The 61784-nt window shown below is 39.5% G+C and overlaps 1 protein-coding gene across 1 annotated transcript; it reads right to left on the bottom strand.

The window, feature by feature from the left end:
• Positions 1-17848: 17848 nt before the first annotated feature.
• Positions 17849-19198, bottom strand: LOC140245130 (transcription factor Sp9-like). The gene has a single exon (XM_072324730.1). The coding sequence runs from the start codon at positions 19196-19198 to the stop codon at positions 17849-17851; it is 1350 nt and encodes a 449-aa protein (XP_072180831.1).
• Positions 19199-61784: the final 42586 nt, after the last annotated feature.

Below are 61784 nucleotides of genomic sequence, written 5' to 3' on the forward strand. Positions count from 1 at the left end.
TAAAGAAAGGGATTGCACGCTTTGCTAAATTTTCGCTCGTTCTCAGACGGTCTTATTGCATTTCCCTCTCCCTTTCCGATATACTCTGCCTTCCGCGATGGGGGGCCAGGGACAGACCATCCCAAAAGAAGTGACGAAAGCAAGGGATATGTCAATTTTGTCAATATTGTCGGAGTGTTTTGGGTTTGTTTTTTTCTTAGGTGATCTGTGTATCATTCTTTGCTTGCATTTCCTTCGCTTGTCATTGGCAAAAGGGGTTAGAATTTCCAAAAAACAACAACAACAAACAACACCATCAAACAAGCAAACTTGGAACATGACGCCGAATTACAACGCTCATCAATTTTTATCATTATGATCACCTTAATACATTATAGGAATAAGAGCTGAGGTCATAGACATTACCGTTGATCATTATTTTACAACACCATTATAATAATCATCAACAAACTTTTCGGTGAAATCCCTTTTTTGTTTGTTTACACATGTTGTTCAAATGTTCTGAACATTTATGAAAGCGTGGAGAATGAATAAACTAAATTTACCGTCAGTTGCGGCCCGTTTTTCCAAAAGTTGATGATATCATGGACCTAGGTCCATGATGATATCTTATGGCCAGTAGCCTTTTGTCTATCCAGCGGCGAAAAATATCTTTCCAGTCGATAGCAGTATCATGAATAATACCGTCATTTACTGTCCTCTGTTACCATATGACAGAAACAGGTTTCCTATGCTAGAGGTTGATAAAGTATAGGCATTATCAATTCTCAATTTCCATTTTAGTTTATTTTCATATTTCTTATGACAGAGAAAACAGTACAAAAAAATACAATGTACAAATAGGTAAAACGTCAACTGAATATGCAACAGTCTGTCTCAATAATAAAACACAATGTTCTGTTTACAATAGTGTTGGGCTAAGTACGAGAAATAATAATGATGGGGCCTGTCCAAAAGCAAGCATGTTTAATGGTAGTTCCCAGGATAAAATCAGATATAGAGAAATATGGAGCACATATATTTATTATCTACTCAGACCTTTTGATTGAATTGAAACGATTAAAAAACAAACAAACACTCAAACAAATGTTACTAGAGAAAGCAAGACCTATAAAGAGAAACCACATGGTCCAACAAATATGATATCTCAGGGATAATACTTTGGTTATCAATATTCATAAATTTTGGAATGTCACAAAGCTGAAAAGAGCATTTCAACCATGCTTCCTCAGAAAATGAAGTTTAGCTAGCATCGAATTGAAGCAAAAAAAACAAAAACAAAACAAAAACAAAAAAGTTACAAAGGAAAGCAAATGGAAGGATGGCGGGATATTCTTACATCCGGAAATCTTAAGAGGATGTCATGAGACATCAAAGAAATGATGGAAGTGAAGAGCCATGTCACAAACTGACATGACACTTGCTGTGCGAGAGGGCGTTAACATGCCCGCCCGACACGCTAGCCGAAAACAGGGAGACAACTCCTTCTTTGTCTGCCCGTAACGAGGGGGTTCGTCCGGCCGCCCGGTAACGACCCGGTCTCCGCGCATCAGCTCCCGTTGATATTCAAACCAGCTGGCAAAATAGTTTCGCCCTTTTTAGCGTACAGGGGCAAGTTTAACAACCCTACCTCCTCTAGACCCGGCTCCCTCCCGCCTACTCCCCCACCCCTTTCGCTACCCCCTAAATTTGCCACCCACAAAATTAGTTTACCTGTTTGTGTCGCGAATATGATTGTAATGGGACAGGATATTGGGGAATGATTTACAATTGGTCGGTACACTAATCATCTTCGGACGGGAAGCTTCGCTTGTAAACACGTCGAACAGAAATCGGGGAACAATGAATTAAGGGCAGGACAAATATATGTTTTGAGCGAGCAGCTTTAGTGTTCTTTTGAATCAAGAGGAAAAACGCTGATCTGTTTTCAAACGTAGTCATAGATATCAGAGGAGACCCCCTCCCCCCAAAAAAAGAGTAACAGATATATTTGGAAATGAATAAAAGAACAATTTTTTTTTTAAAGACAAAGATCATGTCATGTATCAGTCCACCGGAGGCAGAAAAAAATGAGATGGATTTGAAAACATGTTTGCTGTGAATAGCACAGACAATTCATTCAATTCACTTCAATTCACTTCAAATCAATTCAGTTCAGTTCAATTCAATTCAATGCAATTCAATTCGATTCGATTCAATTCAATTCAATTCAATACAACTGAATTGAATTCAATTGAATTCAGTTGAATTCAATTTAATTCGATTCGATTCAATTCAATTCAATGCAATTCATTTCAATTCAGCTCAGTTTAATTCAATTCAATTTGATTCGTTCGATTTAATTCAATTCAATTCAATTCAACTGCGTTTTTTTTTTGTATTTCCATCAAACAGATAAGTAATGCAAATATAAAGTATACATTAATAAATGATATATTGTTAACAATTTGAAAGAAATGCAGATAATAAAAATCTAAAAAAATAAACAAGATATATGTATGAGCAAATGAATATAAACAATGAGTACTTTGCAGTGGGAACAAAAAGTAAATGGATAGTGATCTAGACTGAGAAAAGTAGCTTGCAAAACGAAGATCAGTCGAAAGACAAAATGTCAAAATCCTGCTACATGTCACAATTTATCTATTTACAGATAGAACATTTTACAACAAATTAAAAAAGTAAAAGAAAAACATATCATAGTGTGACATAGCATGGAATAATACTGCTCAGAACAAAGGTCAGCCGATGATGATAATGGCAACAACATTAATAATAATAAGGATTATGATGATGATGATGATGATGATGATGACAATAGTGATAATAATAACAACAATATTGATATGATAACAATACTTGATATTACTAATGCTACTACTACTATTACTACTACTACTACTACTACTACTACTACTACTACTACTACTACTACTACTACTAAAAGTAGTAGTAGTAGTAGTAGTAGTAGTAGTAATAGTAGTAGTAGTAGTAGTAGTAGTAGTAGTAATAGTAGTAGTAGTAGTAGTAGTAGTAGTATAGTAGTAGTAATAATAATGGTGATGACGATGATAATAATAAAAAATAACAAATAATAAGAATGATAGATAATAATAACAATAATGACAGTAATAATAGTAATAGAAATGTTTAAAGTAATAACAAAAACGATTATATATTTGAACAGACCAATGTTGTCTCCTCTTCTCACGAAGTTGTGAAGGACAGCAGAAACGTCGTAGATTACTCATTATTATGAAGGAAACACACAACATATCAATATTCTTCATGAAAACTGAAAAAAATATTCATTTCTAAAGAAATTATTGGTGTAATATTAGCAAGAGACAGAAGAGAGAGAGAGAGAGAAAGAATGGAGGAAAGAAAGAAAAACGATCGGAGGTAGAAGACAAGTTTGAGATCAGATCATCTACATTATAATAACCATGCATAGCTACAACAACAACAACAACCAAACTGCGTTGAATCTCGGGGCCGCAAATTGAACTCGTTGAATGATCCCTGTCAAAACTCGGATCACTGAGGGCGGGCTAGCACGCGATGTCTGATAAAGCAAATGAATTGTGATTGGTTTTCCAGGATTTTTTTTTCTTATATTTTTTGATCACCCCCGATTGCTCGTAATAGGTGACCACCCCGAGGTGTTGCGCGCGGTACGTAGAAGGCGGCAAGAAACACCCATCATGCCTCTAACTGGGTGGGCGAAGATGCTGAACCGGACTGCCAAACGTTTAACTTTGATGACATTATTTTTCATTTCGCACGATGCTAGAGGTGAGATACAGCTAGAGATGAACTCTTTGTAATGATATCTCGCAATGAATCAAACAACAAATGGAATTAAAGCGAAGAAATCCTCAAACTTCTGCTCAAATTTGGTTGATATCAGGTAACCATAATTGATGTGTAATGAAGAAATTACTAGTAAGTGACTAATCAACGTTGACGATCTTTCAAGTAGATGATAAGACTGAAGTGTAATAGATGTGAATGATGTCAACTATCTATCAAAGTGCTAACAAGCCAACAAGGAGTTTTAAAATACACGAAAACGTTTCCAATGATTCATTAAAGGTACTGTTTGCTATTGGAAGCAATGATTTCAAAACAAACGTTTGAGTTATCATATTTGATGCATATGTTTAGGTCAATTGTATCACAAAACATCCTACCATATAAAAATGTTGCAACAAAGCCTAAAATATAAGGAGATATCATTATTTTTCCCACTAAACTATACTGTAGACGGTCTAGTCTAGAAATAATGGAATTATAACCATTGTTCACATTTTGTATAATTAACAGTACTTATTAACATTGATTATATTGATTAATTTTTTTATATTGATTGTTTCTATCCCTAACTCACATTTTAGAACTATTTTAAGCATTAAAGCTGGGTTTTTGTTTCATCTGCAAATTATAAATAATGCCTTTGACCTTATTCGTAAAGGCAAGTGAAGGAAATTGTTTATATCGAAGACATCTGCAATCAAAACAAGTGTAATTCCTTGTTTTCCATTTTACGTGATATATCTATTGTTATGCTAAGATGTTATGAATATTGGAAATCAGTAAAAAATAAAATAAAAAGTGTTTTATTCAATAAATGATGGTCACCTGTTCTTAGCACTGCATTTCATCTACACCTTTTACCAAACCGAAAGAAAAAAATGTGCTCAGAAAATGTTTAAAAAAAAGAGTTACAGCTGCAACTACTCTATAGCAATGGCAGTAACAATGAAGAGACAAAAATAGAGAGAAGTGGAGAATTAGGAAGGATAAGAAAGAGTTGGGGGGGGGGGGGAACAAAAAAAAAAGAAAAGAATAGCACAATTATATTGAGGTACGGTTAGGAGAGCTACGGTCCTTTCTTATGGAATGAGATCTCAGACTACATGCAGAAACCATAGTGCGGGAAAAAAAAGGTCCGTGTGAAAGCTAATTGCGGACTATCACACTTAGGGGGCAGAACAGGCATACACATTTATAGAGATTCCATTAATAGTCCTGCAGAGATGTCCGTTATTATTACGACGACTTCGTGGCGGAGAAACCAGAATAAAATGTGTGAAGACGGAACATTCAAGAAAAATAGAAATCGTATAAGTGGGTTTGAATACCACACACACAAACGCAGGCGTCACGAGAAAAAAGAAGAAGTAGTTCCGCGTTTGCCCCTCGTGTACTCTCTGTTCTGCGAAAAGACCTCTGCTGATGCCAAAAACGATACAAAAATGTGAAAGGCAGGTATCGATTTCATGTCAGGAAGTATCGCCTTTCTTCAGGGGGACGAACATTAATGTAGGTCGGAAAATTACAAATAAACTACGTACACGTCTTCATACACGCGAGCAGAGACGAGTGCACGTCCTACTAAAGCAAGCAGTTCACCGTGTTTATCGCCGCCCGCACACGATACACGTCTCGACCGCGCAGAGCTCACTCCACTACACCGTTAGGAACGTTATACAATGACTTTGAGCGTCTTATGATTTTGAATTATTAATCTTATTCCCTCTTGCATTTTTTTTTTTTGGTGGCTATAAAGTAGTGACAAATGAAATTTGTGGCAATATCAGGAAGAAACGTGTGTGTGTGTGTGTTTTTTGTTTTAATGAAATTACGGCAAGATTCAGTAGTTAGTGATACGCGCCTTTATCTGAATAACTCATAGGCCAACTGTTTCCACATTATATATTCATTTATATATCACAATTACTGTAAAAGTGGATATTTTCGCGCGACTAATTTTTCGCGCTAGGCCGGGTCAGAAGAGTTTCGCGTGTTTTTAATTCCGCGGAATCAAGACATCACGCACAGGAACGTATGGCAAGCAAAAATATTCGCGTGTTTTTATTTTCGCGCTAGTTTCTGGTTGCGCGAAATGCGCGAAAATTTCAACACCGCGAAAATTTCCACTTTTACAGTATACTACAGCTATAAAAGATGTCGTATTATTCACACTCGTTTTTTTCTAGGGTAAATGAGAATGTATACTCATAGATAATGATTTTTATTAGAACCATCATGTATGGTATGCAGTAAATAGATACGTATTTATATAACATAATCGAGCCAGATTGCATTTTGTGATATTCATGATTGTCATGTGCTTATGTGTGTATGTGTTATGTTAAACGCTGAGAAGAGTAATAAATCATAAAATATTATGGCAGGGGGAATGCGAATAGAATAAAATGAATTTTACGATGCGAAATGCAGTAGGAAATCAATTCGAATCCCACGTGCGCATACAAGTTGCTGTGAAATCATTTAGTGGTCTCACACATTTTTAAAAGTGGAGCAAGAAACAGGCATACAAATCATCCGGGACAAGAATAGATGGCATGACAGACTTGATCTCTGATTAAAACTCTTACAAATTATAATTTGACATTCCTTCACACGGGAAAGTTAAGAATGAAATAAAAAAATTGATTTCCTGCGAAGGATAAAATTAATTATCTTTCACGCTTTCTGATTCTTTTCATTTCACATTCTTCTTTCTAAAAACGAGGCAAAAGTGTTATGCTAAATGAAAAATGTAATTACAAAGTGACTTGGACGTGGCTTGCAGGGAAAGTTACCTTGCATTTGGTCGGACAGGAGGTCTAGGAGTGTAGCGTCTCCCTGCTTGCTTTAAGACCGCCAGAATATCGACATCTTTAAGAGCATTTCTTGCCCCGTCGAATTACCGGCCGTGATTCGGGGTCATCTCTTCCGTAGATGGAGGGGGACGTGACGGTGAGGGCTTCCCACCGAGTTAGTAGCTGCTCGGGTTTTTCTTTTATGGCTTTCACACATGGAGGGACGTTCCGGTGACATAGGGTGGCCTTGTTCTCGACTTCCTCTCGCCCCAGCACCGGCCTACTCCTCCTCCTCCTCCTCCTCCTCCTCCTCCTCCTCCTCCTCTTCCTCATTTTCCCTTTCCTTTTCCTCCTCCTCCTCCTCCTCCTCCTCCTCTTCCTCCTCCTCCTCCTCCTCCTCCTCCTCTTCCTCCTCCTCCTCCTCCTCCTCCTCCTCTTCTTCATCATCAACATCTTCTTCTTCCTCCTCCTCCTTTTCCACCTCCTCCTCCTTCACTCTAAATTCGTTGGATTAAAAAGTAATCTAATAGACCATGAGGAGGGACAAATCCAAATAAGATTATTAATTTCAAATCTAATGGATTTAATTTCTAAATCAATTAGACTAAAAATTGTAATCTTATGTGGATTTGTCCCTCCTCATGGTCCTATTAGATTACTTTTCAATCCAACGATTTCAGAGTGTTCTCTTCCTCTTCCTCCTCCTCCTCCTCCTCCTCTTCCTCCTCCTCTTCCTCCTCCTCGTCCTCCTTCTTCTCCTCCCCCTCTTCCTCCTCCTCCTCCTCCACCACACTAGAAAACCCGCTGGATTGCCGCCGACTCGTATTATGTAAGGACAAGGTCACCTTCAAGATTGAGTGAATGCAGCAATATTAGCAGAACACATCAGCGAAAGTTTGAGGAAATCGGACTGTCCGTTCAAAAGTTATGATTTTCTTTTTGATACCTGTGCACTCACTGCTGGATGAGAAGACTACTACTGTTTATGATGTCACATGCGTAAAACGATATAAAGAAATATAAAAAAAAGAATGCTGAAAATGCATTTTTTTTTTTCATCTTGGAAAAAGCGCACATTCCCTTGTCTCTGACATAGTTAGTGGTAATATAATTCCTCCAGCCTTCTTGAAGAAGGAAGTCCAATGTTCTTTTCTTATCAGAGAAAGGAGAAAATATGTTGAATCTTCTTTATTATTTATTTTCTTTATCCCAAATGCGATATTTCAAGCTGTAGTAGTCTTCTCATCCAGCAGTGACTGTGCAGAAACTTACGAAATTCACAACCTTTGAACGATTTTCTTCAAACCTTCACTGATGTGTTCTATTAATATTGCTGCAGTCCCTCAATTTACATTATATATGAAGGTGAACTTGTCCTTTAAACTTTATGGGGAAAACTTGTTGAGGGCAAACAACCCCGTACGCACATGCAGAGAATGGGCATAACAGCTGAGAAAAGTGGATATTAAATTGATCGCCTCTATGTATGAGGAAATAACAACACGAATACCATAATAAACTTGAAACGGGGTAATAAAAGGGATAATGTCGCTTCCAGATGAAGGTTTTCATCACTATCATATAGACCTATAGTGGGAAGGTCACAGTTACATCTCTCGTATGTGCTAGATTATGTGATACACACACATAGAGACACGCAAACACACTGACATGTACATGCACACATACATTCTGTAAACATTGTTTAGAGAATTCTTAGTAAAACACATTCTTGTTTAATCGAGATCAAACAAAGTTGGATGCGACGCTTTTGAGGCTTCTAATGCAGCCTTTTAAGCCAAATCACACATACTCTCAAAAAAAATGCACTCGAATTCGTTAGGCGGCGCCATGGCTATACTTTTCTTCATATAGTGTCAAACCATACTATGACATAAGAACAGGTAACGTGCAATCTGCTTGAAAGTTATAGTCGCGTCTATGTGTATCGTTATATCATGGAATCAATATGAGACATAGAGACAAGTGACCTTACATCAATGTCAAAGAAGATGTTAGAAAGTGGCGGTTCTAAGTCAATATCAAATAGTCTACGCAGTCATGCCTTAGTCTATAATAAATGTGCATTTCCCAATAATGATATGGTTATCGTTTATGGACTTAGGAAAACGAGATCATGTATTGTTATAGGGGTTATCTTAATCCCATCTCTACACAGCAAGCAGAAGACTTCAGCAAATGTCCGTCAAATGTGCGTCAACACCTTAAGCTGATTAAGAATTACCAAATACTCGTTAGCATCGATCCATAATGCCCACTTTAGAAGAGGTGAAATGGAGACGGTTACCCCCTTTTTTATATGACAATTAGGCCTCCCACAAAGAGTATAAATAACATGCCAAGCCGGAGTCAAAGCATTAGAGATTGGACAATAAACATTCGAGTTGCCACAGTGAGATTCGTGGCGAGAGGAACAGGTATCACGATCCATTGTCTGTCACGACAAGGAATGTTCTAATGGCGAGTTATCGATTACTACCATACCTTTGTCCCACCCTCTCCCCCCCCCTCACTCAATCCTCCGACTCATTTTTGTACCCCCGTAATTCCCTCCGAGATTAACATCACGCTCCACCAAGCTCTTTTGTCGCCTAAACTTTCCATAACCTTTCTCTCTCTGTCTTTCTCCTTCCTCTCTCGGTTCTGGCTCGGCCATAGCTGGCGGAGTTTGTCGGGCTGAGGAACTAGACCGATCAATCCCAGAAGTAAAAGTCTTGATCAAAGTATAATGATAACAACAGCCTGTCTCGAGACTGGAAGAATGAAAGAGCGACGGATCTTCAAAAGTACAGTGCAACAAATGTTCAAACAGATATGTTGACCCAAGTACCCGGCACACTTGCTTTGATGGACTATAAAGGTATACGACACCCCTGTCACTTACATCCTGCCACTTGTACTTTTCTTCAATTTGTTTGTTTGTTTGTTTGTTTTTCCTTTAGTGGGTTTCAAACTTTGCGTGGCTACTCATTAACATCTTGCAAAGTCTTTTAGCATTGGTCGCAGACGCTTTTTACTCTTTATTTTCACACTTTGGTTAAGAAGGATGTCACGAAAAAACTCTCTTTTTAAAGAATAATTCAACCTTTACATGATTTCTAAAATCTATGTTTTGTTTGTTTGTACTTTGTATCCGCCATTCGCTATCTACTTTAAGTTAAACATAAAAAAAAGAAGAAAAGAAAAATTGAATCATCCACGGACAGTCAACATCCGTGACCGAAGTAGCGGAATAAAAAGGATACTTGATTACAATGTTATTAAGGGATTCCAGTATGCAGCATCGTTTCTTAACCTATGATTCCTTTTGTTATCACAAGTATATAGCAAAGACATGATCATGACGACTATCTGATTAATATTACATTGAAACAGTAAAACAATGTCCAGTAAAACGAAAGGTAGCCTTTCATTGCATTTTGGCTGTATTTCCAGACAATGTTATCATAAGAATATTTCTGTTGGAAATGGAAAAAGATAAATAAATGAGTGAAAATGAATGAATCTAAAGATTTAGAGTGACATGTGTCAATGGTATCCCTTTAGATACATAGCAATGGGGATAAACAAACGGGAGGGGGTATGTTATGCTAAATTTCACGTGGTAATTCATTAAAGTCAAAAGTACAATCAAGTCTTTTGAAGTGGGAAATGTTAGAAACTTACACAACCTATGACATCGTTGCTTTCTCAGGAATATTCTTATACATTTACTTCATGTGTTCATGATTTTAATCGGGTACCTACACTCAGTGGTAGACAGCTTCTCTTTCGAACTTTCTGCAATATTTTGCAGAGGGCAGTTTCAAAGGAGCAGAAAAAAAGAACTGAGTATCACACAAATCGTTAGGGCTAGATTTGAGAAGTATAGAATTGAAAAATGAAATCGAAAGGGATACGGAAAGCTATTGACTTTGACATATCACAGATTCAACAAAGGGGGATAACACACCCAAAACAGAATATGAATCGAAGGAGAAAATTAAGAAGAAAAGTAGAAGAAGAAGGAGAAGAAAAGGAGGAAGGAAAAGACGAAGAAGAAAGAAGAAGGAGAAGAAGAAGAAAAAGAAGAAGAAGAAGAAGAAGAAGAAGAAGAAGGAAATGGTGAAAGAGAGAAAAGAAAATGAAGAAGAGAAAAGAAAAGAAAAGAAGAAGAGGAAGAAGAAGAAGAAGAGGAGGAGGAGTAGGAGGAGGAGGAGGAGGGAGAAAGAGCAGGAACATGGAAACCGAGAAGGATTTAATGAAGGAGTAAAATGAAAAGAACGGGCTGGAAAAGAGGATAAATATTATTGGCAAAAACTGCGAGGGAAAATGCCGACGCAGACCTACAAAATAACTGACAATGACAAATTAAGTGAAGGCATGTATGTATGTGTGTTGTATGTGTGTCTGCTCGTGTGTGTGTATGTGTGTTGTGAGGTGGGAGGGATGTGGGAGAGAATGCAATATAGGTTAGGACTAAAAAAAAGTGATGATGATGAGCTTTCGGCGAAGTTAACGATGGCAATTTCGCGTGTTCGCCTCCCATAAGTGCAGACGGGATCACCTTGGGTGGGAAAAGAAGAACTTTGACTCGCGGCAAAGCTGCTTTCAGGGGTGGCATGTGAAAAAGGGGAGCGCCACTTTTACTTACATTTTTCGGGGGTCGGGGATGTATCATTGCAACACGTGTTTCAATGTGTGTCTGCAGCGTAAGGTGCTTAAAATCACGCACCAAGCGATCAGTACTTGCGATATCCCTTTTACATTACTGCGTCTTATCATACAAATATACTGCTGGCAGTGATCTACTATTGATTGAATTCGCGAAAAAGAACACAAAATGGCGTCATGGCGTTGCGGGTTGAATCGCTCAACGTGTCACTGCTGAATTCATGTACATCTATTTTTATTGGTTAAAGTCATTGCTATTCCTCGTTATTATGTCAACCAATTGACGTAAGAGTTTTGACAATTGATACATCATGAAATTTGTCTCAGCACGAAGACGGCTAACTTAATTGATATTTTTTAATGACCAACTGAAATCCGAAAGGACAATGAAATTGCCAAGTCTGTGATTGTGTATGCATGTGAGTATGTGTGTGTGTATGAGGGTATGGGTGAGAATACAATATTGTTCAGGTGTGTGTGTGTGTGTGTGTGTGTGTGTGTGTGTGTTCATGTGTGTCAGAATTTAAAAGGAGGGGGGAATATTGAATTCCCTCACACCTCCCCCTCAGTTTGCTCCGAGAAGAAGAATTGTAGGCCGCACGTAGAGGCGTTCGGGCGACATCTCCCGATCTGAACTCTAGACCTCCGTCAATTTATGTTTCTCCAGAACCCTGCAGATGTCAAAATACTTCGTCTCCATCTTCCCGGCGGTTAGTGGGTGTGTTTGCGCCATGCCTGGAATTTGTTTGCAGGAGCAGGAGTAGAAAAACACGCGGCCAGGTTTTGCCCTTTCAGCGCGAGGGGGAGATGTATCTTCGAAACCGTCTTGTTAATGCCATGCACCGTCGGATGTCATCTCCCCATATTATACACGCGACAAAAGCAATTTTGGGAATCGAATTCACGGATAGCCGAATAATCTATTTTGTGTTTGTTTTTGTTTTTTACCAATCCTCCCTTCGGACATATATATATATATATATATATATATATATATATATATATATATATATATATATATATATATATGTATATATGTATATATATATATATATATATATATATATGTATATATATATAACATATATATAAATAAATAAATAAATAAATAAACATATATATATATAATATATAAATATATGTATATATATATATATATATATATATATATATATATATATATATATATATAATGAACGTCTTGAACTTTTTACCTTCCTCTGTAAACATAATATATAAGTGCGCGCCCACACGTTGTACTTATTTATATATATCTACTGTATAGATGCCGATATTGTACAATTGCCGCTATTCTCCGCGCTACAAATTAATCTTAATAAGAGTATAATTTGTAACAGATTATCCCATCTTTTTTTCTTCTTTGAACACCAATCACTTGAAATTTTCAAGGAGAGCTGCAGCAATTTTATCCTATTATAATTTATGATATACACTGCGCAAGAATGCCACCTAATTTGTGCTCATACGTGTCAGTGCACGTGTGTGGGAGTGTATTGTGTGTTGTAAAAGAGTATTTTGTCCGTATACGAAGTATGTAGGCCCAGTATGTATGTATGTATGTATTGGTGTAAGCCTATGAAAATATGTTACGCGTGTATAAAAAATAAATAAACAAAAGTATATCTAAGCTTAGTTATTCATATATTTGTGTATGTATTTTACACCATTTCAATCATTCATATTCGTATAATGTACGCATAATGTTGCAATCAAACGTAGACAGCAACTACATTAACGTTTGGATGAATATGTGTGTCTGGAACTTGGACTGTATTGCATTGGCTTCTGGGAAGGTATGACGAGTAACTTATCATGAAGAACATAGAGAGATATTACATTACATGCACATTGTTATATACTATAATAACAAACATAAGATCCATCTACTTTGTTTATCCTTTTATCATTATTATTATTATCATTATTGATTATTTGGTTATATCTATCGTTATGCATACAATGTTTCTATTATATATACATGTATATATATATATGTATATATATATATATATATATATACATGTTTATATCATATATATATATATATATATATACATATATATAAATATATATATACATATATATATATAATGTAGAGAGAGAGAAAAAAAAATAGGAAGATAACAATGCTAACCTTAAGTAATTCTTCATATTTGAAATATAATATTATTACATTTCACAAAGTAGCTTCGTTCGCACAGCAGCACAAGGAATGTCCAAGTAATAAAAACAAGAAAACATGACAGACGTTGCTTTGAATTCATTCTTTTTTTTTATATTTTGTACTCTGTAACCATGATATCTTTTGGACAAGAGACAGAAAGAAACATACATAATCACCGTAATGTTTTCCCCACATCAATACATCAAAATCATTACCCGTTTATAACGGCTTCAGCTCTCTAACATATGTATATATATTCATATATATATCTCACACTAAACCAATCTTTACAACATCCGAACATCTGTAGATACACGCTGTATATGATACAACCATAATTACAATTTTTTTCGTACAGTCCAATATAACATTTCCAATCAATTAACAAGTATATTACAGAACGTCATAGTATGTATCCACGTAAAGCACTTTCAGCTTAACTGAGATTAATTCGAATTAGACGCAAATACCTCTCTTCAATCAACTATTCATATCTTATGAAACTTCATTAGTCTTCTCATGGAAATAGACTTTGAGTAGTAACTTGTCGATCGTTATTTCAGGTATTAATAAGATTATAGCTTGCAATGTACGAGAGAAGATATTTCCATGTTCAGCGCATTGCAAAGATGTATTTTTATGTATACATTTTCATTCAGTCTCCTTCCATTCACAAAACAAAAACACACAAAAAAATCAATGATTAAAAAAATCATGATCGTTCGATGTCGCACCTTCACATCAGAAAATGATAACACCTACAATTTCGTCATACCTGTCAATCAAGGTGCGAGGCAAGAACTAATGTGAAATGGAGACGAAATTTGCGCCAAAGAATGAAAGAATACCATTAAAAGATGGCATGTTATACCTGCTGTGTGGTAGAGTAGGGATGGAAATCATTGTTATCCGTATAGAATGGAGAGTTCACTCTTCAGCCTGTCCTTTCATGCTTAATATATAAATGACAAAATTGATTTCTACTTCTGGGCAGAGAAGAATACTAAATGACAAAATGGCTGCACGTCACGAGTTCGCCACCCACGAATAATAAAGTCCACGAGTCATACATTACATGAGTCATACAGCCCACGAGTTTTTCAACCCACGAGTCATACAGCCCATGATTTCGACGCAAGGAAACAAGGTCCACGAGACCGACACAGTAATGACGAACTCGTGGGCTGTTTTTACCTAGTGTCGAACTCATGGGCTGTATGACTCATCCGGAATGTACAACTCATGGACTTTTTTTTTTCAATGTCGAACTCGTGGGATGTATGACTCGTTGGTGTCGGTCTCGTGGGATGACCCCAATGTGCAAGTTATCCTACGAAACAATAAAATGAGAATTGTGGAATCTTGAGTGAACCCTCGTGTTATTTTGTCTTAACTGCTGTGAATATCACGGTCATCCCTTTGGGACTCAGAAAATCATCTCTTTGATTATTGACACAGCACTTCTGATATTTTCGTCGCAAGTAGCTCCAGGAGTGACCTTGCGACAGAAAAATCTCTTGAAATTTATAAGATCATATCATGACATCATACTCTTGCCCTTTTTCTTCGAATTACAGTATTTGATGTAGGTAATTATTATCCCATTTATTTTGAATTATCATCGATGAAAGTGTGGTCGGGTGGTTATGGCTTAGTGGGGAAACAAAACGAGGCGGCTGGATTATGTGAAGATGTAGTGTTTTGCAGAGCAATATATGTATGCTACCTAATGTTGCGACATTTTTAATGACATATAAGCTAAGTGTGGTGGTTTTACCCGCCAGATGGAATCAATATTGTTATGATATCAAAAGATGCAGCCAATAAGGAGGGAGGTCAGCATTTGTACAGTAGAAACATCTATACATACCCCACCCCGCCCACACAAATTAAATGACACTTTCCACCCTTGAAAGTCAAAGGACCATCCTGACATTATTATTCATCAGTTGAAATCAGCGGAGAAAGAAAAGGTGGGAATTATGCAAACGGAAAATGGTGTTATGACACATGAATGCTTGTGTCTGGTTTGTGATAACGTCCAAAGCGTTGAACTTCACAGTAGTCCGATGATTATGTTTGGCGTCGCGACCTTCATCACAAACTCCTCAAAATGACCCCGGCTTGAACGAATGCGGATATTATGCACATACTCCTTCAACGTGCACTTAATGTTCGTTAGCCAAAACATCACCGTTGTTGTTTTTTCTTTCTTTTCTCTGTGTTTTCTTACTTTTTTTTCTGCCCACGCGTGCAAGCATATTATTCCATTCTCTGCGTGGATTTCCTATAAAGCTACGTGTAGCGTTTGGTGAATGTTTTGGCCTTCAGCTCGCGAAGGAGAACGCGTTATACCCCGCTTCTCAAGCCGTCGGCTCCATAATTCGATGAAAAGACAGTGCCATACGTCAGACCCTCGTTAGCTGCTAAACGCGCAATCGCCTCGTCCTGTCACCTTCCCTCACCCCGACGATACGTCTTTATTAACTACACCATATCTTATCGCCTGCCATTTTTAAAACCCTTCCCTCATCTCTCTCGTTCCGTTTCGCCTCTTTCCCATATCCCTTTCTCCTTTGCGCACGCAAAGTAGGAGAAGCGCCACTCCGCTGACATCTTCAACTCGAACAGTTCCGATGTCTGACTTTTCGCTTAACCCCCGTCGATTCGCTCGTCCCCACATTAATACTCACGGCATGCCAAAGTATAAGAACACGCGCATTAAAGAGATCCCGCTAAAACCGTATTGGGACGGCAGATAACCGTTCCATCTGACTTCTTTTCTCAGGCGATGTATCAATCTTTTCCCCCCTCGCCACTGGTCGTGTAGTGGTCCATCTTGTATTGAATCCACAGTCTGCTTAAGCCTGTCAAATTCAGCCGAGCATTGCGTAAGTCACGAAAAGTGATTTAGATCACCTTAATCTACGACGAGCGCGGTTCAAGCTATCATTTACATGTCTGAATTATGTATGCCATGTGTCAAAAAACGGCACTGAACTTAAACAACGACTACAAATCAGGCTTGGAAGATTTCAGGACTTTCATAAAGCAAAGCTGTTGAATACGTTATGATAGGCAGTCGGTTTGTTGCATGACGCGCGTAGTGTAAACGTACCTCTTGCCTGTCTAGGGATGCATGAACAGACAATATTCTATGTCCTTAAGAATGTCATATTAATTGCGTAACTTTAGTGTCGATATTACACCGCCATGCATCCAGGGAAGAGCCATACATGATTATATCGCTGCTATGTATGAATGTGTTCCATGGGAAGCGCTATCGCTTCTTCTTAGAATTAGTTTAAACACAGAAGGTGTACACATGATTTCTTGCTTACAGCAATGTGAGGCAAGATAGTATAAGAATACGTATTGCAATGTCGTAATCTAAATCTATTCAAAGGGATTTGGTGCAGAGCTTGGAAAAGAAAGTCGTTAAGCTAAAGGAGAGTTGTTGTCAAACCGTTCATACCTTCGCACCGCTTCCAGAATCGTTTTCACACACGAATATTCCGTATAACATAATTTTCCACTGACATACCATACTGACTAGAACACAACACCAACAGAATACATGAAAACCGAAGCTCAAGAATTACCAGACCAAAACATTCACGGCAACAAATGACAAAGGAGAAAAAAAAATCTGAAACATTACAGATCATTTCTAAATAAGAGCGCACGAGATTACTATGATTTTAAACCCTTCAAGTCCGAATTCACCTGTGACAATTGCATGGTATTCACCTGTTCTCCACGAGTCCACAAAATTCCTAGAGACTTCTTACATGGTTTAGCAGGCTCCCGTATGCAATGTGGTAATGTTTCCCGGACCTGTTATGAAATTCTTGTAATCCGTTTCTATAACAGACACGGTGAAGTTTGCATAGTGAATTCGGAGATGAAAATTTAGGCGTAAAATTTAGATAGCAATCTGAAGAATATGCCTTAGGTTCATGATGTCTGATAATGGTTTTATGACAAGTAGTTCTAAGTTAGTGTTGCCATTTCGATCTCTTGCAAAATATTCTTTGGTTGTGAAGGGTGGTCTGTGTTTATTTACATACCTTACACTACTCATTAATAGTCAATGATTACTCATGAATTACCTGCGTTGGAATTATTCTCAGTTACTAGGATTCGGATATTACATATTGAATCCACTTGGGAAACAACAAAGTAAAGGGAAATGCGAGTATTTCAGTTTGTGCTTTTTTAAAGGGCAAATACATTTTGTGAGGTTGCATTTACATAGACAATTTAAAGTGATGCTATCACCTTGATACAATTGAATACACCAAGTGTTGAATCAACGAGTCTGTCAACTTTGTAACATGTCCATTCGAAGGTGGACCTGTTTGTGAAGTCCCGCTGATTACGATAGGGAAACACCAATTCTACCGGGACAGGTTGAGGCTGGGGAGGAGGAGTCGTCTGTACCGCTTGGACTCAGTTCGGCCTCACTGCTCCCAACGCTCGCCAACTTCTTGATGGGCGAGATCTTCCCGGTGTCACCAAGTACCTTTCCCGCACCACTGGGCGTGGTGCTGCCGTTGGGAGTGGCGCCCCCACCAGTGGTAGTGTTCTGGTGCGTCTTCACGTGCTTACTCAGGTGGTCACTGCGCATGAACCGCTTGTTGCAGGTTGGACACGCGAAGCGCTTTTCGCCGGTATGCGTGCGCAGGTGCCTCTGCAGCTCGTCCGATCGCGTGAAGCGCTTCCCGCAAAAGAGCCAGTTGCACACGAAGGGTCTCTCCCCAGTGTGCCAACGCAGATGCGCCTTCAGATGCGACGTCTTCCCGTAAATCTTTCCGCATCCTGGAATGTGACAACTGTGTATGTTCTTCTTTCTCAGAGGCTGTCCAGCTGCTGCCAGTCGCTCATTCTCTTGACAGTTCGGGCAGTCACACGTCGCTCTGCCGCTGTACCTGCGACTAGCTCGAGAGAGCGAAAGTCCAAGGCCGGCTGGTCCGAAGAAAGAAGAACGCATCTCCGTAAGACTCATGATGTCGTACCCAGGGGGTAGCAACGAGTTGAAACCACTGGGAGGGAACAGGTGCGAGGGACCAAAGAGGGAAGGGCTGGTTGGGGTAAGAGGTGGGTACGGTAAGATAGAATGACTCATCCCGAGTGTTGTACAGTCTGACGCGCTGCTGCATGTCGGCATTTTGCCAAAATGCGACGGCAAAGTTCCCGCGCTACTGTGAAGATCAAACCAATTCGCTTGGGCACCTGGTAAACTCAGAAAGGCCGGGCTTAGACCAGAGACAGCGCCCTCCCGCGACAGCATCGAAGCCGACGTGGCGGCCTTTAGCCAAGACTCGTAGGCAGCGTGTCCACATAACTGCAGGCCGTGGTGCGGGAGCATGCCCGCGAGGTGTTCCGTCTCGGAACTGAAACCCGTCTTGTGTCCGAACGGCGACGTGTTCGATTTCGCCGTCTCCGTCGCGATCGGGACGCGAGGTTCCGTCTTTCGCGAAAAGAACAGCTCTCCCGAAAACGGCGACGTTAACGAGCTGCTGGGTGCCAAGGGGTAGGGCAGAGAAGCGCCAAACACGCTTCCAGGGCCCGATACTCCGGCTAATCTCGACGCTGCGTGCTCGGCGGCAAGTTCTGACATACTTGGCGCTGTCCGCTTAAAAGGATGGAATCCCTTCGCCTTGGGTGGGTCTGGGAAACTCTCCGAACTCCCCTCAACGACTCGGTCACAAGTGGCGGCTAACATGGCTAAAGGCGCAGTTCTTCCTGTTTCCAACAAAGCCTGTAGGGGGAAGAGAGAAAAAAGAAACAAGATACATCGCGGTTATTAATCAAACTAGCACTTTAATGGAATTTTGTCGCGACGAGGTGGCAATTATTATCATTACAGTAATGCTCGTTTCTTGAGAGTTACTAACCCCCAACGAAGCTTTTCCTCTTTTTTTTTCTTTTCGGAATTAGGAGAAGAGAGGAAAGTACAATTACTCCCAGCGATTCTACGGTGAATTGTTATCATTAGTGTGAATTGATTCTGATAGGGCGCTTGACGAGTACAGGCAGAGGGGCGCTTCGTGGGAGGCTCCAGGGCAGTGCAACCACGCGTCTCTGTCTTCCTTTCGCACCATGCTCGTTGAACACGTCCTCAATCGATAATGAAAGCTTGCAAATGGACTCGTGGGTGATGTCGCGTGTTTGATTTTCGAAACTGACCCGTTTCTATAGAGTGTCTCTCTGGCAAAATTCATTCTTATTAAAATCGACGAATGTTGCAAGTGGAAAAGTCATAAGAAACAGATCACAATAAACAGTGGATTTCTTTTGATGTTATGGAAGAAAGAAACGGAGGACGTGAACAGGATTACAACAAAGCAAACCAACAAAAAGCAGCAACCACAACACACACACATGATATGGATTAAAAAAACACCAACCGAAATCAACTCACAACGCAATACACAGTAACAAACTATCACTGATAAGCCTTGATAATGCCTAGGTTCGAACAGACAACACTATCTTGTTAAAATGTTTGTGATTCGTGATTCCCTGGTATATAGGCATATAAGAGATTTGGTGCAAGATGCCGCAAGACTGTTTAATTATAAGAGCAGCCCCCCCCCCCTCCAAAGAAAAAAGTGGAAAGAGAAAAACAGTTTTTATAGGCACACGCCGCGCTTAGCTCAAGATTTTTCTTAATTGAAAAATGATACCAGAGTTATGACACCCCATTGATATGAGGCGCCCCCACAGCCCCGCTCAGATGAAGATGGCACGGGGACCGAAAGAAAAGGGGTGCGAAGGAATAGGGCGTGTGCACGATAGCTGTGCCCGTCGCCTTTGGATGATTTCCCGCCTAAGTACCGGCTGGAGGGCTGTCTAATGCAGACAACACGGCTCCCTTTACTCGCTCGATACGAGATAAAAGATGGATATTTTGTGAACTTTGCTTCGAGCTCCGACGAAACTCTATCTCTTGTTTCGACACTTTATTCTTTCACCTAATGGGGGTTAAGTGATGCGATTCTCCCAACAACACTCCGAGGTCCAATAATTAAATCTGAATAAAAGGAAGACAAAAATCCGGTAGCTACATGTTCCATCCTTTTTTTTTAAAGCCATCTCTCTCTCTCTCTCTGTGAAACGTGTAATATATTTCACACGTCCCTATAGAGACTGTTGAGCATTTGGAGCGTAACTATCGTTGAGTTTCTGAGCACATCAAAACATACAAGTGCCTGAGTTGAGCCAATGATGACAGCCAAACATCTTCTAAAATATATACTATGAATTGTGTCGTCTGCCTAAATCGAAACTGGGCGATATCACAATCTTACAGAGAAAGAGAGAGAAAGGGGGAAAAAGTGATTCATATTTGACCCTTGAGATACAACCTTGTATCGATGCTCTGCACACAAACACACACACACACAAACACAAACACATACACTGGCAATGGTACGTTGACATGGGCCCAACAAATCAGAAGGAAGACGATCAAGAAGTTACTGGGACAGTTTCGAATTAGTAATCACTTAATAACCATTGACCTAGCTGAGCGAAGGTCTATGGTGATGAGCCACAGAGTGCGCATTTCACAGAATATAACGCCCTCGTGGGGGGAATACATCACGTGACATCCAGTCTTGATTGTTCAGTTCGTTGGTTTCCCTGCTTCTACGATGAAACCTAGTTCACGTGCAATCACTACGGATGCTGACTGATTAGGAACTTGTTCTCAATATGTTAGTTACTTAGAACAACAACAACAACAACAATGTCAACCGTAGAGATAACACCAACAGCAGCTTTTAGCGCAATTTCAACTACTCTGCTGAGTCTGATAATCCTTGTAATATCATAAGACTTCAACATCGGCTTCTTATTGTAAACTTGCTGTTGTAAAAGCGTCGTTCACGATTTCTTCTATTTCTACTTTGGTCGATTATCTCTGATGTAATTTGACAAATTCAAACTAAATACAATGGAAATGAAATATACAGAGCACCAATAAATTTGCAGGAATTTGCGTAGAATCTTACAAATAACGACAACATAATTATCAGTTTATTTATCCGGAATAAGCTAGAAAATATGGAAGATGTTTAATATGCTAGAAGTTATCCTCGTATTGATCCGATTGTTCCTATTCTCGAGTCCCCTAACCTGTTCATCTTTTGGATTTATCTTTTGGTCATTCACACCATTATTTGTGCAGACTTCGCCTGAACCTAACGTGAACAAAACGACTCGAAGCGAGTCTACATCAGCTTACATGGTTTACACAAAACGTTAACACTGGATTCATTTGCTCTTGTGGCTCATGACAGCTGCATACGATTTGCTCGTGTCATAATCGGAACAAAATATAGTGACAGTCTTAATTTCCGGGCAGACATGTGCAATGTGCAACGCTGCGGTTGACTTGAGCTAACTGAGCGTCAACTCGCAGACGACGTTTGACCCACGGTGATCGAATAGTGCAATCGATCGAGTCGTGGCAGGAAAGACAGGATTAACTGCTATCGAACTCACTTAATTACCATCGATGAATCATAACGATCGATCTCACTGCGATCGAAGAGTTGTATGTGTTCTACAGGGTGTTGTTAGGCAGAAAAAAGGCTCACGAATGTTTCGAATGACTGACTATCATTAGATTGTATTATTATCGGGTATGCCTTTTGGGTAATTAGCGTCCCGGTTCATTAAGTCAGTTTCAATTATGTTCGTTTATATGAAAAATCGATGCGCTCGTTTTGAAATGGAACATCCAAGCACTGAGAGTTCAGATTGCGGTTACTCTCAAACATGATTGTATCATCGGAGAAATGGATACCAGGAGTCAAGTGGAGTCGCGTTTCATTGATTCAATGTGGATCAGTTCGTAACAGTTCATTAGCATTTCCTTAAATGTCGATTAACTGTCAGCGAATTCAACTCGGCTCAAAAGAATTCAATATTACTATCATTTCTACTAGTACTACTATTAGTACTTCTACTGTTGCTACTGCTGCTGTCGCTATTACTACTACTACTACTACTACTACTACCACCATTACTATCATTATTATTGCCACTACTACTACTACTACTTCTAATAGTAGTAGTAATAATATTAGTAATAATAATAATAATAATGATAATAATATAATAATAATGATAATAATAATACGACTACTACTACTGCTGTCAACACTTCTATAATTTGAGGTAGGAACAATCGATATGATGAACATAACATTCCCAATTAATATAACAAAAACAACAGAACTGGTACATGACAATTACATAACATTTTGTTGTTTTTATGATATTATTTGCCTGAATTTCGTTTCATGCACACACAGGTATACACACACACACACACACACACGTACACATACATGTCGACGAATCTATAAAATCTCCTGGACATTTTAAGTGTATGTTGTAAAGCGCCCCTTGCGAAGATCAATTATGACGTCAAGCTAATGAAGCCAGACAACCAACTCCATTGATCAGACACACACACACACACACATACACACTAATTATTCTACCACGCGTTCTTGTCGGTCAAGCGATCGACCTAGACTTGTTCGTATGTCTGAGAGGTGAACACCTACTCATCAACATAGGGTTTTGTTTGTTTGTTTGTTTCTATCACCTGATGAGTCTTAATGGAAGTTAGATAATGAAACATCTCTAAGATTGCGAGATAAAAATAGACAAGAAATTGGAGAAAATTGAGGGAATTACTAACATGTAACGTTTGTATGTGAACGATTCAAAGAAACCGTTCAGTAGAACATTTACACCCCATAATATAAAATAACACCAGATATCAACTGCAGCTTAACAACACTGACATAGATTTACTCATGGTTACACATTTGTTGCTATTCTGTAATGAGTGGATCATAGATATTTTAAAGAAGATGCTTACTAAAACATGTGCCTATATTTGATAGTAATCAGAAGGTTAAAAAACAACAACAACACTGGGACAAAAAAAGGTATGTGATTATGATAATACTCAGTCAAGGTCAGGGCACACAAAATACATCTTACAAACTGGACTGGCTTTGTCACCTTACAAGTCTGTCTGTAGCAGTAATTACTGTTTACCTTTTACTGCTCTTAAATCTCCGCAGTCAAGAGATACCTCATGCGATTCTGCGTGGGACAGGAAAGGAAGAGGAGAACTACAACGACAATAATGTGGGAAGATTTCGAGAGGAGGAAAAGAGGAAGAGAAGATGATGTTGAAGAAGAAGGAAGATGAAGATGAAGAAGAAGCTAGCAGTGAGTGTATAGCGTCCCAAGCAGGTAGAGGCGGAGTAATGACCGGGGTAGTGCCCCGCTCTCGAGCGCGTGGAGTACCGTCGGTATGTAAATATTTGTCCCACGCGACGCGGACTTGAAGCCTCTGTGGCCAGTGAACACGCAAACCCGCGCTCAATACAAATATTAGGATTCCTCGGCGCGATGTATCGTTTTCAGCGTACGAGGACACGGTGGAGTGCCCTCCTTCGTTCCCGCAAATGCGTTTCTTTTTCCCCCCTCGCTCTCGCTCTCTTCCGCTGATTCCTATACCTCCCTCTCTCTCCTCTTTATGTGATAGTCGAAAGGGCTACACTAATAATTCTGTACAAGTATGAAGATCGCGAAGCAGCCTAGAAAATGGGAAATGTCAACTTGTGCTGTGAGTGTTTCGGTGAGGTTTATCGGGGCGAGAAGGAGTGTGGGGGAATTGGTTTTATCGGTGTACTAAAAAGGAAAGAAAGAAAGAAAGACGAGAGAAAAAAAATCTTCTCCGTTGGGGAAGAGGCGAAGAAGGAAATTAATGTTACTGGAATTTTTGCTTCCAGCATTTTAGATAATATTATTAAACAATACTGCCTGAAGAATTCCACCGAGGATGATGGCGAATGAAGAAGATAGAAAAACAAACAAACAAACAAACAAAACAATTGATGAAGGAGGTAGACTGTTCAACAACAACAACAACAACAACAACAACAACAACAACAACAACAACAACAACAACAGCAGCAGCAGCAGCAACAACAACAACAGCTGTTATTATCAAACAACAGCAGTGTTGTTTGATAACATTATCTAAACAGCAACGGCAGCAGCAGCAGCAACAGCAACAACAACTACAACAACAACAACGACATCATCATCAACAACAACAACAACAACAACAACAACAACAACAACAACAACAACAACACACACACACACACACACACACACACAAACACACTCACACACGTAAATTCCGTAGGGCGAATTAATGTATCATGGTTCTAGCACCTTATTCTAATATGCCGAGTTTTCTTTGGTTCATTAAAATTCACTTTATGGTGAAAGTAACGGTTCACCGCCTACTAAACAAACAGCCATAATTAGTGCGCGTAACCCAAAATAGATGGAATAATTAAGGTGCTAATCAACTCTTACAAGAAATGGAGGAGGAGGAGGAGGAAGAGGAGGAGGAGGGGCGATTATTATTTGATATTCTCGAAGGAGAGTATCGTCTGATTGGAACTAAATTAGGGGACATTCTGACTCTCATACACTTTCACAGACACTTATTGTACATGTTACGCTTAAACTTAAACAAAGGACTTCAAAACAATTGTTCGGACCAAGCTCCCCGTCCAGTCCCCAGCCCCACCCCACCCCCCATGCACCTGAACCTCTTGTATTAGGTTCACAATAGAGATTACATACTTCTTTCAGGTTCACATCACGCTTTTAATCTCTGCTTTTTCGTCAACCCCATCAGGAAGAAACCACTGGAAAACACAATTTATATTTCCCATTGATTTTGACAAGCCTGTGTTATATCACTATGTCCAAATGTAAACCCTTGATATACACTTTCGTTGTACTTTCTTTGTAAAATTTGCGTTCAGGAAAAAGTCGCAAAACCTAAGAAATGAAATTAAATGAAATATCATAGCTATTACTTTCATATGCTTTATAACCAAAATGTTCTTTGCGTTAAACAGAATGATTACGAGATCCATTCGGAAAACAAACCAGAAAGAATGACTGGTTACCATGACAACTAACGTGGGGCTTGCACAAATTGTATCATCGTGATTGGTTGGGTTGGCGATGGTTCATTCAATTTTGATATTCCACGTAATGCTCATTGTTCTCTTCACTACACTTTGGTTATAGCTTTCAGTCTAACCCTTTCTTTACAAGGGACATTGGACTGTGTGTACAACGCTATGGGGTCTTATTTTCTGTGCCAATTAGTACTCGAATCACATAAAGCGTTAGACATTATTTTAGAATAAGAATTGTACGACAATTCCTTCAGACATTTTGTGAAATGACAGCTTAATCGTTCGTTGCTTGCAAGAATGTTTATTTTTGGAGTGCGTCGAAAACATACCTAAAGAAAGGCGGGCAATAGATCATGGAAGATGTTGCTTATCTATTATTGTGATGTTATTGATTTCACCGAGGCGGATAAACAAACGTGTTTTTTTTTTTTATAGAAATGACATGGAAGGAATTCACACCACGGAACCTTACAGGGAGTACTTTATAACCTTACAGGAGACCCGGAGTAGCCGGGTCTCCTGTTACGAATTTATCTCAGCAAACTTATTATACTTAAGCAACAGCTATGAGAGTGAATGGGGGTAACAACTCAATGTAGAGGTATGAAGAGAGGGGGAGGGGAAGAAGGGGGGGGGAGAGAAGTAGGAAGAAGTAGACAGCAGTAGAGGATACAAAAAGGAAGTGATGATGCAAATCAGGACCCGGCTTGTCGAGCGGTGAGCACAGCCCGTGTCCTGGGTGGAATAGCATTATTCCACGTGAGGTCGAGAAAGCGCGGGCCGAGCCCGACACTTGATGGCGGGGGAGCGGGCATTCACCCCGCTGCCGTGACGTTCCGGTGGGTTGGCCGGCTAGTAACTGTCTAGGATGAATGTAAACTCACCGGTCATGTTTGCGTGCACCAGTGGCGGATAAAACAGCAGAAAAATCATCAGAAAAGAAGGAAAGGGAGGGGAGAGAAGGGGGGGGGGGGCTGGGGAGGGAGACAAACAGAGAGAGATAGAGAGAGTATGTGTGAGTGTGTGAATGTGTGTGTGTGTGTTTTGTGTTTGTGTTTTGTGTGAGGTCTGGAGGGAAAGAGGGTTAGTGATGAGTGTGTGTGCGAGGGAGAGTGTGAAAGAGGAGGAGAGAATGAAGAGAGGGGTGTGTTTGTGTGTGTGTGTGTGTGTGTGTGTGAGTGTGTATATCAGAGAGAGAGAGAGAGAGAGAGAGAGGGAGACAAAGGGCCATTGTGCTAGCAAACAATCCTGACGTCAAAATAATTATCATCTTCGATTCAGCGTCATCAAACTCTACTTCTGGTCCTATTGGGTTAAGCAAGCTAGAGTATGGGTCGGCACCCCCCCCCCCCCACACACACACACACACACATACACACCAAACGCACGAGATACTGAGCTTCACCATAAGTGCGGGACTCAAAAACACTGCATAACAAGACAATTTACCTGAAGAAGTATCGTACGAGTCATGCTGCAAGAACGACTCTATGCACTGGTTGTTGTTGAGAGTGTGAAATCTTAAGAAGATGCCGACTTAGTCTATGTTCTGATTTCCAATCTGGAGTGGTAAAGGATGTGCAATACGTTTTTTATTCCCTTTTTTGAGGAAATACATTTTACATCACAAGTTTAGATGATGTCATTTTATGTGAGAAGGCGAGAGTTGTATACGAAGACTATACGCTCTTGTATGCCGAGATCTATGTATACAACCACCAAGAAAAGTCGATACGGACCGGGAGATCAGTACAACACGTTATATAGGAACGTCACCCTTCATTTTCTCGGAATGACGGAAGGGGGGGGGGGGTAAAAGTACATCCGTAAGCGTGTGCTGTGAGATAGTGTGAGATAGATAAAGAGAGAGGGAGAGAAAGAAAGAGAGAGAAGAAGAGAAGAGAGGAGAGAAGGAGAGAGAAAAGGGAAGAGAGGTAGGCTTATTATATCTATATAATGTATATTTATATCGTTCCAAAACAGGAATCAGTCATTCTTCATGTACGATTTCAATCATTTCAAGATCAGTTGAAAATGCATGCTCATATAATATTTCTGTAAATATGATATCCATGCATGCTATCGTGGTGAACCATATCACATGAAGAAATACAAAAAGGAAAAGTTGATAGACCATAAAGAAGTCTTACATAACCTGAGTAATGCTCAAGGCACTTGTTATGAAAATATCAGTTTTCACACAACAACATAATAACAGTGGAAGAACGACGTCGTACGATTGTCAAAACGAGTCAAAATTTTACAGGTTATGTTTGTCATTTTGATGATATAATCGGGGAAATGCGCTTGCATTCGCCAAAACGAGGGCATTTTATTTTCTTCTTTTTCAGCTTTATTTCTTTATACGTGATGGCAGCAAGCCAAAACTGTGCCATTGCGAAGTCTTTGTTGGGCGTCCCTCCTCCCGGAGCTTCTGATACAATGGCGGGGGCTCGGCTGGATAGTTCCAGCCTTTTCAATCAGTGTATCACAACATAGATCGAGACGGGCTGGAACAGTTAATCGAAATTGACAAGCGACCAGCCCCCTTTACGAGAGGCTCGCCTATTGTCGTCACCGAACATTTCTGGTCATGGTCGGTGAACACAAAAAGCTGCATTATCGAGGGCTTCGAATCGCTCCACGGTCCCCACAAGGTCGACCCAAGACATTAAAGAAAAGAAGAAGAAGAAAAAAGAGGGGGACGGCGAAAAAGCTAACCACACTCTGCTCATTTTGAAAGGAGTGCGCTGGAGCGGGGCGGGGCGGTGAGGGATCAGCCGGGACGAGCTCTCTGGACGTGAAAGCAATATTTGTTAGTGGGGTGGAGCACCGAGATTAGCTACATGGCAACTGATGAAAAGACGATTGACGGGGCTATTGATTGATGGGCACATTGGGGGTGGGGCTCATGTTCCGCGCTGTGTAGAATGTGCTGTCAGCATTTGCCAGCCGTGGACCAGGAACAAAGGTGGTCTAGGGATCACCCACATTCCTGGTAGATACTTACTGGGAGGCTGTCTACGCCTCGCCCTTTTGTTCTCCTCAAACGGTGACCCAACCCCGACCTGGAGGGGACGGGAAAGTACGCCTGACCCCTCGCCATACTCTGCCCCAGACAAGGACACGGGTCTTACGTAACAGTGATCACCGTGCTACGCTCAAGGTCCATTGTTTGGTATGTAAAAAAAAAAAGAAAAAAAAAGTGGTAATACCGTGGTACCTGATTAGGGAAGAGGTAACGACTGGATAGGCCCGCAATGTTCCCGTTAGAACCCAACCCTTGTCAGGCTAATTAACTCCCTGCGCTACCTGGTTCCCGCGTCCCGCAAGGTCGCTAACGGGTTGGCACGTCATTAGCAAGCCGTGTCAATTAGCAGTTCGTACTTTACTCGTCGTCAATTAACTAATTAACCAACGCCATTATTGGCATAGTTTTAGCCGGGCACTATAGTGATTGGGGAGGATGCACGGGTAAAATGTGACGGATGGGACGTGGGAGAAAGGAAGATGCCCCTTGTCAATCACAGCCTGAGAGGCAGCGAAAGTACAATACAGGGTTAGGCCGGGACACTTGGAGATTTGAGATCATCCAATTCTGTCGACAGCCAATGTAACGATTTATTGCGCTTTTTTTTTCTTCCCCTCTTTTTTTTTTCCGTCGGGCAGAAGTTATCCAAGTGGAACAAGTCTAACTAAAACCGATCTACGTTCCCACCGACGTATATCTCGAACATTTAATGAATCAAAGAGGAGTCATGGACGTGCGAAAACGTTACAATCAAATCTAATCGCCAAGCCTGACGAGTAAAAATTAGATGCATGGTACTAAAGATGATTAACGCCATGTAAAAAAAGAAGACAAAACATTAACATAATGAAGATTAATTGTAGTTTTCAAAGAAATACAAGACAAAAAACAAAAACAAAAACAGACTCATAAGACTTATATGGGGCTGGGAGTTAAAGAGAGGAAAATGTAACCTCACAAACAAGTAACCTTGTTACCTCAGAACCAAAGGACCCTCACGTCCATCTCTAGCTGGCTCGGGAAAAACAGCAAAAACATTACGAAACAAATATAAGGGGAAAAGCTCGGCTAAAAAACACATAAAAAACAAAGAGATTACTAATTACTATTATTATCATTATTATTATTATTATTATTATTATTATTATTATTATTATTATTATTATTATCATTATAACGATAATGATAATAATAACGATGATAGAATATGATAAGGATATAAGTAATTCATTATTTTCATTGACATCGATTATCATCTTGTATTTTTACTTTCCAAAATTGGCTTTCCATTATATTCTTTTATGAAACAGGAATTCAGAAATAAAGATCAAATCAAATCAAATCAAATCAAATCAAATCAAATCAAATCAAATCAAATCAAATCAAATCAAATCAAATCAAATCAAATCAAATCATATCATATCATATCAAATCAAATCAAATCAAATCAAATCAAATCAAATCAAATCAAATCAAATCAAATCAAATCATCGTTATGCCAGAAGGAACTTAACGCTCAGAAAATTCACAGGAACCAATTTCGCCATTTTTTTTTAGTATTGACGGATCAATGTTGAGTTTCACTCGCAGAACACTGAAAATATCATGAAGTACGAACACAGATATGAATGAAAAATCTCGTAGGTCTTCTGATATATCTTTCTCTCTCCAAAGTTCGAATATATACAGGTGTATGTTGAAAATGAGGGCGAATGGATGTGGGAGGGAATCCCAAGAACTTCCACTTTCGTCAAATACTTGTTTGCAAGTATTTCCAAGTTAATCATTAATCTGTTTCCAAGTATTTCCGCTAGTTGTCTAATTTCAAATAATATTACTCAGTATTTTTTTTTTCAGTTGACTTTGTGTTACATTCAAGCACACGAAAAATTGAATGCAGAAATACATCTAAATCGATCAATCAATCAATAAAACAAACAAACAATCAATCAAGCAATAAATCAATAAATAAATCAATCAACCAAAAGAGGAAATAGAGCTACATCACACGTTCAAAACTGACTGAACCTGAATCGCGTAACGCTTTCCCTGTCTTCGCTTACAGACACCATCTCTTGTCAACACACCATAGGTTCTGGTCACGTGGTGCTGAATAAAAGTACCACGCACCGTGTGCAGATGTAACAAAAAAAAAATGGATATTGCATAAACATAACACTCCTACCAATAAAAAAAAAAGAGGCCTCGAAGGTCTCTCAGCAAAAGACATTGGAGAAACAAACAAACGAACAAACAAAGAAACAAGCAAAGACTGACAAACTAAAAAAAGACAATCGAGCAAATAAATGAATTAAAGTCTGTGCAACCGTATCATCTAGGGAACACCTTAATATATACATATACTCCAGGATTTTCTATGCAACAGCGATTTGTAATGAGCTTTGTTCAGTCACCGTTAACATTGCTGTCTGCTCAAAAAACAACAACTACAACAACAACCACACTTAACAACTCAGCTTTGTCGACATCAAGAAAGTGACACATAAACAAACGAGACATATAGAGAGTGACTGTTGTCGCGAAACCGACGATACAACCAAACTTCGTTTTCTACCACATGTTCGTCACGTTCTCTAAGTGGGCGAATTTTATTTCATTCATTCATTCAAAGTTTATTTCATTTTCGACAAAACATATGTTTCACTTCCTTTGATAACAGAGAATAAGGTAAATAGAACATAGTGAAATGAAAAGGCTGTACAACAATTGAGGACCTACTTCATAAGCACTATGAATTTAGCCAGCTGAAAATGAAATGACCCGAAATTACATGAAAAGAATGTGCGCAATTCTAGCATGAAAATTACTTTCTAGTGAGAGCAATGTGAAATTCGAGAACATTCTTTTTTAATGTGTCTCTTCCCAACAAAGTGGGAAAATACTCATTCTGTTGATCATCTGAATTCGTGGAAAACATATGAGATCATCTGTAAACAATTCAGAGTTTAGAGGTTGGAGATAACAAAACATTCCATTCCTAATTTGTGTTCGTATCCAAAGCCGAGCAGAACATGAAAATATGGGTACTCCAAGCATGGCTTGCTCCAAGAGAACTTTTAAGAATATGTTAGAACTCCTCTTCGACGGCATGGCAACTTTCGGTTTGAGTAGTCCCAGTAGAGCAGGGCATCACGCAAAATTTTCCTACCATTCCAAAGTCGTGAATGTTTGACAATCTCCTTACATATCTTTTTTATTTCTCTTTACCAAAGAGTCCATTTCAATGACATATCTGAAACAGCTAGCAGCCCTTCGGTGTTTTTTGTTTTTGTTCGAACAGTTTAACAAAAAACGACCCAATGCCGAAAAAATAACACATCTTGTATTTCACCCGAATCCCACTCCTTGGGATATCGATGGAGACGATTAAAGTATTAACGCTGCATCAAGCTGATATTCGATATTTCATTATAATGAAAGGGAATTCTTCGGATGGACCAGAAACTGAGCCCCGTCCACAATCAGAAAAAAAGAAAACGCGACTGAAAACAAACCGGTATCGGAAGACGTAACCATGGCTACGGGGGATTTTGCCACCTCCGAAGTTAACTCATTAAGGTCTCCCGAAGTCCAACAATGCAATTTACACTGGAGGAGAGGAAAACTCTATCTCCAAAGAAGAAAAATAGGAATACGACAAGAATAGGAAAGGCAAAAGGAATATATTCGTGGGAGCGTATGGCCCTAGGCGATAATATCACCATAAAGGTAATAGAAAACAGGGGAAGACAAAATGAATAAGAATACTGAGTCGTCTCGGGGGACGTCCCTTTCTGCCTCTCGTCGACTGTGAAAAGAAAGAAAAAAAAAACACCACCAAAATCATTTGTTTGCCTAACAAAGCTAACAAATATTATTTAATGATTAAGAGTAGTTTCAGAGGAAAAATCTTCGCGAAAATACCGAAAAACGACACTCCTGACTGGCGGGGTTTGGGAGTCTCCGCGCTCCTGCTTTTTCTTTTTCTTTTCCCCTCTTCTTCTTCTTCTTCTCTTGCGAAGGCTTTTGTAACGAATTTCTTCACCTGTAGTTAAGGAGTGTAACTTAAGACACGCGTTGCGCAGAAGTATACACTGTTAAGTTGATTTCCTGATTGGCGAAAAAGAAGAAGAAGAAGAAACACGAAAAAAAGATCCCGTATCGAGTTACCACGCGGCTTTTCAGCTGACATTTCATCATTTTAGCTTTGCATTCTCCATAGTGTATAGGAGACGTTCTTAATCTCTTAGCTTGTGCCGAGCTAAGTAAGAACACGATCATTTAGGACTGCACACAGAAGGAAACAAACCGGAAGAAGAAAAAGTGACACCCAAAAGTATTATCATATACCCCGCCGCGAAGTCAAACTTTGTTGACGACAAAAACAAAAACAGCACCGACAACGAGAAGAAGAAGAAGAAGAGAAGAAGAAGGACGACGACGACAACAACAACAACAACAACATCATCATCATCAACAACAACAACAACATCAACAACAACAGCAAAGGTTTCAAGCGCAAGCCTAAGAATAATACATACACCAGGTCCTATAGAATGAAACATTTCGATGAACAATATGTCTTTGAGGGAACTAGTCCTCTATCTTGCAGAGTGATTAAAAACTCAAATACTTCTTTTCTCCCCCTCTTTATTTAAAAAGGAATGCTGCTCTGAAGAATGAGTACAGCTTGTTTGTTGTTCAGTTAGTTTGTCATTCATATCTTTCCTTCTCTCATATACATTATAATAATACTGCATAATAACCAGAAATTTCCATGCCAACAAAGTTAAGTATCAACGCACAATGTTTTTACGTTTATGGACATCTTTCTCTCTTTTACATCGCAGGCAGCACACTCGAATAAAGGTAAAAAAAAAAGAAGAAGAAGAAGAAGAAGGAGAGTAGGGATGTGTTTACATAGGGACAGCGAGTGCGAAATGAAATACAAATCAAATCACTGCCAAGTATGAATAATGGCGCATCACGTGAATGGAGTGTGCCGTTGTTTCAGGACCGTGTCGCACACCCAAGTCGCGCTATAGCCGGCTGATACCCAATTACACGGACACTCTACGTGGCTCGACTGTCTCAAATCTCCAAAATATCGATCTTTCATATCGACTAAACTCGAGCCTTCCATGTTGCATTACCGTCCGGCACTTGTCCGTCTGTGAGACAACCCTGCCGGGTGTGTTCCGTGCTGCAATCGTACCGACTCTTCCGCCGCAGAGCAAGAAAAGTATCGTAAAAAGAAAAGAAGGAGACTTGCGAGAAACTCTAACGGGCGAGAGGACGGGCAACCCAAGCGGGTCTTTCTCTACCGATCTCGATTTCCCTCCTCCCTTTAAGGCGAGGGTGTCTTTCGTTAGTGGGGGCTCCTTAATCTTCTTTAAGGAGGCATCGGGTCTAAACCAAACTAAAGTACCAGAAAATGAAGTCAGCAACGCCGCTGGAGGCGAAGAAAAGCGGAGATGAAGGGAGCGTTTGCAAGTGGCGCCAAATTTCGATCGCAAATTAAAAAAAAAAGAAATGAAGAAATAAGAAAGAAAGAAGAAAAGAAAGGCGAAGTTCAAGCAAAGGAGATGTGTCGTCTGCAGTGGATGCGTTACACTGCCCGGCGTTCTTCTCCCAGCGGCAGGGCAGAGATTGTGAAACCCGTCTCTATTTTTTTCTTCTCCCCCCCCCCCCCCCGAATACGCTCAAAGGCTTTCGTATAACACTTCCTTAAAAAGACTATTCCAGACTGATTACTCATATCTTATGAAAACAAAGAGTCTCTAATCGTTACTTTTGGGGGTAAGATTATCTTGAGAAAAGTGAAATCGGAGAAGGGGATTTTGGGATGGCATGCTCTTGAGTAGTTTGGGTAGACGATATTAATGCTCTGCGCTCCCGCGCGATTTCCATCTCCTACGAGGATGCAGAGAGTGAAAGTGGGCAAGGGGAGCTGGGGGAGAAAAAGAAAGATTGATTCTAAAGAAAAATTGTTTCCTTTGCAGCACAACGATATGCAATTCTGGCTAGAGTTTGGCGAAATTCGAGCCAGAGAAAGTCTAAGGAAGGCGCATTGTTTCCGTCTGATCGCTTTTGTCGATTTTGAATAATAAAGGCTGGCTGGCAACGCGCGCGAGGAATGGCCGGCAACATAATCACGGGGTGGGTTTGTAGACGCAGACATCTGCAACGTTCGCGGACGTCTCGATTGGAGTGCGTCCTGCCTACATTGTTCCCTGAAACCCAACTCGGGAACTCCGCCGCACACTGCCCCTCCCATCCCACTGCCAACTCGTTTCTTCTAATCCCTATCTTAGCTCCATCCTATGTGCGAACGTCCACGTTCTTCATTTCTCCCCGAAGGAAACCAACAAAAAAGGGAAAAGAAGAAGAAATAACTTAAAGACAAAAAGAAGGAGGAAGAGAAAAAAAATAAGGGGAAAAACAGGGCAACATCTCATGAAACTGCCAGGGGCTAAGGATTATTATATTGCGTTTTCATGATAAAAATCGGCCGTTAGCGGACTATTTCGTTGAATGGGGGAAGTTTTGTGCGCTGTGAGGAGTGGATGACCGACGCTCCATGGTTGAGGGGTGTCTGACCGAGCGGCTACTGAACGAAAAAAAGAAAAAAAAAATGTCTACACGGGCGAGGAAAGGGGTGTAGGAGCATACCCATTGTTTCGAAACACCAACATGCACAAAGTTTCCAACGTGAGGAGCGTTTAGCTGGTATCGACGCACCTGCTTCTATCGCTAGAACAACTGCAGAAGAAGGAAGAGAGCCGGGGAAAAAAATTAAAATCGAAATAATGCTGGCTTCAAAACCAACTTACGAAAACCAACAGCCCGCCCATGTCCTATCTTGACTTCTCTTCAGCGCCTGCTACACATTATTGAACATATACAACAAAAAACGGATAGACGAACGCTAAAAGCGTTCAGATGGACGAGGGAAGGGAGATTGAAGGAAAAAAGGCGCCCCAGAAAGAGGGTTAAACAGAACGCTCATAACGTGCCGTCTGCTCTACTAAGATCGGAGGAGTCCAGCGCGCCATCAAAAGATTGCTATCTATTTGTGGCGAAGCAATAGTCCTCCATCAATGACGAGTTTGGTGTTGCTTCTGAAAACGGCTTCGCTTCATCATTGTCAATGGCCCATTCGGCACACAAGCTCACCATGATAAAAAAAAACACCCCACCTCACTCGACGTGATATTAAATCCCTTAAAGTGTGTCGCATTAAGCAGAAAACCACTCGAAATACTTAACACAGCCATCCTTATCACTAATCAATAAATGCCAATCTCATGCCAACATGCAAAGTGTTGGCTAAAACAAGTGCACTTTGACCACAGATTTCCAACAATTAGATCTACGTCGTCTTATAAAGTACTGAGAGGAAGAGAAGGGGGGGGGGGAGAGAAGGGGGCAGAGTAGTGTAGAGGTGCAAGGGGAAGTGTGTGATTGTTCGTGTTTGTGTGTGTGTGTGTGTATGTTTGTTTGTGCGTATGTATGTGTTTATGTGTTTACGAGTAAATAAGATGCAACCTACCCTCTCAAATATGAAATCAACTGCCCGGACTGGCGTTGGTTTTTTCATGCGTACAAAGAAATTACTGCAGTCGAAATTTGTCTTCATACTCTTGAATGGCCTTCGTTTCGGTCACTAAAATATCACATTGGTCACTTAAATATCACATCTTTCATTCATATTGACACCAAAAAGAGAGAGTTATCAAAACGGGCAACAAAATGTATCAGATTATCCAATACCTCTTAAGTGTCAATAAATAATTTCGTTTTGTAGAGTTTACACCGATCTATGTCGCTCTGCCATAGTTATTTGCGTATACACCGTTTAGTAACAAGCTATTTTGCATATTATTTATTAGATGCAGTGGAGTTTCTCCTCCCCTCCACGCCCATCGCCTCCTCCCCGTCCCCCTCCCTCCCTCTTCCCTCCATCCCTCCCTCCCTCCCTCCCTCCCTAAGTCCAAGCGGCTTTCCGAGGAACCAGACGCCACTCATACTCCGAGAGATCGCCGCTGAGTAATTGCCCCCTTATACGAGTGGAGCTGCGGTTCGGTCGGAGAGCCGGGATGAGGCGCTACCGAAACTCCGCCGACCACGACCAAGTCACGGTGGTATCAACCACATCACATCCTCCACCTCGCATATTATGAGGAGAGGATGAGGGAAATGAGAAAACGAGGGTAAGAGAGAGAGGGGAAAGGGAGATGGAGAGAAGGAGATGAGGAGAGGGGGAGATGGGTAGGGAGAAAGAGAAGTAAAGATCTTTTTAACTTGAGAATAGAACGATATAGGCCTTTGTATGAGTGATACGACGATATGAGAGCTAGTTGAAGACACCGCACATTCTAACAAGACCGAAACATTTGAAGCAAGCAACGCGGACTAGGCAAGAAATAACCACAACTGCATCTAGCGCTAAACCTTTATTCCAAAACCTTACATAATTCTACCCCCTCTAAAGCAAGAAGATACAGCGGGAAGGGATCACAAGTCGCTTTTCAAAAGGGAGTCAAGTTTGATGAGCTTCGTTCTCTCCTGCTTGCTTTTGACCAATGACACTGCGTTTATTAGATTATGAGTATTATAAAATTGGAAGATCTTTGGGTACTTACAAAACTTGAGGCAGACATAACTGAAGGATATTTAGAAGTGTGATTTTTGGCACCGAGAGGAATTTTCCCAAATACTGACGCATTGTCGAAAGATCAATTAAGGCCCATTATTATTTTGTACATAATATATTTTTCATAGACAGCAACAATAAGTTCTTGAAATTAAGTAAGGACAGATTGGGATGTGACGTGGGCGGTACGTGTTGATAAATCAAAAGAGATAAATCAAAAGAGAAATTAATCATAATAATACAATTATAAGAACTTCTGCAGATTGAAAGTAAAGACAAAACTAAAGAATACAGAAAGTTGAGGGAGGGATAGAATGAAGTTAAAAGATATTGGAAAAGAGAAAGAGAGAAAGAAAGGAAGAAGAAGAAGAAGAGAGAGGGAGATAGAGATAGATAGATAAATAGATAGAGAGAGAGAGAGAGTGGGAGAGAGGCAGGTTGCAGAGAAACATATAGCTCGACCATCTAGTAAGGGGCATTGAGGGAAGATAAGTGCGGTAGATAACGACGAAATATTAAGGGGGATCGAAAATGAACATGCCTGAGGGATGAGCGGGGTAGGACTTGGAATACATTGCTTCAGCAGCGTCTTCTTTTTTTTTTTCTCTCTTTTTCTGCGGGTATGGTGTTTTCAAATCAACAACCACTGAATTAAGGCGCCGGCAAATTTACCCCCCTCTCCTGTATATTTAGCCAGGACGTTTCTTTCGTCCCCCTTTTTTTCTGCTTGATAGCAGCTGAGAGGAGGGATGTAGCGGATTAATTAAGTTTGAAGTGAAGTGGCAGAGGCTTTTTCGATTTATCGAAAACATGAATGAATCATGCGCAATTTTTGTCGATAAATTCCCGCGCTTTCTTCCCCCTTCTCCGGGATCTTTTATGCATTTGGAGCTCGCGCGAGAACAACCTCCACAAGGCAATCTGCCGTTGTTCCTGGGCCTGCAGTTGGGGGGAGTGCGTCGAATAGAAAATGCCTTCCAGCCGTTTATAACCGGAGGGCGGACTCGGTGCACGGAATGAAATCATCGTGGTTATATGAAGACGCGATATTAGCTTCCCTTCTTTTTTTTTATTCTTCTGACGAATACACGAGTGGAGAAAACTTTCAAGTGAATAAGGTTCTTAGGATCAATATCGGCTTATGAAATGCTGGTATATTAATTCAAAATATTTGTGCTTTCTAGCTTCCGTCAATTCATATCAGCACAGACAAAAAACAACAACACCCAAAACAAACACGAGAACACGCATGTAGCCTATAAAACAAAACAAAAGAGCAAAACCAGCAGGCAACTAACTGGCAAAGGAATAGGGTAAAATGACGGTTTCTTGTTCAAATGGAAGAACGCATAAAAAAAATAGGAGTGCACTTGTTGGGAAAAAAAAAATGAAAATGATGACTGGTGATTTCCCCGCAAACCGGAATCCATCTATGCTTACTACATCATCCATCAAAAATAAAACTAAAATGGATAGGGGATTATTCATTTCCAACCTAGTTATTACAACATGTAACATTATGATAATAGTTGAAGAAAAACAAGGGTTGTTATGATTGTGGTCTGCTATTGAGAAGTAACTATTTTATCTTTAAATGTTATCAAAGAAATGGCATCAATCCAAATCGTATTTTCATCATGTTAGACAGGGAATAGGGACTGGTGAAACTCCTCACGTATTGAAACGCTTGCATTTCAAAATGTCAGATAATTCATACTGATGTTTTACGTCATATATTAGCATTTGAGTGTTTCTTAAAAAAAAATGGTTGCCAACTTTTATAGAGCCCACAAATTCTACACATGCAACTAAGAAGAGAAAAGTAAAAGAAAAAAAAAAAACCAGACCCGATGTGCGATCTAAATATAAACCCATACATGATTTCTAAAAAAAAGGGAGAATAAATCAAAGAGAGTACAAAATATGCATTGGATAAGTAATATATTCTGAAGTACATTGATGGGAATACTTTGAGTCCTTTCATTTGAATTTCAAAGTATGGACAAACACGGGTGTCATCTTCTTGAGAGCAAAGGAGCACTGGCAGTGTCATAATATAGATATGTACAGAATAACAAGGAAACAAAACAAAATTAACAAAAAATGATCTTTTCTTAGTTTGAAAATTAAACAGAAACATGGTGTCGAATGAATATGTACGCGACATTACCATTGTAAATGCAAATAGCAAAGAGATCAAAATGGAGACTCTTTTTTTTTCTTTTTTTGTTGTTGCAAGGTACGAAAATTATCTCGACATGATTCGGTACAACTGCGACGTACGTAAATTGAGTTAAATTCAAATTTGGGGAATATAATCAAATATATTACTTGATTGTTTAAACAACGCCCATGATTCAAGATAATTAATTAGTCATTGGTTGACATTGTACTAAAGCGTGCGACTCAGGTGATGTAACTTTGAGTTGATTCGGTCAATAAGTACTCACGTATCACCCCTCCTTGTTGGGTCTTGATCGATCGAAATACAAGGCGCGAGCGGAGAGTGGCGAGAAAAACAAATATCGTAGTTTCGGCATAGGGATCCGATTACGGATGAACAAAGCGGAGAGGTCGCGGGGTTAAAGAGTAAGAGATAAAGTGGTAAGTTCCGTAACGGTCTGCAAGTCCTGAATTGTTCACGCCAAACCTCCGTTTGGTGCTGATGAGGGGTGGAGAAGGGGGCATGAGATGAAGAAAACAAAGGGGTGGATACCAGGGCCGGCCGGGGTGAATTCTTGGTCAGCCCCACCATCAAAGCACGTAAGAGATGAAAAGGGGTGTCTCGAAACAATCACCAACAAACTTAACGCGCCACTTACCACGTCCTCGACTAGAATCGATAAACGTCTGGCTGAAGACTGCTTACCTTGGTCACTCCTTTTTTATCATCCTCGTTCCTCTCTCCTTCTCCCTCTCTCTCTCTTTATTCTCTCTCTTTCTTCATGGAAAGTCAGAGAAGATGAGGAAAAAAAAGATGACCTCTTTACAAAAAACAATGGGCAAGGTATGTTTGTCTTTGCTGGTTTGACAGATCCATTGTCCAGTTTTTTTGTCGTATAATTAATGGTCTGGGAATTGGTCGATATTGACAGGGTGCTCCCGAGTCCAGAGGGTGGACGAATCACTAACCCGCCCTCCCCCCCAAAAAAGTACAACTGACATGGTATCTTTATTTAAAGCCCTCCGTTTGCTAATACCCCCTTCACCACATGATCAATCTTATACTCCGATTTCCCTAATCCAGTCTCTATTCTCTTTCTTCCCTGTGTTGACCAGGGAAGAAGCGGTCGTAATCACTCGATGAATATCCATCCATGCTAATGAGACTAACATTGTCACAGCTTCATGGATACGTGCCAACATTTTCTTTTTCTAGCTTTCTTGACTTGTTGAAGGATCGATTTGCGAGGAAGCTAAAGGGATATAGCATAGTTTTGGTTGCTAAGGGGGATTCAGATTGTAACTCTCTTTGCGAAATGATTAGAAACCGTTTATGACATATTAAAGAGCACACAATTCTAAGAGGAATTCAAAATTTACTTGATGAAAATCGGTTTTCAAATGGCTGAGATTTCCCAAAACAAAGTAAAACAAGATGGTCCTAATAAAAGATGGGTTCCACCTTTTATTAAGACCTCTTTGTTTTTGGACATCTCAACCATTTCGGAACCAATTTCCATCAAATAAACTTTCAATTCCTCTTAGAATTGTATGCTCTTTAATAATTCATAAGAGGTACTTCACTATCTCACAAAAACGTTGGAAATCAGAAGCCCCATTTCAACCAAAACCATACTCTATTCCTTTTAAGTGGGATGCGCATATTCAGATGTTGGAAAATGAAAACGAGAGATGCGATATACGCCAAGGCGGCGTCTGGGATGGTTTACATCTGTAAAGGTTTACAGTTGAATATGATACGCAAAACAGGGATTAATATCAAGTATCTAACTTATGATATGTAGAATCATCGAATCAAGTACTTTTAGAATTATCTCTCTCTTTTCAATGTCGATTTCTTTGCTCCTTCCCTTTCACCCTCTTCCCACTACATTTCATCTTTTGATCCATTAATCATCTTTCAATGTGCTCAAACATTATGAAAACATTTGTCAACGAATCTTAGGAACTCATCTGAAGGGTATAAAAAGAGGAAATAGTTAATGACTCGTTTAATTTGGACTCACAGATGACATATCAAAAAAGAGAGTCTTATCCCTGAAATCCATCGAAATATTGGGACAAGATAATTAGAAATCTTGGAAGTTTTATAGTACAAACATGAAAACTTGAGAATAGATTTCAGAACAAGGATGGATAATGTAGTTATCACGACAAGCTTGATTCGTACTTTTCTGAGCTCATACTGTTGGGTTTTTCTCCCCCGCGTTTAATATGAAGTCTCAACCGAGACTGAGTCTATATGATGATTCATAAACATTGCAAAATCAGCAATCAAATTGTACTCATTATTCTTCTTCTTCTTTTTTTTTTTAACTCAACACACGTTAATTTTGTTCCCACATGCCTTCAAGCATTCTATTGATAAATCTTGGTGTAAAAGTCTTGTGTCAACAATGATGAAAATTACTCTCATTAACAGAGACTTGGCAACATTGTTATCCACCATACACATTTTTTTTTTTTTTGTTGTTGCTAATGTACGCACGGCAAGTTCAAATTGTAGTCCTTTTATATACTTTAAACGTACTTTAAAAACTTATCCTACACTCCACTTTTTCTTTACTCTACATGATATAGCTGTTAAAGAGATATGTGAATATCTCGTAAACGTTTTTAATGCCCTCTCGGCGGTATCTTTGTAAAATAATTTGATAAATGGAGAGAACCTGCTTGATCATTTGATTGCCACTTCTTTCATTCAATTTAATTTCGAGCCGAAAACAACAACAGCAGCAGCAACAACAACAACACGAACGAAACTTTTCGGTGGGACAATCCAATCACAACAATCACTCTATCTTTAACTATCGAATCTACCATAGTATTCTTTTCCATTAATTTGAAGCGGACGGGTTACATGCTTGAGGATATTATTCCTATCAAACTTTCGAATACCAATTTATCTCGCAAATAGACACCAATTCGACCTGAGAATCACCTATTTATCTGACTATTGGTGCAAAAATCAGTTTCATAAAGTAGGGAAAAAAGGAATAGAATGTAGCGATAGGGAATGTTTTCCCAATTCCTGCATTCCCGATCTTGCTTCGAGAATACTGCATCAGATTGTCGAAATAATGGTTAATGCTGATTATTATCAGCATTAACCAATATTGTTTATAGGTGTGTTCCTTATCGGTAAAAAGAAGAAAACACAGACGACAGTCATAGAAAACTGAAAATTTGCACATTGGGAATTCCAACATTCGAATCTGGCTATCATTCCGTGATTCATGAAGTAAACTCATAGCTGAAATTTCCAACAGCTTCTTCAAAGCTTGTTTATATCACTTTCATTTAAATCAAGTGGTTCATGACTATTCTAGATCGAGCGCAACACGAACTCCGTATGAAAATTTCTTACATTCATTTGATTTTTTTTTGTCCTGTATGTATTTTACTCAGGATTATCATCAACGCTGCGTGAATGTAGTTCATCTTTTACAGAATCACAAGCATGACAAGTAGGAGTAAACTTTTTGTTATCATGCACTTGAAAATAAAAATTATGTCATCTAAAATCGTGCATTAGCTTCATCAGTTCGCTGTCAATAGATGGTGTAACAATCAGGTCATTCGGAAGCCTCTGTTTTTAATCTCAAATTGTCCCCCTTTCGCCCGAATAAATCGACGACACTAATCTTTGTATAGATGAGATGTTCCTCTCGTCACAATCTCTCGCTTTGCTTCGATCGGACAGCCAACAAGCTTCGCCCGTCTCACCCCCGTCGCTCCCCCCTATCCCTGCCCATGCAGCTGCTTGTTTGGTTAGACAACGAGAGACGAAATTAAAATTTAACCTCTGATCCCAACTGGTGAGCGCACTTGAAAGTCGACGACGCCGAACGATTTCTCTTCCTTTACCGGACCGTAAGTAAATCTCGGCAGCTCAGGATTGAGTTTCAACCGGCGATTTATCGAGTCGGAAAATATAAGCGTTTATTTTTTCCCCCCTCTCTCTCTCTTTCCGTGAAAACTTTTGGACGTAAGTTTACCCGCCGATTTTTCAGATGGCGGGAGGTGATACGGATGCGCCTGAGAGATGAGCAGAGGTAGATGGGCTGAGGGGCTGAGATTATTCATAAGTTTTCCTTGGGTAACTGAAGAAACAATTTCCATCTCTCACTAGGTTTAATGTCTATCCAGTCTCCTAATCGATTACAGCTACTATCGATCGCGAAGAGGAGGAAGGAGAGAAAGAAAGAGGGAGAGGGGGTGGGGGAGTGAGGGGGGGGGGGGGTTAGAGAAACGATGGTCTCTATCCACCTCTGGAATGAAGAAGTGAATATCATCATGTAACCAGGGAGGTTGTAACTATTAATGAATGTCTGCATCCGTACACATAATTTGCGAACGAGAACGTAAATCACATTGTTGAACCCCCACCTCCTGTTTTCAAGGATTATCATATTTTGTAGGATACCATGTGATTGTTCTTCCTGTAAACTTGAGCTTGAAAATTTACAACAAAATGGAGGAGGAAAAAAAAATAAGAGAAGACTATGGGGGTGGTCGAAATCTGACCCTCAATCTGGGAAGTATATAGACCGTTCCCGCCAATGAGGAAAATAACCCTCTTCCGAGACGAGTTTGCGATGCTTGTCAATTCGCGTCAAAGTGATGATAATTCAGCGCGCTGCAGCTGCAGACGCAGGGCGGGCGAAGGGGCAGGGAGTGGAGGAGGCGTTTTGCTCGCTGCGAACACAAAAAGGCCTTCCCCCTCCCCGGGTCTTACGTGACCCCCGGTTGGCAATAGAGGGCCTCCTTGATAAAGCTTCACTGAGCCCCGACCGCATGCCGCATCACCATTATAACAATAACTTCCCCTACACGCCTCCATACAATAAGAGTCAAACAGATTCCGTGAGCGCAATAAAGCTGCGAACGCGCAAAGAAAAATCTGCATTGTTAGACGCGAGCAAAAAATTACACTGCTATTTTTCACCCTGCTCCCTACACTCGCTCCTCTGTTTGATTGAAAGACGAAAGGATGTTGAAAATCATGGAACAAGAATTTCTCCTTTTTTTTTTCTGCGGTGGGTTACAGACGTCAGCTCACGCGCGGACACAACGCCTGTGCGTGCGTGTTGTTTTATCGACACGTGTACACAACGCGCGAGCACGACGCAGGGTTAGACTCAGTGACTTTAAGAGAAGAAGAAAGTCAGTCTTATTATTTCGTCGAGGAAAGAATGAAAACGAACGGAGTCAAACGTGTCATTGTATTTAGCACAGAAAAACGACCAGCCCTCCTCCTGAATGACAAGGCGAATTTATAGTTTCACTTTGCAAAATTAAACATGATTGCCTTTAAATACACAAAGAGAAAGTGAACGCAAAAGCGACCACTAAACCAAGAGCGAAGTAGAGGACCACCCATTTCGACACAGAGCGGAAACCAAAAACAAGGGCCTATATTTCATTCATAATTGTATTCACATGTGAATTTGCAAAGTCGTAAATCAGACGGGAATATAGGCATGAAAATGGAGAAATCGACTGAAAAGAAAAAACGGAATAAAGTTATCAGTGCTACGCAGTCCAGCCTCATGGTATACTGCCTGACGGAATATACTACCATATCATTCATATTATTTGTATGTAATATATGAGCGATTGCATACATGACTATAATCTATCCATTATGTACAGATGTGTATGATGCCTTTGGCTAGGCGATGTGTAAGAAGTGTAAATGATTAAATGTTTTTGTACAAAATTAGCTAGGTGTCAATCTTTGGGAAGGGCAAACTTACAAAATAATCAATTTCAATAATAGTATGCAAGAGTTCAATGCGGAAGTTTAATTCGAGAGTCTGTAACAGTGCAATATTTCTTACTGTCGAAATAAAGAAAAAGCAGTCCGGAACTAACTAAAAACATAAATGTTACATTAATATTCACAGTGCAAAGAATCATTTCAAAAAGACTTCAATATCTTCGATATCTAGTCGGACAAAACGGGAAACTGGCAAGAAAAGTCTACAAAATTGATGCAAAACTTCTTTAACTTGAATACTTTTTGATAAGGAAGTTTCAAATACAATGCAATACTGAAGCTGGCGTTTTTCATATTTGTGCACATTTCCCAAAGAATGTATACAACAAATGATGAATACACCCACAGTGTGACTTTTCAAGCATTCCAAAGGTTGTCGTTACACGTATTATCTATATATGGACTTTTCGTAAGGATGGACGCCATAAGTGAAGGTAATTATCATCCGCTGTTGTTTTTGCTTGCGATCTGATGTTTTTGTATACTAGCAAATAGATACCCAAACGACCTTTCCTGTCTGTTTGAAATTATAGTTTCACCCTTGTATAGATACCCATGATGCTTGTAAAAACATAGGTCTACTTTCTCAGATTCGGTGAGTAATGTCATCATATGTGTAATTAAAGAAAAAACAACAACAACAACAACCACCCAGGACTTTTTGTATAGCGCCACCAATGTTTCATTTTGAAAGGATTCGTAATGATATCAATTATCCGAATGACTTCACGTGGTAAAATCCATCCCTCAATGTACTATATTACACATCATTACAACAATTATCTCAATTTCGAGAGAATTCAATTCATTTTCATCCATTAGAAAATAACAAATTATAGATTATATTATATGATTATAAATATTATATATTATCTCAAAGATTGCAATAGCAGAGAAATTTGTTTACAAAAAAATAATCTTTCAAAGAGCGACCTTTGTCAGTCACAAACAAATGTCAATGACAAAATAGATATATGAGTACAAAAAAACAAACAAAAAACAAACATGATATCAAGCCCCCAACCCCAGACAAAGGTATCGTTCCAATTGTCCTCTTGATATTTAGAAACACTAACGTCACCTGACAGGCCCATCTTATGTTTTACTGAGCATTCCAAGCATTAAGAAAGATAATATATCTTTCCTGCAATATTTTAACGAATAGATTTACATATCGTATTCTGTTTGACAAGTTCGGCAATGTATAATTCTGAGTTTAACCCCCCCCCCCCCCACCGCGACTTTTCAATAACATAAAACAACACATAATGTATGAAAAGGGGTAATCAGGCAAGACTAATCATACAATAGTACATTTAATCGTGCAAAGAAAAAAAAAAGACAGTAAACAAAAATCGGTGGGACGTTTAAAGCGTAAACATCACCTATTATGCAAATCTTAACTGCTTCGACTAAGTGACTGTTTCTATGGTATCTCGACTCTTGTCTACGTTGTTGTTGTTGTTGTTGTTGTTGTTGTTGTTGTTGTTGACGATGATGTGCGGGTTTTTATTTCTATCGCATCTCATTAATCCGGAACCGAAGCTACTGAAGACACTCCTTTACGGCTAATCTATAGGCCCCTACCGTAATACGGGCAGGCATATATTTCGCATTCAGTCTGTTACATCAGAAAGTGGTTTAGTGCCACGTGACCAAGTCTAATGCAAACATCTTATTTGTTTTCAACAAATATGGAAACAACGACCTTGTCCATTTCACAACCTATCTTAACGACATTTCCTTTTTTTCTAAATAATTTTACACACAAACGTTGAAATCAAGGACAGTGATATTCACATGGATTGTGACTTTCTGTTTCTTACCTCCCGCTTATTCAATAGGCCCTATTATAGTCAGAGATCTGTAAGAGCGTTTGACAGAAGATGCCGGTACTAAGACTAACGAAATCAACGTAAAAAGGTACTTCAAATCTACTGAAGCGTAAACAGAAGATAGCATTTTTCCAGGTGAACTTTTCTTTATGCTCTCGAGAATAAAACTTAGCGCGTAAATTATTATCGCAATAGCCGCTCTCTCGATCGCATTAGTTAGTCGGTCAAAGTATGTTACGAACTAAACGGTTGCTCCCGAATCCCTTTGATGATCCCGCCCTATCAAAGATTAATTCTTTAGCCAAATGTTTTGAAATATAATTGTACCATCGCGCTTCACACCGTATTCCGAAAGGGCAACGTACGAGTCATTTAGCTTGTCGCAGGGAATCGCCGAGCAGGACTTTTGACCGTAAGCAATGATCCGTCGGCGCGTTAGCTGTCTTAACATATTGAGAATACCATCAAATGGCTACTCGCTGCACTGGACGTTTGTTTCTGCATAGTCGTAATTATTATTACCGAGGTGATGAAGTTAACGCGATCTTTTTGAGCCCTGCCGAAACGGAAAGGGGGCAAACGGCGCCTATTTGACTTGAACGCCGAGCGTGGCGTTCTCTGTTCGAGCGTCATAGTGTCGGAGAAGCATAACGCGAAGGCAGCTTCCCTTCGTTAGCTCAGTGCTTCGCCCAGCAACTGTGCACGGCGTGTGTGTATACCGTGTGTGTGTGCGTGCGTGTGTGTATTGTTAACTCGGCGCGAGGACGTGGCGGAGAGGCGCGAAACTTCGCACGTTTGGTTCGCTCGGCCTCCTCGGCTTCTCTTTGGCGGAGCGCGGCGGCAGCCCTTCCCCCAGCGGACGCGGCATCTTGGTTTACTGACGGTCCGTAAAATGACATCCTCGCATGGTATAGTGAACAAGACAAAATGACAGTAATTGCGGAATCTTTTTTGTTTCATTTGTTTGTTTTCTCTCCAGAGACAAAGAAGTGCAGAGATTGCTACTAATTCGTACTTGCAAAATAACCCTAATCCATACCGTCTTGAAGGAGGTTTGAGGCGAAACTAAATTCATACGCAGAGGAAAGCGATGCATGAGCTTTGGTCGGACACGTACATTCATCGTTCAGTAACACAGACTGTGGATTTTTGTAGTAAGATATCATGGTTCTGGTAGGGTCCAATATGAGAAGGGATTTGAGTAAAACTAAATTAGATCACATTTTATTATCCTTTCTGACGCATTTCCCTATATCTTCACCAATACAACGATACTGTTGTCGAAAATGCTCACCATACGAAAATATAAATGCTGCAGACAATAGGTTTTATCTGTCACTTCCGTTCATTTACTCTTTTCATATAACTTGTCATTTATTCACCAACCTATTTGATTACTGATTTCACAATAAAGAATTATCTTCTTATTTGTACAGTTATTCAAAGAGAAAGAGAGGAATAAAAAAAAAACACACGGAGCCCACTTGATTGATACAATTATTGTAATTAGGGAGAAATGATCGCTAGAAGTCATACGAACACACAGTCTGTATTTCTATAGCTGAAAGTGGTTCGTAATGTGGTTGTCAAGGCGGCCGCATATGAAGCCCCAACCGTGTCGCTGGACAGCAATAAAGCATGAGACTGCCCCAGAAACTGACAAAACCCTATATTGGTCATTAACTTTCCAGTCCGTATTCGTCATTAACTTTCCAGTCCCTATTCGTCAAGTTTCCCCCCTAAGATGGTCGCTCGCTCCCACTGCTGCTTTCACAGCAAATTCTAGACACAAATTGCACGATGTCTGACCCTCAAACAGACAAATTGATCAACGAACCACGAACTTTCTTATCCGCTATTCCGTTTGGGTTTCTGCTATTCTGTGATGATATCAAAATAGATCGCAACTGCACGCGAAAGAAAACCTTCGGACACTATTCCCTTGTGAGCGGTCAACTTCACTTGTAAGTGAAATGACGATCATTGCGAGAAAATTGGGAGAAATTGCCTACATAGGATTACGAGAGTCGATGGAAATGATAATAATTGTATTATCAGCCAGATAAAAACGGTGATCACTGTTAAAGTTTACAGTCGAAAGCAACTTCCTGGATAACAGTGCTTGGGGAAGTGAACATTAGCCTTTACTTTAACTTTTACTGTGTGGTGAGAGTTTTCCGTCCAGCTTGGATTGAAGATATCTAAAACAAAGGGGGAAACCTTATTCGGTGACCCCCTTTTTGGGGGGTGGGGGGGGGGGGGGGGGAGAGGGGTGGGGCTCTCGCTCTTTTCTTTCTTTTTTTGTTTGTTTGTTTCTTTCTTTCTTTTTCTGCTAGTCAGCCACAACGGACTGACATCATATCTACTTAAAGATTCCATACCATACCCGGAAAGAATTTAAGTTATATCACAAATATAAAAGATTAGATGTGTTTCATTAACCTCACACAATTTTAATAAAACATACCGAAGTTCATACAATTCGTCATCATCGTATATGAATATAATTATGTAGCGTTATTCTGTTTTATTATTCTATTTCGAAACACATTTCAGTGACAAATACTTCCGGGAAAGAATAGAACAGACAGAGACAGTCGGGAAAAATTGACTACACAATAGGCAATGTCCGCCTTAGTTACACTGCAGTGACTATACTTTCGACGAAAACACAGAATTATGCACGAAGGAGGTACAAACACGCTTGACTCTAAACCCTGGCAGTTTCTATATTTTTCCCCCAAGGCATGTATCTCATGTAATGCGGAACTTTGTAGGGAAAAATACGATGAATGTTTTGGTTTACAAAGAATGGAGGTTAAATGACATTCTTTTCCCCATTCAACACACTTTCCTTATGAATAGGACTGAAGGGTTCACTTACACACAATCAGATCGCTAGTATCGATTTTGTTTCCCCCAAGCATGACCACAGACAAAAACTTCATCAAAATTGTCAACATGTCGTCTCTGACTTTAACAGAATCTGATTGTTTTGAATGTAATTTCCATGAATTTGAGACAGGCACGGAGACAGGTGTATAAGATAGCTCAAACAACCCCTTCCCACTACGATGTCAACTGCGATGATTCATATTCGTGTACCGAGCTGCACGTGGATTTCACATGATATGTCGACTACATCAACGCCGTTGCCAGATGTTTAGATTTACTGCAGTCACACAATATCTGAAACACTGCACATAACTTACTGGTACTGCATTCCGGCTACACACAACATCGCCTCAACTTTGATTATGCATGGTTTATAAAAAAACAATATAATTCCCCTACGCACGCAGATATGATACTGTTGTCAGTGTTGAATACGATACTATTCCTTTGCTACATGGTAATCTGTCTGCCGTTTGTTCCACATGCACACGGCACGGAGAACGATAAGAAAATTTGCGTTTCTAGGAGAGAATTTATGGAAAGGTTTGTTGTTTTTGTTTTCTTCCATTTTCCATTTTCTCTGTTTTTTCAGTAAGGTGCATAATCAGACGTTCTTTCGAACTTTGAAAACCACCAACGGAAATCTCAACTCCGCGATATCTGAGGCACAGTAAATGACAGATTGAGATTGTGTTCACGTCATTTCAGGCAGGGAGATTTCCCCCTATCGTTCCCCCTTCGTACCGGCCGAGGGAGGGAAACTGTACATGGCGTATCTCGGCAGCTCGTCTTCGTGCAAGAGTATACGTTGACATCGGTAGCCCCACGAACTTACACAGCATAACATCAACTCCAGACACGGTCATAATTGTAACAAGGACAGAAATTTAGGTATCACAATTACTTTCGCCACTTCATTCAAACGTTTGCATGGTCGTGATCTACCGAAGATCGATCCTGGCTATACCGGTCGATCGCCACTCCAATACGCTGGGGACCGTCACAGAGTACATTTTTACTTTAGGGAAAAGGGAGGCAATGATTTGTTCAAACGCTTTTTGAGCGATTATTGATGTGTTTATTTTCTTTCATGTATAATCAACCCCCGTTATTTATTAGTAACTAATAATTTTTACTGCATAATTGCTATAGCACAAGGCCCATAAATACATCGTACAGAAACAATGGGCGCTTATATACAGGTATATATCTCAACTCGAGCAGGAAAAACATTACGCTACAGTACGGAGACGAAGACAATGTATGAAAATGAGTTTCATTTGAAGCATGGTACACTGTACTTCGCATAACAAGAGCCCGATAGCTCTTCTTGTAGCAGCTTACATGTGATGTAATATGAACTGAACACAACGCACAATATACAATGTTGCTGGGGCAGTTTCAAAGAAGTCATATAATATTTCTCCGATTTATGACAGTAGGGCAATAATTCACGGTGAATATTTGTGGCAGGTGTATCAATTAAGCAGCTTGTATTCAATCAAACCATTTTAAATAGAACAATAGGTTGCTTAACAACTACGTCGTGCTACTGTTTCTGATCGTATTCCTAGCTGAAATTCGACACGTGCTGCACTAATACGTCGTGGGACAAAGCTTAGGCACAACTTCAATAGCAGGGATTAGGAAAGAAAGGGTATCCAGAAAAGCTAATCTGTGGGAGATTAATTCCTTGCAATTGTTATAAAAATATCCTTTTAGGTCATTTTAGTCCATGCTAATCCCAGGTGCTGCCATATCACTCAGACATAATTAAACATACCTGCATCTAAGTCTGAATCCCTGTCCTGACAGCAAGCGTTCGGCGTTGCCTGGTTGCTTGCGGAGTGATTAGAGCTGAACGTTCCTTGGAGACGTCATAATAATTATCTTCAGGAGTCGATTCAATAGAGCAATCACAGCCCAATGTGTGTCTGTTCCTGATGAAAAATTAACATTAAAAATCACTTTGCTGTCTCAAAGTCACAAATGATTTCAAGAATGGAAATAATGCTCCAAGGTAAACGTTATTGTTGGTTCTTTTTTTTTTCTCGCGGGGAATGCAGACGTATGGTAGTCCGTCCTTCCCGCCGACACCTCCGGCGCGGATCGTCGCTCGGTGCTCGACGACGAAATCACGAGGATGTGATGCAATCGGCTAGGAGACGGGTTACGCGAGAGTCATTAGGCGGAGATTGGCACAACTCAGACGGGGCATCGCCGGCAGAATAGCTGTCAAACACCGTGCTAACAGTCGCGAGGTAGTGGCAATCAATGACTGGATTGCAGGAGGCATTTGGGTAGTAATTGCTTAACGTCACGGTAGGCTGGGATTGGTTTGTTGTGTATGCTCATGTCTCCACTGATGCCCAGTAGGAGCGGAGCGACGGGCAAGGTAAGGCAACCAACCAACCAGGCGGACCGACACAGACGGGGGTCACAACACTTTCCCTCTTTCCTCTTGAATTGGGGCTGGTTGTTTTGTGGCGTGGAGGTGGGCGCAGTGGAGCGAGACGAAAATGGACTGGCTCACGAATCTTCGTGGCGAGAGAGAAGGGGGGGGGGGGAGAGAGAGAGAGAGTGACGGGGGGGGGGAGGTTGGGTGGGGAGGAAGAGAAGAAATTGTCAAACATTAATCCTCTGGCTGCGCAGTGCACACAACAGGAAAAACCTCAAGAGTGGAGGAGAGAGTGAGAAAAAAGTGAGCCAACAATGTTGTCAAATGTGCGTTTTGTCCCGAAAATTTTCGGACGGCCCCTGCTGCTGGTTCGAACGCAACGTTGCCTTTTGATTGAAGGCTGCTGAACCCCAACTTCACCGTTTGCTTTTACCCCCTCACCGCCAGGTCGTTTCAAAATACTGCCCCCCTTCCCACGCCACTGAAAGTTCAAGCTGATCGTGCGAGAGGCGGCGCGAGCTGTCGTGTTCCCCTAACTCTGAGTCACGCCCGCCGCGCACGCTCCGTGATACACTGTACAGCCACCCAGTCAACTTTCTCTAATCCCATCAAAAGCAGTCATCAATAATTTTTCTAACTTCGCAAAAAAAAAAGGGGGGGGGGGGCTGCTGACAAATCAGTGGGAATCCGCTTACCCCCCTTTTTTTAGGGGAGCAATCGTGTTTGTGCCTGGTTTTTGTTTGACTGTGACATCAGAACAGTGGCTCTAACGCGAGAACCAAACAAAATGACGTGTAGCATCTTGGAACTAAAGGGTCAGGGAAAATTTTGTAAATAATATATCCTTCTTCCATGTAATGCACACTTCATAGGTGTGAGGAACCCCGTTTTTGTTAGGGGTGTTGTTGAAGTGTGTTATTTGTTTTGTTAAAATTGCAGGATAAAAGAGGGGGAAATATAGTAAGATAGAGAAGAGAGGGGAAGGGGTGGGGAGGGGGACGAGGGAGGAAGGGTGGGAGTGGGTGGAGAGAGGTGCGAGAGGAAAGGTGGGAACAGTCTGTATCTGATCGATTTGGCAAACTAACAAAAGAAGGAAGGGACTTGAAACAGGCGCTCGTGAACAGATGGGTCGGTGCGCGTACTCGCTGCGCTTATTGGGGGCTATCGATTATCGTATTACGGCTCGTCATCTCTAAGGATTGCGGGAATTACCGGGGAGAGAAAGAAGAAAAACAAGGGATAACGACGGGGCTTTCAAAAGTAAACGACAATTTTACCTGCTCTGTCTCGGGAAAGCGATGACTTACTTAACGACTCATTCTCATCTCCACGGATGAGGTGGTTTTTGCTTTACTCTTCAAGGAGAAACTTTGGAGGAAGGAAGTGGGGGAGATGGCGGGGGATGAGAAAGGGAAGATTCCCTGTCCGCTTAAGACAAAGATAACAGGAGTGTTAAACTTGTCAGTCAACATATACCCAGTAGACGGCGTTTTACACTCGCGAAATCCCCGCGCCGGAGGAGCGATATTCCTCGCCCGGTCCCCTGGCAGCTGTATCATCCGTCGCCCCGCTGTAAACCATCTACACACATACACACACACCCATCGTGGAGGCGAGCTGTTGAATATTAACTCATAGCCTCCGAGGGGCCTCACACATACGGTTCGAAGGACACGCTGATTAGAGACCCCGGGAGAAAATGGGTTAAGCCTTTTCGAGGGGATGAATGTCCACGGAGAGAGGGAAAACGCTCTATCCGGAACACCTCGAGGTAGGGGTAAGGAGATAGCCTCGCGCTTTAGAAAATCGCGCCAAGATTTGCATACTTGCGAGCTAGGGTGTCGTTTGGGAGAAACTATGCTTTTAAGGGGTTGTCTTGCCGTGAACTTCAAAATCAACACCCGGGTGCACTGTTACAAGGGGGCTGTATCGGAGAAGGGCTGACAGGGAAAAGTCTCGGGCAAATAACGCAGAAAAGTGAAAGGGATTTTCGGGAGTAAATTCCGTCTGGGTGTCGTCTGCGATAAACACAAGATGGAGGAACGAGCGCGCCTTCGTGCCGGGTTGTAAATGACGAATTAGAATAACGCGATACTTTTTGGAATATCAATGGCGGAGAGTAATGCACGGAGGACGGATAACGTTACAGAAATATCATGATGGATGGCGAATCATTAAGTCTGCCGTATTTCTAATGGAATTGTTAGTATCTGGTGAAACGAGGGATCATATCTCTTCCCCCTACTCTCTATTGCGCCTCACGGAAATGTTTCAAAAACTACTCAGGCTGCAAATCACGGAAGGAAAGGTATTGATACGTCCTAAAATATGTGGCAATAATAAAAAAAAAAAGGCATGCAGAATGAATGGTGCCAGTGCTTTATTATCAGTGGGAAGGAGAAAGCATTCGAAACTGAAGACACGGGAAGGAAAGTGGAAAGAAAACTCACAGACAGAGAAGGAAGCAACAATGATCATGACAGATATTGTATATGTTACGTGTTTGTTTCAAGTAAATATCCCTCTTTTCCCTCTAAATCAAGTTTAATCCCCTCGCACACTCAACCACATCTAAGGGGGGCATATACCATTGATAAATGTTAGCAAACAGACACAGACTTTTTTTTTCAGAAGAAGATAACACACTCCGTGGGGAAAAAACACAGATTCCATAATAATGAGCTCAAGACGCCTATATGTTAGAATTCTGAAAAAAAAAATACATAAAATATTACGTCTTGGACTACACCTGACTGGAAACTCTATGACACGCTTAAAGAGGAAATCCACCCAAAAAAACAAATAAACTTCAAAAGACAAAGAAAAATATTCTCTACGGAACGGTACAAAAATGACAAAAATCGGATAAGAAATAGGGAAGATATGACATTTTGAAATTTCACACTTTTGAAAACATTTCTTGACCAGTCCTTATGAATATTCAAATGAGCGAATCGATGATGTCATACCCTTAAAATTTTTATGTATGTTACATGTGAAATTCGGGGAAAAATTGTTATTTCTAGCTAATATAACTAAATGCATGTTCCCATAACAAGATAAATTAGAATTAACACTTGTCATCTTTTTTTTTTATTTTGGTGGTTATAAGGCAAGATTTATATTTATACAGCTGAGATATAAGATTTTTGTCACTTCTATATACGAAATGAATAAGAAATTGTGAGAGGGTGACATCATCAACTTGCTGTTGTGACTATTCATAACGACTGGTTAAGAAGTGTTTTCCAAAAAAAATGTGAAATTTGAAAATGTCATATCTTCCTTATTTCTCATCCTATTTTTGTATCGTTCTGTAGGGAATATTTTTATCCTTCTTTTGAAGTTTATTTATTTTTGGTGTAGATTTCCTCTTTAAGATCACTGTAAACATGAGTTTAACTCTTGTGTTTGACTTCAAACACAAGAGAATGGTTGAAGTATCACTAAAGTAGGAGAAAGAAAGTTAAGGAATTCATACAGATTAAGCATATTTTGTTTTCCATTAAAATCAATTTGAATATTTTTTTTTTCTATCCAGTATGTTCTTATTTCCATTTCATTCATTCATATACATTGCACTTGAATAATGTAAAAACAATATATTATATACAAAAACATGCACCTCGTGTCAAAGGATACAGTTAACAAATGTCAATGAAATCTTTTATAAGAATCCCGACCCCCTCCCATGTGCATACTACTAGACAACATTTTTAATAATTTTACTATCAAAAAAATCTATGTGTGATTTTTATTGATGATGATATTGATAATTATGTATATTCATAAAATGCATTCAGGTTTCATATTCCAGTGCGTAGATACTAATAAAAATATTGTAAATTATGATTATGATGAAAGGGTGAAGATGAGAAAGAAATAAGATCCTGAAGATGAAGGTGATGACGATAGAATGAAATGGTAGGAACAGAAACATTGTGTTTATGCAGTGGGGGTTCGACACCACAGGCTCTGGGGCGAGTTGAAGACATCATTTATTTCTCTTAAAATAATGCTCAGGTGACCCTATTCATTCATAATGTAGAAGTGATATGATGACAAAGAGATAACAATATTACTTGGGAAGCTTTTACTGTACGATATCATGTGAAAATTAGTGTCTTTTCCTGTGTCATCATATACGTTATCATCTTGTCTCGTGAAGTAATATTGCATCATTTTATATTATACTATATATCATATTGCGCCTTATTATGATTCCCTTAATGTCAGAAATTCAAGTAATCTCATTACTTCTTTTTCGTTTTTGAACAGTCTCATCTGATGTATCATTTTTATTTATAGATGTGTGTGTAACTTATTGCAACAGCGTATTGTATTCCCTCGTACTTACCTGCGTACAGGTAGGTAGAAACCTAGGATCATATGAGTTTTTACATGCTTTGATCTATGAAGAAATAAAGTATGTTATATATATCTATATCTATCTATCTATCTATCTATATATTTCATTATATTATATTATATTATATTATATTATATTATATTATATTATATTATATTATATTATATTATATTATATTAAATTACATTATATATTACATTATATTATGTTTACTATATGTTCACATCATATTACATTGTGTGGTATAAAATCCTATGATACTATTCATACTTCATCATAATTGCGATAACTATATTCTATCATTGATTGTGATTCTGTCTGCTAAGAAAGGACAGCGTTAAGCTTACGGAGTTTTACGTTAAACCGAATTTGCCACGCTTCACCGTTTATTGAAAATTGAATAGTAAATGAGTTTGTTACACGTGACCAACTGGGAAAAAATGAATACTTATAAAGCATATAGCAACCAAGAGACCGAAGGCTTGCAGTGCCCTTCGTAGGAGTACGAAGGAGCTCAGACCGCAACTGATGCAGCCAGGAGATTCGAATCCGGGAATTCGTGATTAAGTCACCTCAGAAATCATCCTTTTCATTCTCATCCTTTCCTTCCATCTTTCCACTATCGCACTAAATTGTTACCATTTCTCTTCCGAAGTTAGATCTATGACCTTAAAAGGAGACTCTACTCTTTTAATTGAAGTAAAGTAAAGTGAAGTGACCACAGCAATATTTTTTTTTTAATCAAAAGAAAACACATGGTCTACAATATAAGATAGTTACATAAAAATATAAAGCTTTCACATGTATTTACAAATTATGCAACTGAATGATCAAAGCAATTACTATCATACGTGCAGATAGGGGCCATAATGAAATTGCCTCATAATTCATTATCCAGTGGCTATAAAAATCACTATGTCTATAACCTCTAAGGCAAGTCGATTCGAAGGATTTTTTTCTTATTTGATCTTAACGGAGATGAAATATTCACAAGTTAAAGCAGAACGAGAAATTTCTAGAGAAATCATTCGGAAAGGAACCGGTAGGCACTTTCCGTTAATCTGCAATTTTTTGGGGGATTTTTTTTTTTTCAATTTCAATCTTTTTTTGCAACTTGTCCTTTCAAGAGTAAATACCGAACAAACCAATACAGAATAGTAACCTAGAGATTTAAATAAAACCGGGCTATCTAAAATAAAGTCAAATTTTCCCAACAAATTCGATAAATTTTTACGATACATTTTTTAGATATTAACGCAATAAATTGTTGCATTTTCTCTTCTATGACATGTTCCACGTTTCAGGGGCCGTCATAATAAACATAAAGAAAGATGATTGATGAGACGACAGCCCAAGAGGACTGAAAAGATATCCTCTAGGATGTACGCACAGAAGAACAAGAAAAAGATGCAAATGAAGGGGAGGGGATTCACGAAAGGCCTAGTTTGAGTTTAAATGAAAAGAAAATCAATTTGTTAATGCTTAAACTGACAATGAATTAACATATCTGTTCTTTTCTGTTGAACCTGTCAAAACTACATTGCATTTCAATATATCTTTTAAAAAATGAATGTGAATATTCATTCTAACGTATTATCATCACCATGTTATTTAATTTTCTTTTACAGAGTTTTAAATTAATATAAGTTGCATTCTATTGTACAGTTAAAGAGAGTATTCAATATATCAGGTATATACTGCCTTATGGTTTTATGAGTCATCATGATCCTTTGGTTATTTTAAGGAATGTTGTTGTGGATTCATGTTTAGATTATGAATTATCTTCATTGTATGTTGTACATTGTAAATCCAAGTCGGATAACATATTCTATAAATATTCTATTTTACCACATTTGATGTAGTTGATGTATTTTGTTACAATTGATGTGGTTTTGAGAAATGTGAAAATAGATTGAAAATTGAAAATGAAGAAAGTAGGTCACCTTTCTATAGAACCGAGAAGAGTAAAAAAACAAAACAAAACAAAAACAAACAAAAAACAAACAAACAAACAAACCAAAACAAGAAGTAGAGACTACCGGCAGGGTTCATTATGTGGTTAAGCAGGACTTAGAAGATAAATTATTTCGCGTACATGCGATAGATATATATATATTTAATTATTAATACTCGTAATTTGGCATACCTGAGCTGAACGGTCATACACGCTACCAGACTCTCTGATACTGTTCTTAAAAGAAGTTACAAAAATAATCAGGTGGTAAATTAGACACTACATACATCAACAAAGAGGGGAAAATTGTCAATGTCCGGATTTACTATACTCAATGTTTCGCATAGAGAATAGTGTTAAACAAAACTAACCTTTCAATTAAACGATTTATTAGCATGGTGATATTTTATCGTAGATCTATTTATAGTTTGATAGTTACAGCATAAGTCTTAAAACCTTTCATTTTGTTTTATTAAATTAAATTAAATTTTATTTTTCTATTCAACTTACATATTCATTTATTCATTTATTCTTGAATTCAATATATTCACTTATTCATATATTCATTACATTCATTCATTTAACTTATAAAAATTGTACGCGTTGATAGAGTGTTGTTCATGCATTTTGATATCACCTTACAGTTCATCAGCTCAATTTCTATAACTGAGCCACGACAATGGTATCTTGTGCTGCCTGAAGTCATTATTCTATTAAATAGCCTTCCAGATATTTATGCCTTGATCTTGAAAACTAAACAAACATAACGGAATATTAGAGAGGATACCCGCATCTTTTTTTTTTCGGTCGGGGAGAAGGTTGATTTTCTGCGTTTCTAATCTTGGATCGCGCAACGAGACAGGTGCAGCACATAACACAGCTATATATATCCTGTCTCACGCTATGTCTTGCTCTTAAATAATGCATCTTATAGAATCGTTATTCGATATCGTAAATCGTAAAGAAAAGCTCTAATACTAGCTCTCACTCCCCGTTTTTCTCTTCCACTACCAGAGTGTATATATGGTGCTGTGTGTTCATAGGATCAAAATTCATGTATTGAAAATTATCTATGTATATATACTTAATAAAAAAAATCAACAACAACTATTCGGGTTATAAGGCTGTTAGACGCTGGAGGCGTCATCTTGTTTGGGTCGCGTAATGATATGCAAAACATACATGTACACGCGAGGCATTTAAAAAAAAAAAAAAAAAAAAAACTTGTAAACTCTTCTTCCGTCGTGGAAGAAAACCTTATGTCTCAGTTTCGGTTTGTTTCATTTCTTCACTTGTGCAAATGGAATCATTATGACAAAAACAACGATATTCACATCAAAATACAAATAAGAGTACTTAAAGAGCACTTTAAAGAAATAGATGAAATTACATGTATATAGGAACATGCATTTCATCGTATCTTAAGGCGTACATGTGGAGGAGATTGTTATCGATAAGCACTTTGCTTGACCGGGATTACGGCCTCCAGGCGATATGAATAATTCTCCCGTATTTTTAACTGAAGGAACAAAACACATACAGACAGATAAGTCGAACTTCGAGTATTTTCAATATCATTTAGCCGAGGAGGGCAACACAGGGGAATCATAACAAGACAGAGACGAATTTACAAGACGAAGAAGAGGAAATATAGATAGAGAAACGTAGAGGGGAGAGATGGAATAGCTGGAAAAGAGGCCACGTTAAGGTCGCAAAGGAGGAGGCGGTTAATATCACGTCCGTTCAGCCAATGCGATGAGAAAGCAAGGGCATCGTCGGACTCGGGTTTAGGATTTGTTACGTGTCACGGCGAAGAACATGGGCTAATTTATTAATCACTGGGAAAAAGGTGGTAAACCCGTTGGCACATTCGCGACCCCGCCGTCATGGGGGGGGGGGGAGATTGAGATAAAAAGAGAGTGAGAGGGCAGAGCAACAAAGAGCAGAGAGGGAGAGATTGATAAAAGCGAGGAACAGCGATACATTGGTAAACACAAAATATATTATATACTTATGTCTATATATGTTTATGTAATATATAAACATATGTAACTATATACAGAGAGAGAGAGAGAGAGAATGAGAGAGAGAGAGAGAGAGGGAGAGAGAAAGTGGGGAACAGCGATACAATGATAAACACAAAATTGATATAAATATATATGCCTATGTAATTATGTCTGTAATTATATTCCCTAATGTATAAATATATGTAATATAATCTATATGTATATCATATAGATTATAGTATATATATATATATATATATATATATATATTTATGCAGAGAGAGAGAGAGAGAAAGTGAGAAACAGCAGTACATTGGCAAACATAAACATTGATATACATTTAATGTCTATTTATGTCTGTATGATATATGAATATATAATATATATATAATAGAGAGAGAGAGAGAGACAGACAGACAGACGAATAAAACGATGGAAAGAGAAAGGAAGACATTATAGTTGTAACCTTATCGATTTTGTGTCTTTTATTTTAAGGAAAGTTCATATCAGATGTCCTTCAAGACAAAGAGTCAAAATTAAAGACCTCCGCGTCGGTACAGAAGGTTTGTTTACTCCGACAAAGCACTATGAGGGTATAGCACATTTCAGTCATAAAAACTGGCATCAAATGCGGGTATTTTGTGTCTTCTAAAACGCCGTTCTACCGACTTTTGTGAGAAAAAATTGAAAGAGATAACATTAAGTGGGTCAGTCAGAATTTCCTCTTTTTTTTTTCAAAATAATGACGAATTTGCGACATTCAGCTCACAGCGCTAAATTTGCAATGATGTTGACAGTATTACTTGTTCTATATGTATATGTGTATATAAATGTGATTATATAATATGTGATATTGGCGATTATTAACGAAGGCATAGCAATTATACATTGTAGAGAAACATGTACCAACGAATGTAGTGATTATTATACAAGATAATTAGTGTAGTTACAGTATCAACAATAAATTGATGAAAGTGATTTACCATTGTAGTCTTAATTGTCAGAAATGCTTTCCTGTCTTACAGGAGCGGCTGGAGAAAGTAACCATGGTAACGGGCAGTGATGTGCCGGAAAGACGGAAACTCCATTGTGGGCCGAGACCTACATATTTTTATATCACGTGGAGGGAAGGCGAGGGAGGATGAGGAGGATGA

This window comes from Diadema setosum, chromosome 22, assembly GCF_964275005.1.
Source record: "Diadema setosum chromosome 22, eeDiaSeto1, whole genome shotgun sequence".
NCBI classification, from domain to species: Eukaryota; Metazoa; Echinodermata; class Echinoidea; order Diadematoida; family Diadematidae; genus Diadema; species Diadema setosum.

What these genes read in the sequence shown, in the direction of transcription:
- LOC140245130 (XM_072324730.1), bottom strand. Translation starts at nt 19,198, where the DNA reads ATGTTAGCCGCCACTTGTGACCGAGTCGTTGAGGGGAGTTCGGAGAGT.